The sequence below is a fragment of the Papaver somniferum genome, chromosome 1 (genome assembly GCF_003573695.1).
Source record: "Papaver somniferum cultivar HN1 chromosome 1, ASM357369v1, whole genome shotgun sequence".
Taxonomy (NCBI): Eukaryota; Viridiplantae; Streptophyta; class Magnoliopsida; order Ranunculales; family Papaveraceae; genus Papaver; species Papaver somniferum.
In genome coordinates this window covers 178,124,003-178,196,091 of record NC_039358.1, presented here as the reverse complement: position 1 = coordinate 178,196,091, position 72,089 = coordinate 178,124,003, and the positions used below count along the sequence as shown (strand labels likewise).

Genomic DNA, 72,089 nt, shown 5'->3' with positions numbered 1-72,089 from the left:
TCTCAGTTTTAGAATCTATTGTACCTGTCGAAAATTGAGCGAGTAGACATTCAGAAACACAAATCCAACCCTTTAAATCCATACAAATAACACAAATAAAGACATTGAAAAATATGAGACTACATAAACATTGTTATAACTTATAAGTAACACACGCTTATAGGAGTGAGGGTTAATGACCAACTACAACATTATAAAAGATGATTTTTTTAGGTCTATTCCCTAACATTTTTATTTGATGTATGAATAAGCATCCATTACTCATACAGATGTAAAACATTTTTGTATAAATAAACATCTGTATGTGATCTTCATGCCTCCACAAATACAAATTCCTCATTTTTAACGATGAGTTTGGATGTTTAAAATTGAATCAATTTTAGTAGAAAAGATGATAACATTCTCATTGTTTTAGTTACCAAATTAAAACATTCTCTATCATCTTTATCATTATGAAAATGTGTCCTCTTGTAAACAACAATACTTGAAAAATCGGGGGTCTAACAACCAGACCCAATATTTTGTTTACGCAATATGTATGCGCAAACTCCAACATATTTCCAAGAGAATCAACTAGACAGTCAGACTCAATCAAGGAAAATACATCCAAGAGTTATATCTCAATTTCTCAAATCAATTTGCAGTCGAACAGATAAAAATTTGTGAGCTGGATTAATATGAGAAACAACTTGGATGGTACCAAAGACCAATATCCAAGTGTCAATCAATTTATATCAACAACCAAAGGTTGGATTATCTAATTCATTGAACTACGCACAACCTATGATATTTCAATTATATAAAAATATAATGTGGAAAATAAATAAAACAGACACCAGAAATTTTTCCGAGGAAACCGCAAATGCAGGAAAACCCCGGAACCTAGTCCGGATTTGAACACCACATTGTATTAAGCCGCTACAGACTCTAGCCTACTACAAGTTAACTTCGGACTGGAATGTAGTTTAGCCCTAACCAATCTCACACTGATTAAGGTACAGTCGCGTTCCTTATTCCTCTTGAACCGCGCTAGATTCTGCGCACTTGATTCCCTTAGCCGATCTCACTTATAACTAAGAGTTGCTACGACCCAAAGTCGAAGACTTGATAAACAAATCTGTCTCACACAGAAAAGTTTATTGTATACATAAATCTGTCTCCCATAGAAATACCTACGAGTTTTGTTCCGTATTTTGATAAATCAAGGTGAACGGGAACCAATTGATACACCAGACTTATATTCCCAAAGAACAACCTAGTAATATCAATCACCTCACAATAATCTTAATCGTATGGAAGCGAGACAAGATATTGTGTAATCACAAACGATGAGACGATGATGTTTGTGACTACTTTTTATCTTACCTATCTGATATTAAATCTCGAGCAAATCTTAGAGAAGATAATACTCAACACGATAGAACAAAGTAAGATCAGAACACACAACTACAGAGAAAATAGTTGGGTCTGGCTTCATAATCCCTAATGAAGTCTTTAAGTCGTTAACCTATAATGGTTTTAGGAAAAACCTAGGTTAAAGGAGAATCGACTCTAGTTGCAACTAGTATCACATATGAGATGTGGGGATTAGGTTTCCCAGTTGCTAGAGTTCTCCCTTATATAGTCTTCAAATCAGGGTTTGCAATCAATGTTACCTAGTAACAAAGCATTTAATATTCACCGTTAGATGAAAATCTGATTAGAGACAAGCTAATATCTTTCAACTGTTAGATCGAACTTATCTTGTTATACACAAGTGAAATGTGACTTCATTTAGGTATGATTAACCGTACCCAAACATGTGCACATAGTTGGCTCAACAATAGTTAACCGAAGTTATCCATATAACACTTTCATATCAACCTTGTTCATCTTACACAAAACTAGTACAAATGAATCAAATGAAACTACTTATGGAGTTGTTCAATTGTTTATATTCTCATAGAAGTATACAAGACACAATTGAAGAAAAATCGATTTTGATTCACTTGAATCAATTTATGAACATTATAGCCACGGTTTGCAAAATATTGCATTCCTTAATATATAAATGTATTTGTTCATGAACAAACCGATTTTATAACTTAACTCACTCAAGTATGCAAACGGGTACGTATACTGTCGTACGTGACCAAACTCAGTTGAATTCCCGGACTTGAACTTTTCAGCCGGTATGTATACTAAGTTCCCGGACTTCAACTTGCAAACCAGTACGCATACGGGTATGCATATTATGGTTCACGGACTTTGAATAACTTGCAATAGTTAGCATACAAGTACGCATATTGTGCTACATTCAATCAATGGTTAATCATTTTAAACTCCATCTTAATCATTGAAACATTCTTGGAAGACGAGAATAGCTGTCTCACACAAACTATTAGTTTCAAAGCAATTTCAAGTGATCAATAGATCAATACGAAACATTCTGAGTCTACATCAAATGACTGTCTCACACAAATCATGTAAGATGTTACCAGACGATTTTCACATGATCATCTTTTGACTTTCATCAAGAATAAAGATGAAATTGGTTAAAATGAAAGCTTACCAACACATATTTCGAGAAATATGTAAGTGAGTTAAACTCAGCTCGAAATATCGAATGTGTATAAATTAAAGTCTATATAGCTATACGACTTTTGTCTCAATAAGAGATAGAATAAAAATAAACTTATGAGTGATAGATGAGTTCAAGTCTCCACATACCTTTTGTTGATGAAGTTCTAAAAGCTACCCTTAGTAGTCCTTCGTCTTCAATCGATAAACGCCGTGAAGTCTAAGGCTCAACTACACATTTTATCCTAATCCTATACATAGCTATAAGTAGACTAGAAATCAAGACTTATCGTTTTGGCAACTAAACTTGACAACAAGCTTGAGATATCAACGCTTGCGAGTTCGACAGAGCAGTGCTCTAATAGTACTTGCGAATGAGAAGAAGAACATACCACTAAATCTGAATATCATCTAGAAAAAAATGTACAAATAGTCTCGGTAGTTGTTTCTTTCTCGTTCCCTCATTATCTTCTTTAGCCTGATCAAAAGAAAACAACATAAGACACTCTAAACAATGATAGAAATATAATCTATCCCTTACAAAATTGAACGGATGAAGTTTACCATCTGATTTAATTGTTAAAATTCTTAAAAAAAAAATGCCTATTTCTACAACTGTAATGACTTGTCCCTCCACCAATACTGTCCCCACTTATCCACTGCGGTCATCCGACACCATCTGATTTAATTATTAAAATTCTTTAAAACAAATATGCCTAGTTCTACAACTTTAATGACCCGTCCCTCCACCGATATTGTCCTCACTTAACCACTACGGTCATCCGACAGGGTGGGGTTTTCAACGGGCATCGCTCCGTCATCCGACAACAACTTTCCGGGTGGTCACCCATCCCTGGATTGCTCTCACCCGAGCACGCTTAACTGCATAGTTTTCTGCCAACTCTGGAACCAATTGTGTTGAAAAGGCCTCGATGTTAGGAAAGGACAAATCATTACTTATATTCCATTCGGCCAACCATTTCCGAATATTGGGGTATTACAATACCACCACCTTAAATTGGAGCCGTCCTCGGCTCAAGAATATATTCGCAAGCCCAGATCTTCGACGTTCGACGTTCCCTACCCCTCATGAGAAGCACCTGGATCAACCACGTCCAGCGTACCTTCCCACCCTCGGCAGGTGAACCGTCGTCGGCTCTGATACCATTTGTGATGAACCGTCCCTCCACCGATAATGTCCCCACTTAGCCACTGCGGTCATCCGGCAGTGTGGGATTTTCAACGGGCATCACTGCGGTCATCTGGAAGCAACTTCCCGGGAGGTCACCCATCCCTGGATTGCTCCCGCCCGAGCACGCTTAACTGCAGAGTTTTCTGCCAACTTTGGAGCCAATTGTGCTGATAAGGCCTCGGTGTTAGGAAAGGACAAATCATTACTTATATTCCATTCAGCCAACCACTGCCGAATATCGGGTATTACAATACCACCACCTTAAATTGGAGTCGTCCTAGGCTCAATAATATATTCGCAAGCCCAGATCTTCGACGTTCCCTGCCCCTCATGAGAAGCACCTGGATCAACCACGTCCAGCGTACCTTCCCACCCTCGGAAAGTAAACCGTCGTCGGCTATGATACCATTTGTAATGACCCGTCCCTCCACCGATACTGTCTCCACTTAGCCAATGCGACCATCCGGCAGTGTGGGGTTTTCAACGGGCATCGCTGAGGTCATCCGACAGCAACTTCCCGGGAGGTCACCCATCCCTGGATTGCTCCCGCCCGAGCACGCTTAACTGCAGAGTTTTCCGCCAACTCTGGAGCCAATTGTGCTGAAAAGGCCTCGGTGTTAGGAAAGGACAAATCATTACTTATATTCCATTCGACCAACCACTGCCGAATATCAGGGTATTATAACAACAGTGATATCCCGTGCGACACGCTGGTGTTGATATAGTAGTTGTTGATGTTGTTAGTAATCTATAGAGCCCACTTGGTTGTATGTGGTTGTAATCATGATGCGGAAGCTTTTATGTCTTACTCTATTTCGTATTAGATAATATCCAACCCCACAAAAGATAGTAGGACAAGATAGAATCAAGACAAAATATTTACCTCTCTTTGAATAAACTAATTGAGTTTCTGATTATCCGCATATGTTTATACATAAGTATTGATTGTGACGTGCTTGATCTCTTAATATAGATGGCGTAGGATTGACATTTGCACCACGTTTCGTACCACCGTTGCGGTAAACCACTGGTGATTAAGGTTTAGTTTGCAATAGAAGAGATTGGTGATTAGTGCTTGTGTGTAGTAGTGAAGGGAAAATAAGCTCGGATGATTGCGACGCAAGTCTCGTTTTTTTTAAGGTTTGATATTCGGTGGATACCAAATATCCTAAATACTAAAATAGACTCAGTGGTGTTTTTGGATGAAATATTGTCGTGTGAAAAAACAAAAAATTCTTATTGGTTTAAATATTTTCCGGTGGGACCAAAAACTCTGGAAACAAAGCTTTATTCAGCTTTTAACCACAACAGAGAATTTTTTCCTCAAACCATATTATACATTTAATTTAAAAAGCTTTGACCCCAGTTTTTCTTATAAAAAAGAGAAGTTAAAAATAGAGCAGTTTGCTTAGGTGTACCCCCAACAAAAAAAATGATGAAATAAATAAATAGGACTGGATCATCCATGAGTTCAGCCTAGACCAATGTAGTCAATTTTGGTCGAGATGGCGGAGATTCCATCAGAAATTCCGGTTTCGCCGAGATGAAATTTGACCGAAATTAGCCGGAATTCTTGGTTGAGTTTCGATTGACTCGGTTGGAATTGATCGAAATCTCCATTGAAGTTTTTGAAATTTGTATGGATCTTGCGTTTTCTACTATTTTGAACGAAAACTTGTTTTTTTTCTCCTTAAAAATTGGTGGTATTTCATTATATCAATACACAACTATGTGTGAAAAATGTTTGATATACATATTATAGGCATAAAATTCAAAAACGAAATTTCGATAGTTACTCCGAAATTTCGCCAGAAAATCTTCCCGAAATACAGTTGTCCCACTGTTTTGTCGCACTGTTTCGATCCTGGCCGAGATGGACCGAAATCCGGAATTGACTACATTGGCCTGGACCGATCGGTCCGCTACTTCTGTTGCATTTGATGGGATCATCTCATACCGATTAGGGGTCAACACAATCCGGCGAACCGTTGCATCTAAAAGCAAGGTTTGAAAAACGAGTCACACCTCAGGTCACGACGACTGGGTGTGACTGTTATATCACGCTTTGTCGGGTGTGAACACGTTTCGGGCAAAAAACATGTTATTTAGGAAAAAAACACGTTTTTTATATGTTATTTTAAAATAACGGGCGTTATAACAGTTAAATAGAAAATAAAAAAGAATTATGGTTTGAAATTCCTATCTAACGGTTATAACGTGCGTGAAAACAGTTACAACGGGTTTAATAACGTTGTTACGACATTTTTTATATATTGTTATTTTATTCTTTTATTTTCAAAAAATTTATTGTAATTTTTTATTTTTTAATTTAAAAAACAAAAAATTGTAAAGAAATATTTTTAAATTCTTTTTTCTATAAAAAAAGGTTATAACTGACGTGAAAACGGAAAAAATGGTCTAAAAATTTGCTTTAAAATGTTATTTACAAGCAAAAAACGTAAAATTCAATTTTAGAAAAACAGTTATAACTTGTGTGAAAACGGAAAAACAGTCCTAAAAAACTACCGTTATTTCCTACTAGCTTGAAACCCGTGCTACGTACCGGGAATGCTAAAATTTCTTACTTCGTCAGTTCATGTTCACTGAGGCGGGGTTCGCCCCGCACCCGTCCTAATAAGAGTTCTAATAAGCTTACATAATTATTATCCAATAGATTAACAATTAATAGTTAAAACTTTATAATAATCAAATATATAATATTATTATGATTTGAGGATCGAACATGGTTTTGAAAACTAATTTCATGCAATATAATAAAATAATAATCAATTTTATAAATAAACTAAAATATTTTAAGCTATAATTACATAATTAATTATTTTTTTTAGTATTTAAACCGTGCTTCGAACCGGATACGACAGAATCGATCCTCAGTTGGGCGAAGCCCCTCACCCGTAACAACTGCAGTGTACCATGAAAACACCAATTATCATATTTTTTTTGAAGCAATCATTTAGTAGATTAACAATCGGAACCAAATTATTCACCAATTACATATTGTTTAAAGGGTATTAAGAAATCCTCTTAAATAAAATACTTTTGAAAAATTATACCGACCTTTGAAATCAATCAGTAGTTCATTACATTACATGTATCAGTACTATTGGTAGTTAAATGAAACATCATATTTTCTATACAGTTATATCAATATCTGATATTGGAAACACTTAAAAAAAACACTATACTAATATAAAATAGATTGAAAACTCTAAATGGTGCACAACATATGAATTGCTTCCCGTCAAAGAAAATGTTATTAAGGAAATGCATTGATATATCTTTCTTCAAAAATTATATATTGTGTTAAGAACTAAGGGACCAACTCAACTGCTCTTCTAGGCTCCAACTTCTTATAGTTAAATGAAAAATCACACTCATTAACCATTATATAGGCATCGATATCTGAAGCTAGAGATACTAAAAATCGTGATATTAATATAAAATAGATTGTCAACTCTAAATAGGGCAAAGCATATGAAGTGCTTCTCGTCAAAGAAAATGTAATTAAGGAAACATACATATATATTTTTCTTCAAAAATCATATACTTGGGTTAAAAATAAAGCGGCTAACTCAACTATTTTTTTAGGCTCCAACTTCTTGTAGTTCTTGTAGTTGAATGAAAAATCACACATATTATTATGTAGTTGTGTCGATATCTGAAATTAAAAACACTAAAAATAACACGATATTAATATAAAACTGATTGTCAACCCTAAATAGTCCAAAGCATACAAAGTGCTTCCCGTCAAATAAGTAATCAAAGAAATGTCATTAGTCATTATATAGGCATCGATATGTGATATTAGAGATATTAAAAAAAATCATGATATTAATATAAAATAGATTGCCAGCTCTAAATAATGCAAAGCATATGAAGTGCTTCCCGTCAAATAAAATGTAATTAAGGAAACACACATATATATTTTTCTTCAGAAACCGTATACTTGCGTAAAAAATCAAGCGGGTAACTCAATTATTTTTCCCGCTCCAACTTCTTGTAGTTAAATGAAAAATCACACATATTATATAGTTCTGCTGATATCTGATATTAAAGACACTAAAAGTAACACGATCTTAATATAAAATAAATTGCTAACCCTAAATATCACAAAGCATGTAGAGTGCTTCCCGTCAAAGAAGTAATCAAGAAAATGCAATGATATATCTTTCTTAAGAATCATAAGCTTGCATTAGGAGTCAAGCGGCCAACTCAAGTTCTCTTCCAGGCTCCAAGTTCGTATAGCTAAATGAAAAATCACACTCATTATATGGTTGTATGAATACCTGATTGTAGATACCATCGAAATCCGTTAAGATCTCTAAATATCCAAAATGGGAATCACGTGGAAAATTATTAATAGGAAGTCGCCATCTAACTTAGGGAGTTGGGACCCAATAAAACACTGGTCCAAAAAACAGAGAAAGAGTCCGGAAATCAAAATACGAGCTAGGAAGGTGTGAGGCACTTAGCCCGTCCAAGCCGACACTTGGCCTCTACTTTATTATCGGGATTTTAGGATTTTGACCGTAAAAATATATAGTAAAACCATTATCATAAAAATATAACACAAAACACTATTAGATGCTCAAATCTGCTCTTTGTCCAACGAAGTAAAATCTGCTCTCAAAACAAAATCAAATTATTATTATTGTTAGGAAAAATAATCACCAATTATTATTATGAAGAAAAAATCGGGATAATTCAAATATCACAAACCTATTATTGTTCAAATCACACGAACCATGGACCAAGACGTCAATATGCTGGGTGTATTACAAAAGAGACTCTCAAGCCGCACTACCGATACCTCCACACACATTACTTAATCGTCAAACAGATCAAATATATAAGCCAATCAAGACAAACAATTATGATGAAAATTAATTAAAGTCGATCCACTAGATATCATGTTACTGACTCCGTTCAATACTAACTCAGGTTACCACTATTACTAACTACTTGCATCATGCATGTGATTTTCATATGCTAATATGTGCTATGGATAAATAAAAGATGGAAACCAGACGTGGACTTAAAGGAACGAAGCACACAGTACCTGTATGTACACATTTCATCATACACCGCGTGTACAGGAAGAGACATGTGGAAAGCATGTAAAGCGAGACATCAAAACATGATAACAAGCAGTCATAACCTAGGGGAGCATCTCATCAGAAAATATCACCGGTCAGCAGATCTGACGGTCAGGGACTGAGGATCACAGAGGCATGATGGCAAAGAGGAGCACCAGATAATACCCCTTGGGTGTTAGTACATCCTATCCCGAGGAAGATCCAAGATCAACGGCTGAGAGAGATTTTGACTGACGCGGATGTGACCAGACTAAGAGACACTTGTCTGACACAAGCGGACGTCCAACTACCCGCATTAAATACCAAGAGATATACACGCGTCAACCAGCTCGTGGAATAAGCGAGGATAGCTCTTCGTATTCAAGATTAGACCGCAACATATGCCGAAAACCTCTGCGTAATGGGCACAAAGCACAAGAAGATAAGGTTGCAACGGCATCTCAGAAGTAGGACCCACGTTTTAACCCTATAAATACCCCTCTCCACTAAGAGAGAAGGGGTCGACCAATCCAGAGCAATTAGAGGAGAACATAAGAGAGAGAAATAGGAAGAGTAAGTAATCCCCCTACTTCCGCAGACCTATGTATACTCTAAAGTCATTCGACTATCTTTGTAACCATTCAATACAATGTGAAACACCAGCCCCGTGGATGTAGGCCTTAGTGCCGAACCACGTAAATCTTTGTCTTATTTACATGTCAGCACTTTACATTTAGCGTTGTACTTCCTGTGCTTTACATTTATACTTGATTCTCTGTTTATTCCTTTATACGAACATTACTTATGATAATATTCGACTAGACAATGACAAGCTCGAAAGCTTTGAGTCGATGAATCGATATAATCATCCCCTTTACACATACAACGTACAATTTTAGAATTAGAGTGTATGCGAATATTGTTTGTGAACACGTGGATGACTTCGTGATTTATGTGTTCACAATCTGGCGCTAGAAACAGGGAATACACCAACAGATGGCATAAGATCTGCCAAGTTATAGGGAGTGTGGATCCCGTAGTAAGCATCAACTGCTACAAATGGGGATTAGACAGAATGAGTCCACTGTTTGTTGAGATCCACGGAAGCGTACCTAAGACAGAAGGATATCTTCGAATAATTATTGAGAAGTATGCTCGTCTTGAAGAAATCCAGCGTGAGAACCCGAGGGCAGAAACACAAAGGTCTCACCGTACCAATTCCGCAGAACAAACCAGCGGGGCCAAAAGGAATAGCTCAGTGGAACGACCGCACGAAGATAGTAAGGAACAAAGAGATGATCGACAAAAAGACGATCGAAAATTCGAAGATCAGGTTTATACGAAGCTCAATGCTACATACGCTCGGATATTGCGAGAGATCAAAGGAAGGGAAAATTTGGAGTGCCCATGGTCTAAGGGAAAACAGCCCCCAAGGACCGAGAAGTCAAAAGATTACTGTGAGTATCATTACTTCAATGGTCACTAGACCGAGAAATGCAAAAACCTCAAAATAATGATCCAAAAGTTGATTGATGCCGGCGAACTCAAGCAATACATACGAAAGGAAATCACCGAGGATAGATCCAAACAAACCAAGCAAGTCCAACTTCCAGAGGGAAACCGCACAATCAACACCATTTCGTGTTCCGAAGCCGTAGGACCCTCACTTACAGCGCAGATAGGAAAGAGTCTAAGAAAGCAATTCGAAGATCACTGCGAGTTATATAATATTGATGGAGTGGAGGTGGACGATCACGAAGAGTGGATGGACGCACCTATCATCTTTGATACTGAAGATATCGAAGAAGATATGGAAGACCATAACGATCCCTTGGTCCTCACACTACCAGTGGCCGAATGTAACCTCAAAAAGATCCTCATCGACGGGGGAAGCTCAGTTAACGTTCTATTCTAAGACACCTTCAAACGGATGAAGCTCAATGATGAGCAGCTGATGTCCTCTTATTACACCATCTACGGGTTCAACGGAGCACCCACAAAGCCATTGAGACATCGTGTTGCAGGTGAACGCCGGTCCCATGAAAGTAGAAATACGGTTCAGCGTGGTAGACGCCCCATCCCCCTATAACGCCATTATTGGCCGAAAATGGGTACACAAACTCAAGGGAGTGGCAGCAACTTACTACCAATATCTCAGATTCCCTACACCCGAGGGAGTAATGGAAATCAAGGGAGATTGAGTCTCTGCAAAGGAGTGCCAGGCCACTCAGGATCGTATCAACAACGAAGAGGAAGAGCAGCAAAAAACCCGAAGGACCAAAAATAAAGAAGCTGCGAAAGAAAAGTCCATAGACCTGTTCCTCAAGGAAACCGCGGGGAAGGGCTTGACAAAAAATGATAATGTTCTTAACACAGAGGCAAGTACTTCAACAGCCAGCGAAGGACAGAAACATACCAAATAGCAATTAAAGAACGTCCCTGTCCTTGGGGACCCGAAACCGATGTTCACACCAGTGGAGCCCGTAAAAGAAATCAACATAGGAACGGAAGAAAATCCGAAGATGATCAAAATAGGGACCATAATGGACGAAGAAAGAGAAGCTGCCTTAACCAAACTACTTAAAGAATACGCGGATGTATTTGCCTGGAAGTTAGGAGACATGCCGGGGATTGATCCAAAAATAATCCAACACGAGCTACGCAAGAAAAGTTGCACCGGAGTATCATAAGGCAGTAGAAAAAGAGCTCCGGAAATTACTAGAAGCAGGCTTCATCAAGGAAGTCAAGTGCCCAACATGGATCTCGAACATGGTCATCGTTCCTAAGAAAAACGGAGGGGTTAGAATATGCATCGACTTTACTAACCTCAACAAGGCATGTCCAAAAGACAGCTATCCACTACCGAGCATAGATCAACTGGTTGAAGCAGTGGAAGGGTACGAAGAGCTATCATTAATGGATGGATATTCTGGTTACAACCACGTAGCCCTGGCAGAAGAAGATCAACAACACACAACATTCTACACCCCGCACGGCCTTTATTGCTACACTAGAATGCCCTTCGGACTTCGAAATGCAGGGGCAACTTACCACAGAATGGTCGATGCTATCTTCAAGCCATGGATTGGTAGTACCCTAGAAGTCTACGTTGACGACATGCTCGTCAAAAGTAGGATGCGCAAAGATCACCACCAAGACCTGAGAGATATTTTTGAAGCAATGAGGAAACATCACATGAAAGTAAATCCAGAAAAATGCACCTTCGGTGTCACCTCAGGGAAATTTCTCGGATATCTGGTAACAAAAAGGGGCATTGAGGTAGACCCCGCAAAGATTCAGGCCATAGTGGAAATGCCATCTCCGAAGAATTTGAAAGAAGTGCAAAATCTCAATGGATCCTTAGCATCCTTGGGCAGATTTATTTCCCGATCCTCGGACAAATGCAAACATTTTTTCAATATTCTCAAAAAAGGGAGTAAGTTTGAATGGACCGCAGAATGTGAAGAAGCCTTCCAAAAAATCAAGGAATACCTGGCTTCAATTCCGATCCTATAGAAACCTGATCCCGATGAGGTTTTGGCACTGTACATAGCAGCGACAGAAGACGCAGTTAGCGCAGTGCTAGTCAAAACCAATACGAAGATAGAACAGCCTATCTATTATGTCAGCAAGACCCTCAATTTTGCGGAAAGGAATTACACGAAGATCGAACAACTCATCCTGGGATTAGTATGGGCTACTCAAAAGCTGAAAACCTATTTACTAACTCACTTCATCTGCGTCCCATGCAAAGCACCATTGGAAGCAGTCCTCAAAAGCGCGGGGAAAGTAGGGAGAATAGCCAAGTGGAACACCCACCTGGACCAATTCAACATCATCCATGAAATTCAACACTCCCAAAAATCCCAAGTATTGGCGGATTTCTTAGCAGACCTCCCCCTGGACAACGAAGAAGATATTAAGGGCATACCAGAAGCTGACGAGGAAAACAAGGATCCAGTTGACGTCCTCAAATCCATGAGCCAAAGACGATGGGAAGTTTTCGTCGATGGTTCCAAAAATAAGGAAGGGGCGGGAATAGGCATTGTCATCACCACCCCGACCGGATAAAGGATCGTACATGCACTCAGGTTGGAATTCAAAGAGCATACTAACAACATTGTCGAATACGAGGCAGTCGTACATGCCCTCCGCTTGATAATAAAGATGGGAGTAACTGATGTAAGACTGACAAGTGACTCGCAGCTTGTCATACGTCAAATAGGGTTCGAATACAATGTATACGACGACACCCTATCAGCTTACATGGCCTTGGTCCAAACATTGGCATCACAAATTCCGAACATCAAGTTCAGGCACTTATGCAGAAGATCTCAGGCACGCGGATGCCCTAGCATATATATCATCCATGCTGAAGGACAAGAATATCGAAGCTATCAAAATAACAAGGGTATACGAGCCTTCAATTGCATCACAATTTCCTTTGCTACCAATCAAGATACAGTGAAGAAAATATCGAAGATCAGGTGGGAGAAGACATCCATAACGATTTTGACGAAGAAGATATCCTGTCAAGAGCAAATCAAGACGAAGATTTCAGCAAAGATGATTGGAGAATGGTGATTCATGCGTTTCTCAAGGATGGAACTTACCCGCGGATCATAAACAAGCCAGGAAAATACTCTCCAAAGTAGGAAGATATGATCTTCGGGATGGGTCCTGTACAAGAAATCTTTCCTCGGACCGTTACTACGTTGCTTATCCAGGAAAGAGGGGCATCGAATTCTAAACGACATCCATTATGGTGACGCAGGGAATCATAGCGGCATGAGATCACTAGCCGACAAAGCAAAAATGCAAGGATATTACTGGCCCACAATGATACAAGATGCCGCAAGAATGTCCCGACGATGTGAAGAATGTCAGCGTTTCGCCAAAAAGATACACGCACCAGCAACAACGTAATTCTGTGGATAGTCCGTGGCCATTTGCAAAATGGGGCATAGATATCGTTGGGCCTTTCATCGAAGGATCAGGGAAAAGACGATTTTTGATAGTAGCCACGGACTACTTCAGTAAATGGGTGGAAGCTAAAGCCTTAGCCAGGATCAGAGACGTGGATGTGTTTACTTTCATATTCCAAAACATCATTTGCAGGTTCGGCATACCAGCGGAAATCGTGTCCGATAATGGTAAAAATTACAGGGGAAAAATATAGACATGCTCTTCGACACTTTCAAAATAAGGAAGAACAAGTCCACCCCCATATACCCTCAAGCAACGGACAAGCGGAAGCTACTAACAAGACCCTCGCCCTTATCCTCAAAAAGCAATTAGACGAACATAAGGGGCGATGGTGTGAACAGCTACACAATGTATTATGGGCATACATAACAACACGAAGATCTGCCATCGGAGAATCCCCATTTCTCCTCACTTATGGAGCTGAAGCAGTCATCCCAACAGAGATCCTCATGCCAACCACAAAGACCGAAGCATGGGAGAAAAATCTCACCACAGACATGATGTTAGAGAGACTGGACGACCTGGAAGAAAGGAGGGAAGCAGCATTGCAAAAGATGGAAAATTATCAACGGAGATTAGCGAGAGAATACAACAAAAAGGTTAAGCTTCGAAATTTTGTAGAAGGGCAGTATGTGCTAAGAACAATCCCGCAGTATCAACGAGAGAAGAAATGGGGCAAGTTATCACCTACATGGGGAGGACCTTTTATAATACACGACATTGCGGGAAACGGTTCCTACTATCTTCGCAATCTGAAAGGCGAGGTCCTCCGACACCCTTGGAATGCTAAATGGCTCAAACCGTACTACCCATAGGAGCAGCACAACTTTGCATCTGCGTGAAGAATACCAGAAGAAGAAGGCAGCGTAACCGCTCTACATGTTTCTATCTCTGGACGAGGAGTAGCAGGCCTCAACCTATCAATCAAACAAACTTTTTGCAAAATCTTCAAGCAAACGAAATGGTCAAAAGGCCCGTTGGGTGAAGGCATGTACATTAATAATAAATTAACAATATTGTGGAAAGTAGTTAATCTACAATCTCTCAGGGATCCCCTATCAGTGTCTATGAGTGTAAGACCAGGGGGAAGGGACCCAGCAAAAAGAGATACCCAACCAATTTGAAGGCAGTGGGTCGACGGAATGGGTGCATGTAAATATTTCAAATAAGCATCCCATACCCTAGAACGCTGCCTCGGCCCCCACCGTTTGGGAATCCTCTGGCCCAGGATTCGTCAGCTGGGTGACAGGTTTCAAGACAATCACGAAGGTATTTACCTTCGATGTCGCACCCAAACACTCTTAACTTTTTACAAAGCAAGTTATTTCTAATTTAACGCTTCACAATACTTAAAATAAAAATGAATTGATAACGCAGGTATGCCAAAAGGATGATCCATTTCATAAAGAGTTGATTACAAGTTCGGCAAATAAGATAGAGCAAGAAACACATCAAAAAATGATCCGAAATTAGATAATCAACAAGGATCAACTTTCTATGACTAATAAAAGAAATCTACTTGGACGATACAGCTCCATCAACAGGGTTGTCTTTGCGAGATGAAGGTACGCTACCACCTGAAGAAGGCCCAGAAGAACCAGGTAAGGGCGCGGGTTGGGGACGACGCGGATAATTCTTGACAAGACCATGTTCGGCTTTAAGATCAAGTTCAATCTTGTCTAGGACTTTGTTGGTCTCCTCAGCCAACTGACATCGAGCTTTATACGTGATAACAGCGGTCCGCTGGTGGGCCTGGGACAAAAATGCAGATGGGCGTTCCGCCTCTTTGGAGGAAATCTCTGTTGCTTCCTCACGAGACGCGGCCAACCCTTTGAAATAGTTGGCTTGTCCCTCCTGCTGCACTAAGGAAGATTGAGCTTTTTTAAGCTCATCATTTTATGCGTGAAGTTGTCCCTCGAGCGCTGAAAACAAGAAATACCAAGAGGTTAAAACAAAGAAATAACAGAATCACACTCGATAAAACGAGGTTATACCTTCGAAATTAGCCTAAGCCTCTTCATACTCATTAACAACAGCGTCCCATGCCTCATCAAGAAAGTTATACTCGTCGGATAATTTCTTATAATCCATTTGAAGGTTCGTAAGAGCAAATTGACTCGCATCTAAGTCTACCTGCTTCATTGAATCCAAGTGACGAAGATGGTTGACTTCATCATTCATCTCCCACATCCTTTTATGGAGTCGATACACATTTACTTCAAGATCTCTCTCAGACTCCACTTGGCGGGCAACATCAGCTCGAGACGCTTCTAGGGATTTACTAAGAGCGCCGACCTCAGCCCTAGCATTATCTCTTTCTTCGGTAAGATGCATCATACTATCCCTAACCCTGGGGCCTAAGAAAGAACGAGCATGTCGTAACTCTCCTTCCAAAAGGCGCACTCTAGCCTCTAAGTCTGAAGCATGTCCTCGAGCTTCCCGCAGGTTATCACGTGTCCATGGCAGCATACGATTAAACAGACGACGGTCATGGTTGTACTTATTCTGCATATCAACCATTAGTATTCGCTTTTCACGTCACTCAGCTGCTAAGGCTTTGTGATCATCAGCACGAGCGTTCCACTTTACGGCTTCGCTTTTCAACTTACCCACCAACTCTGCAATGCGGGATTTCTGTCGTTCCCTTTCTTTCCGAAGCCATATCAGCTCGGGGACTCCACCCATTGAAGATAGGGTGGGGAGACTCAGACAGAACACCAAAGTACAAATAGGGAATCACGAGGAGTGAAAGATCGGTAAAATACGAATCTGTGAGGGACGAGAAATTTCTACGAGTCTGCTCCAATTCGTTGCGGACTATAGCAAGTTCCGAACGAAGACTCTCCTCAGCGCTCCTCAGCTGTTCTTTTTCCTTCAGACGGCCCCTCAGTTCATTTATTTCCACTTCAGCCGCAGATAATTCCTCTTCTCTATGACGAAGCTTAGCCTCCAACTTTAAAGACTTTGCTTTGAAGAATTGGTATAGAACATGGTTACAATGTTCGCTCCTCATCATCTATGTCACAAATAACAAACATTATTATACCAAAGGGATCGGATATCACGAAGAATAAAATGTTCGGATATCATGAAGAAAAAAGTACAAGGATTTACCTCTAAGACACGTTGCTGGGGAGAACCGTATTGGTACACATCATCTATGGACATCATATCAGCAACAGAGGAGGGAGGGTCAACCACTAGGTTAGCTTCCGAAGCTCTCAGATTCTTCTCCCACATCTCAGCAACGCGGGCTTCAGAAGACAATTGCATCATCTGACGAGTATAAGCGTCGGAATTCTTCTCACCAGTGACCACTGGGGCAGGGTTAGAGACGAACATCAGGTTCTTCTTCTGAAGCCAAGCCAAAATGGCATCTTCACCTTCGGGCATTAGCGAGTAAGGGAAATCCTCTGAAGGAGACTCAACCGCAGATTTCCCCTTGGTTGTTATCTCCTCACCCGCGCAAGTCTCGACATCACCACCCTCAGTATGACCACCTGCGTTTTCAGCCTGCTGACCAGTGGCACTTTCTTTACCAAGATTCCCAAGCACATCCCAATCATCATTTGGGGAAAGCAATGAGAAGTCTTCGGCAAGACCCATGGCAGCGTTTACATCAAAGGATTCCCCCGCGGAATATATCCTACTAAAAGAAAATTCATGGGAAATAACGGGAAGAGTACCCACACCACCAATATTATCGCCAACAGGGGCATATCCCCCCTTGCCAGTACCACCTGCGGTAATATTACCCTCAGACTCACCATCACCACCCGTGGCAACTTCTTCTTCACCATTGCCACCCTCGTCATCAGGAGGAGAAGTATCAGTACGTTCTTCTCCATCGGACATTTCTTCATCCTCAGCATACCCTTCGTTCACAGGACTAGTAACCTCCTCATAAACCTCAGCCTTACCGGTCACAACAGTAGAAGATTGTTTGGGTCCAATTTTCTTCTTCTTCGACACCGACAAACCAGTACACGTCCCAACAAAGGCTCATTTTCTCCCTCACTTAAAAAATGTTTTTTCAACCAAGGAAAAAGGGGCAAATAGAATAGAGAATATAGGAAGAAACTGTACCTTGGCAGTAGCAGCACTCTTCGGTGGAAGGGTAGCACCAGAACCCTCCTCCTCATCTCCATCAACGACATCAAGAGCGTAAGGAAAATTCATGCCCGCGAAATTCAGACGCCAAGGACATAAATCTCCATAACGAGCAGGAGGAGTTTCACGAGGCTTGCTGTTTTCAGAAAGACGCCAACCGCTCGGACCAGGAATCCAACCATAAGCCCAAGGACCATCTATTTCAATGACAGTAGCATGCCACTCATAATCATGATCACGCTTAATACTTTCACGAGCAGGAAAGAGTTTCCGTTTAGCAGATCCCTCAGTACCAGGAACATACTTCAGCTTGGCATCGCTCACCTCACTCAAAAGACGAATTTCACCCTGAGGAGCAGCAATGTCACGAAGACTAACACTCCACAGCTTCCGATTCCTACTGTTGACATAATCCCCAAAGGAACTGTTAAAATTTTGAGGAGTTTACCACTCTCTCTCAGCAGGATTTGGAACGTAGCAGGTCATCATAGTCTCCCCCTTGCTCCGCAGGTAACATTCCTTCAGTGCACGAAGATAATTCCCAGACAGTTGTGACACGGAACGATTATGAGTGTTTGTGGAAGAACCTTCGCGACTAGCCAGCACATCATAATAAAAGGAGTCATCCGACTCATACAGGGGCAACATGAGACTCGCCTCGAAGGCTCCAACCGTATTCAACAGATGGAACTCATCAAACTGATACTTAGAGAGGAGTTTGTAAGTCATATCATCGTCAGGGGCATAGAAGCGAACCTCAAAAGCTTGAAGCTCATGTTTTTCCTTGAACATCTCAAGATCAATATGCTTGAAAGTGACCTTATTCTTACCAACTGAAACGCTGCGTATCACGGGGGCAGCTTCTTCCTCGTCTGCGGAATCTGACAGATGAATCAATTCTGAAGCTTTCCTTTTGGAAGGAAGATTTTTAGATGGATCAACTTTCGACATAGTACCCTTGGAGTACTTCCCTTTGAAAGAAACCATTGGAGGAGGCAGCAAAGAACTCTACAGGGGCACTGAAGGAGGAGCCATTGAACGAAGGGGCGGAACATCCAATGTTTCATTACGAGGAGGAGGAGCCCGCGTACTCCTAGAATCATCACGAGGAGGAGCCTGCGTACTCCTAGAATCTTCACGAGGACGAGAAGAAGCGCGGTTAACAGCATACCTAGACCCAGAAGGACCCTTCGGCAGATCCCATTTCTTAGTAGGCAAAGCCTTCGCACCAGAGGAAGATGAAACCCTATGACCACGAGGATCCGATTGCGAAGATTTATAAGAACCTTCCCCAAGTGGAGATCTTTCAGAATCTCTATGCGGAGGGGATCTTAGCGGACTAGACGGCGGGGTATGGTAAGGAGCCCGCGAACGATCAGACATAGCTACAAGGAAACACAAAAACAGTTTAGAGGAGAATACGAGGGAATCACTAAAGGTCAAAAAACCCATAAACTGATGGTTCATCCGGATTAACATCAAAAACCCTAAAATATGAAAATAACCAGAAATACCCCATCAGACTCCAGAGATGATACTTAGATATGGACTTATAGACTTTGTATTAAAGAACAGGGGCAAGCATATATGCTTCTACATATGTGTTCTTCATCACAAATCCAAAAGTACAGCAGCAGAAGACAAACGGGTAGATACAACAACAGAAAATAGATGAATCAATGATGGAAATAATGAAAAACCCCATACCTATATAAAAGAGGACGACAAGCACCAACCACAGTCGAAGATAGAAAGATCAGAGATATCAAAAGCAAGTTATCTTTGATACAGGGGCAGCAGCAGTCGAGAGCGAAAGAGTCAGAAAATTGAATGATGTTATCTTCCTCACAAGGACGACGATAATAAATGACTAAAGAACAAGAATAGAAAACAAAAAACACATGAAGAGGATGAACACTGACAAGAAGAGGATGAACACTGACAAGAAGAGGATGAAAGTTATTTTCACATTCTCTTTCCTATTTATAAAGCTAGAGAAGACAATAAATGTCCCTCGTACCAAGGAGCAGTTAATACAAAAGTGGGAAACGTGCCTGTATTTACAGGGGAAGTTATTTCAGGAGAGATAAAACGTGTATGACGATTTTTCTTCTTCTAAACTGCAAAATACGCCCAGGTCAGAAGAAAAGGGGAAAATTGTATGTACACATTTCATCATCCACCACGTGTACAGGAAGAGACACGTGGAAAGCATGCAAAACGAGAAATCAAAACATGATAACAAGCAGTCATAACCTAGGGGAGCATCTCATCAGAAAATATCACCTGTCAGCAGATCTGACGGTCAGGGACTGAGGATCACAGAGATATGATGGCAAAAAGGAGCACCAGATAATACCCCTTGGGAGTTAGTACATCCTATCCCGAGGAAGATCCAAGATCAACGGCTGAGAGAGATTTTGACTGACGCGGATGTGACCAGACTAAGAGACACTTGTCTGACACAAGCGGACGTCCAACTACCCGCATTAAATACCAAGAGATATACACGCGTCAACCAGCTCGTGGAATAAGCGAGGATAGCTCTTCGTATTCAAGATTAGACCGCAACATATGCCGAAAACCTCTGCGTAATGGGCACAAAGCACAAGAAGATAAGGTTGCAACGGCATCTCAGAAGTAGGACCCACGTTTTAACCCTATAAATACCCCTCTCCACTAAGAGAGAAGGGGTCGACCAATCCAGAGCAATTAGAGGAGAACATAGGAGAGAGAAATAGGAAGAGTAAGTAATCCCCCTACTTCCGCAGACCTATGTATACTCTAAAGTCATTCGACTATCTTTGTAACCATTCAATACAATGTGAAACACCAGCCCCGTGGATGTAGGCCTTAGTGCCGAACCACGTAAATCTTTGTCTTATTTACATGTCAGCACTTTACATTTAGCGTTGTACTTCCTGTGCTTTACATTTATACTTGATTCTCTGTTTATTCCTTTATACGAACATTACTTATGATAATATTCGACTAGACAATGACAAGCTCGAAATCTTTGAGTTGATGAATCGATATAATTATCCCCTTTACACATACAACGTACAATTTTAGAATTAGAGTGTATGCGAATATTGTTTGTGAACACGTGGATGACTTCGTGATTTATGTGTTCACAGTACCAAAACAAGATATGTGGACAATTTTTATACAAACTGTTACAAGAGTTTCATATCCAAATATATTAACGTGGAAATAAAGAAAAGTGTGATTATATCGACCTGTTTTCGTTGCAAGTTTTCTTTAAAAAAAATGTTTACTTAGCTCAATGAGGAAAACCAACAATGTCACAGTCGCCGGCTGCCGCAAGATCGTCTCCTGAACATTACACTTTTAGTTCTCCAAATTATTTCTCCAACCCTTACTGGTTTCTCCTCTACAATTTTTCTCTCTTACTGATTTCTATCCCGCTTTTTCTCTTCCCTAAAACTCCAAAACTAGCTCTCTATTTATATTCTTTCTCCATTAATCATAATCATAGGATTAAATGATATCGGTCTTACGGTTCACATTAAAACCCTAAATATCATTACCAAATTAATTAATATCATTTCCATTAAGTAAAATATTCTAGTATTATTTGATATCATTTCCATGTATATGAATTATATCATTTAATTTCTAAGATTTTGGTCAAAGGGAAATACTTGGGAACAAAGCTAAAAATGTGTCGACATATTACTTAGGTGGACGACCGACTTAATTTTGGTGCACATGAAATGGACGGGACTTGGCATACTAGTGGGCTAGGACACTTTTTGGTCACTGGCTGGAGGGAAACTAATTAAGCTCAAGTCGGATCTTATGCTCGGTTTCTAGTGGACTAAGCATAGCTAACATTTTTTGGGACCTGATGGACGCTAAAAATTATTAGGTGATCATGAATAGCCTAGCATAGGTATAACAGACCTAATTAGGATTGAGCTCGACACCTAAATTATTTCGAATACGATATCGCGGCATATTTTCGTGACCGTGCTTAGATTGGGGTGTTTACACTGATATTAGAGACATTAAAAGAACACACGATATATAACATAAAAATAGCTTGCAAATTCTAAATAGTGCAAAACGTATGAAGTGCTTCCATTCAAAGAAGTTGTAATCAAAGAAATGCACTAATAACCCACTATGACCCCGTTTGAATATCCGTGATTGTTGCTTTAACTTTAAGGATCACCTATTAATAATTGGAGTTTTTTTATTGGCAAATGGAATCTGAATTATATTGGCTATGAATTCTCATCATTTTTTTCTTTTCCTATTTATGACTCTTACTGGGCAGAATTGTATTTATTGTTAATATAAAATAAATTTTCGACTCTAAATATTGCAAAGCATATATATGAATTGCTTCCCGTCGATGATGATGTAATCAAGAAAATTCACCGATCGATATTAATATAAAATAGATTTTCAATCCGTGAAAAGAATATAAAATGTTTCCCGTCGAAGATGATGTAATCAAGAAAATGCATTGATAAATCTTTCTTCGGAAATCATATACTTGTGTTAAGAATCAAGCGGTCAACCCAACCCAGGCACCAACTCCTTATAGTTAAATGAAAAATCACACTCAAATACTAATATATGATATTAGAGATATTAAAAGAACACACGATATAACATAAAATAATTTTCCAATTCTAGATAGCACAAAACAGATGAAATGCATCCCGTCAAAAAAGTTGTAATCAAGCAATGAACTAACATCCCACTAAGACTCTGTTTGAATATTAAAGATGGTTACTTTAACCGCAAGGATTGTCCACTAATTAATGACTGGAGTACCTTTATTGGCAAAGAGAATCTACATTGTATTGGTTAATTAAATAATTTGGTTGTTGTAATTTTAGTGATGCATATAACTAATTTCGCCCTGGCTACGATGTGGTCGGACCGCATACTCAAAGGATGCGGTCCCTTTCTTTTTCTAACACGTATATAAACTTAAACCCTGCCCCCTCCAAATCCCGGCAAAACATTCATTTTTTGAAAAAAAATAGGAAATTAACTAAAAAAAGTTAGTTAAATACTTTTGTAATAAAACTGTTTTTCACTTTATTTTTTACTTTATATACGTGTCAAAAAAAGAAAAGGGGCCACATACTTTGAGTGTGCGGTCCGACCACGTCGTAGCCGCACCGAACTAATTTTATTATGTATGTGGCTTGAAACAAAACATAAAACTCTCTTGGAATTGAATAATTAAAGGGACCTTTTTTTAACATCAACCGTAGGTCAAGTTAACGAAGTGTCGTTACAGCATGGTCTATTAAACAAAGCAATTTCATGCGTATATCCTGTTCGAGAAAGAAAAAGAATAATAAGAATAGGTTTCACAAAAAAACATAATTCAATAATCTGGTAGAACCCCATCAAAGTAGAACCCCATCAAAAATATCAGAAAATTTTATAAAGGAAAGCCAAAAGAGAGTAGAATGCTTTTAGGACAATAACTTAACAATGTTGTTTGGGATTTACATCCATCCTTATTCCTATTTCCCTATTTCATATTAACATTTATTCTTTTGGCCCTACATAGAATTGAAAATGATGGACGGGGCCAGTATCATCCTGGTTTATAATTATATTAAGGCCCCGGCTCAACCTCTGATAAGTGTCAAGCGTCATGTAATCTTCGGTAATGGGCTTATGATTTTTAGCTTGCTAAGTCCTGTAAAAATATTTCAAAATATCAATAATATGATTGCTATCCAGATGTTTCCATTGACATTGTCTGGTTTATTTCATATAGGTATCACCGTTGATGATTCCTAAATTTTTTTCCTTCGTATTTTTGGTTCATTGATTCCAGGATAACTAAATGGTGGCCATTGATTAAATGTTAAATCACCTGTCAAAGATGGAATTCAAAGTATCATGTGACTTTAAGTGGATAATGTTAAGCGTTTTTAAGTCAAAATTAAGTTGAACCGTGGTTTGAACAAAAATTTAATGGTTTGAAAAAAAATTTGAATTATTTACTTGAAACGAACAAATGAACAATTTTAGTATTTGCTTTAATAAAAATAATTTTTTTTTTTTTTAAGAATTTCAAAGCAAAAAGTATAAATTTTAATATAGCATTCTAGGAGATCTATCCCGAAGAGAAAACAGTCTGATATGGATAAGAATTTAAATTATCACAACAATAATAAGGTAAATAATTAGATGAATAATGCAAAATCTATTAAAGTTGTTCAAGCAGTTGCTAAGGTCTTTGACACGGCCAAAAATCTGGTGCACCATGAATATGATACAATGAAGAATATAAACTTAAGTTATTACACATCTAGTCAAGAATGTAAATTGGATATAAAATAGTAAATGAATTTAGATCCATTAAAAACTACTCCAAAAAGTGAATAAATATGTTTTTGACTCATTTCATGAACTCCGAGCTTCTGTCATTGGGCATTTCATTATTCTAGTACAATTGTATTCTTTTTCGAGTCCAAAATTTTCCACACTGGATCATGTATTTGTAAACTTTTGTTCAAACCCACCTTATAGAAAAAGACTGATGCATGCTCATTGTTTAAACACCAATGTTATGACCCGACCTCCTAAAAATGTAATCATGTTCTCGTTAAATTTCTTTGATTGTTAAATCGCAGTTATCTACCCCATATTCAATGTGATCTTCATTCTTCAAATAAGCTGTATCTTGCTGTCATGTTATAATAAGATTCAATGTTGTGATGATACTTCTCGTTGCTCTTAACCTGATCAAAATCATGCAATATCAAAAACTTAAAAAATCTAATACCATTCTAAACTTTTTTCATTTTCGTTTAATTAATTATTGTATATCATACTCTTGTGTTTTTTTTGCATAATCTTCCATTCACTTTTTCGTTTCAAATTCATGTTTGGACATTTCTTTTTTAGATTCCAGTGACTCAAATTGATAACGTTTTGTTGATGTTGATACTCCAAGAAGTTCTCCAGTTTTTCTTCACTATCAGAATATTTTGGCTCTTGATTAAGGACCCATAAGAATCCCTCAAGAATCGATTTCCCTTTAATTATTGTCTAATAATGCGTTCTTGTTCCTTTTCAGTACCACTATCATAGCTCTGATCCTTTACAGAATTTATTTTCGAGCAATGATTGCCTTTTCTTATGTCTCCAGGCATTATCCTGTCTATATCCTTGGCTCAATCTTTCATCATTGTATATTTTATTTTATCCATGGTTATTCAATATAAGTTTTATTAATTAAATTATGAATAATGCTAAGTTCACATTTATATTTTGAACATTAGTTTAGTCCACAATAAGCCTATTTAATTTGGAAGAAAAGATTCCACATGTTATTACTTGTTACATTCTCAACCTATGGTTTTGGTATCCGATTACATGTTCATGGTTATCCAATATTAGGGTTCTTAATTTAACATATTTTAGATGTTTACTTGATTTTAAAGTCTAGTTTCTTCACTTCTAGGTAAATACTCGGTACATAGGGCTAAGTAAAAATCTTGACTACAGTCAAGTAAACTGGCAATCAAGATGTTCAACAACAATCAATTTGCAATATGTTTTTGGTTGTCAATGGAATCGTTTTCCATGCCTTGACCGGTGCTTAGCCAAGTTAGTTTGACTTGATTGGACAAACATGGTAATGCGAAAATGAGAGTTTTCAATATCTATGAAATAAAATTGTAAAATTTGAAGACATGATTTTCCAAAATTTGAAGCTGCAGTTCACGGTGCCTTATATAGTCAACCACTACCCATAATTTGATGTTTAGATTGCAAAGAACGCCATATTGAAAAACTCACAAATGCATGATTTTAAAGTTTCCTTGATTGTCTGATGCTCTTGCAGCTGTTTATTCGGCTGCAAATCTAGGATTGGACACCAATTTAGGAAGAATGACCGCAATGTTGGACTGTTAAATGATGGAAACCAAAAATCTCAAACATCTACAACGGATTAATTTTTTGAAGTAAAACAAAAATGTCTTCTCAGAAAATTTTTACAACTTTCTAAATCCTTTTGATATCTTAGATTATGGTAGAAACAGAATATTAAGAATAAATCTAGTCTTAGACATGCTATTATGAAGATAACCTTGCAAGGATTTTCATGACATTTCTTGGTTGCTGGTAATAATAAACAAAGCCAATAATAAGAGAACTCCGAGGGTAAACTTCCAGAAGTACAACACTGAAATGTCTGGTGAGCTTGATCAAGGTGGAAATATCGTCGTTGTAAAAATCCCTTAGAGAATATTTTTGTTTTTGAGAAATCACAGTAAAAACTTGTGCAGTTAACAGCCTTAATAGCTTGCTACGATCCACACAAAAATCCAAATTAGATCAAATCAATACTCTAGATAACATTCAACCATATCAAGTTTCTAATCGATGCTCAAAAATTGTTTGAGGGAAGTATATTAACACAGAAACGATCACAACATCTACCTACAATGAGCATCAATTACAATCTCATCAATTTTCTATGTGACAACACGTGCTTCTGGTCTTTGTACATTCCTTATTAAGCATATGAAGAATATCATTCACATGAGAAAATGATTGATCTCGATCTATCAGCTATGAATGATTGATGATAATAAGATAGTCAATTTCAGACCGAGAATGATTGTTGATATTTCCAAATTGATTGGATATTAAACAAAATGAAACAAACAGTGGAGGAAGACAATTCATATAGTAGATATAATATGAAACCACAATCGGCGCATTCGTTGTAGCCAAAATTTGTTGAAGCGGTTTATGTGATGAATTATATACTTCTGTAGGGTGGATGCAAATTTTCACAATTTTTTGTCTCAACAGTGGGACCATGAGTCCTAAGTGGCAAGAACACAATATTTACATCAATTACCAGAAAACCCTAAAATGTATATTGGGAGTAGGTTGTTATTATTTTACAGACCAGTTGATTAATCTATTATCATAAATTTATTAAGATCTACAAAATAATAACATATGACGCTGCATTTTCAGTTTCCTAGTAAGGTCTTATTTGCTTCTTCTCAAATGGTGATTTATTAAATTGATATATTTATTAAATTAATTATTTAAATGGCTATTTATAAGTAGGGGATATATTTATAGAAGTGTCTGATAACTTTTCCAGATTTTAGCCGCATATAATCAAAGGTATCATCCCTTATTTGGTCTATCTTATTTTAATTTTCTCCCTGTATATTATACTCACACTATGTGTAATTTTACTTGATCAAACACAAACACAGTTTATATGACTTCAATAATCTTGTAGTTGTTGCATTTCCCGCTCTCAATTAAACGCAATCAGTAAAACAATGCAACAAAGATTGTCACTCAAATGAAAAATATTTTTAAAAGCTACATTTCTTTATCTTTCATTTGAAATTTTTCATTCTCACAAAATATAAATGAGACATCGTATAACGGTACACATCCAAAAATTTGATACGATATTCCATTAGTAAATTTAAATAAATATTGTATAGCGTCGATAAATCATGCAACACCATAATCCATTTTTCAACATTCATACGACATATCTAACTTGAGGTTTCATGTGAGGCAGAGTATAAAAAGAAAACTAAAAATTTAAAATTTAAAATTCGTGTATATGTTATTATGAATGTCTAGGCGATTTCACAGTTACCTCAATTCTATATCTATGTAGTACGTCTAATGCCTACATCTATGTAGTATCTCTGATGCATATCGCGTGAGAACATTACTTTATGCAATGTTAACCTCATTTTTTCTTATCATATCACACAAACGCATACGTGCGTAGGTCTTGGGCCTTAATAGCCTCTTTAGGTAGCAGAAGCAGTAGTCAGAAGCAAAATGTTTTTGCTTCATAAAAAGTTGAATGTTTTGCTTTTAAAAGTCATTCTGAAATTCTGCACCCAAACTAATTTCTAACTTTTTTGCTTTTCGAAGTCAAAAAACAACTTCTGTAGTAGTAACTAAACAACTATAAGTTACGAGAATAAAAAGCGAAGATTCGTAATCTCAAGGCTCGCTCATATACCAAAATCCATTTTTCATTCTTATGAAAGGAAATTCTTTTTGAATTCTCGGTACGATTTGGAATTGCATCCCATATCTAACAGACTGATTTGAGAAAACTTATGAGCACAAATATATTTATTTTCATCTATAATTTAAAAGAGCTCAAATAGATTTAAAAGTACCTTCAAACTAATAATAACTAATTTACTTGCAGGTTCCACTATAATTTATTTTCATCACAATTATTGTTCCAGCTAATTGATCTTATTTACAGACGAACTCAGAGGTCCTATGAAAATGCAATCATCTTCTCGCAAAAATCTTCAAATAACTTAAGTGTAATGCGCAATCAACTTCCAACATATTCTCTTTTGAACGAAGTGCTGAGAAAACAATATTGGTTTTTGTTTGATAGAGAAAATACAGAAATGAAAAGTTTTCTACAGGTATGCCTATGTCGCGCCATATCTATAATATAGAGATGAAAAGTTTTTTATATGTATGCCTATGTCGCGTTATATCTCTGTACGGGTATCAGAATGCATGTACCGTTTTGTCTTAGTCATACAGCTATGCTATCTGTGGGAGTCGAACCCACAACTACATGGTAAACACCATATGTTCTGCCATTTGAGCTAAGACAACAAAAACAATTCCAATTGTTTGCTCATGAAGGGATAGCCAGAAGAGAGTGTACCTGACACCCTGCTTCGTATGCACATATAACCCTAACATCATGCATGTTCTTAAAGTCTATATCGTTTGTCTCTATATCATGATCTTAAGTCTATAACCCTGCTTCATATGCATTCTCGGCCTCTTCAAGTATTTCCCTTGGGTTCTTCAGATGATTTATGTAGTCAAACAGGAGATGCGGGGCATTATAGCTATATCAAGCTGACATACCAAAAGGGAAGAAAATTAGGACCCAAAAAACTTCTCAAACATCCATTCAATAAATCAAAAAAGAACAAATCAGACCCAAAAATGTTAGTAACCAACTGTGAAAAGAGTCAAAACCAAACTAAGCTGAGAAATGCAGCATCCACTTTTTTACACAACTTTTAGAGTTTGTAAGGAACTCTTCAGACTGGACAACAGACTTCAACATGCTAACGCAACACCCGTTTCTCATCCTTAGAATGCACCTATGATAGATCCTACAAAGATGGATAAAATTTTAAAATCCAAAAATAAGCTTTTATAATAATTTATAATTTCAAATAAAATTATAGATTCTATAAAGTGAGTATTATTCCAATCCACTAAATGATTTTTCAGAAGCATCAAGATTGTTTAACTCCTCTAAATAGTGCAACCTATAGTAAGGGGTATGAACATCATGATGAACTCACGAAATTGCGGATCATTATGCCAAATTAAGACCTTACAAAAGGGAATACATTCTAAAGAAGTCCTTCGTTAACCCCAACTATTTAGTACTCAACTGATTAAGATACATGCCTAGAACGTTGGAAATTTATTTAAGAAACATAAGAAGCAAATCCTAAATACCAATAGAAAATCCCAAACTGAGCATTACTATCTATTGAGTAGGGAATACATACAAAAAATCTCCACGGATACTGTAATATATTAACATGCTTTCCTATAAATTACGTAAACACTATGTGCATTTATTATGTGCATTTGAAATGCAAAAGAGGAGCAACAGGGACAAATACTTCTTGACTGTGGAGGGGAGAATAATATACAGTCATTAAGGTGATGTGCTAGTCGTGGCAAGAATGCAAGGTATTAAAAGGCTCATGGCTGTGGAGCGGAGAATAATATACAATCATTAAGGTGATGTGCTAATCGTGGCAAGACAACAAGGTATTAAAGACCCGATTTGAAGTGCCAAGATATTATAAAAACTTCACTATTTTTGGTACCCAAAGATAGATTTTAAAGAAGCAAAGCCAACTGAAAGATGTGTGAATAGCTCTCGTTTTTAAGTAAATGAAATTTGATGCTATACCAGGAAAGCTTCAAGATTTGTGTAATAAAACAATATTAATTCTCATTGACATATCAAGTTGATGTGGAAGTTATGTGATACTTTCAGACACACCATGTAAGCTATACATGGATTAATAGTAATACATTGAAAGTTTTGAAATTCCAGTGGTTTCTTGCATATAAGAAAGTAATATTAGCTGGAAATAGATGGTTAGAAACTTCTCAGAACAAAAGCGATGACAAATACTCACAGTTCGCACCTCCCGCCTAAATAATCACACATTCCTAAATTTTGTGCATTAACAAAACAAAATATAAGAAAGTGAAGCACCTGATAGATATTAGTCAAAGTCATAGAATCCCCAATATCACGCTTCCTCGGCATCCACGGTCCCATTACCTCCTTGTCACGAAACATTTCCCATTTTAAGCTTTCTTATCTAGAAAAATCAATAGATTTTGATTATAATCCCAAAAATAAGTCTCCCACTGCATCATACTGTTGCACAACATGGAAAATGGGTAAAAAAAACGTTAACTCATTATATTGTAGCAATTAATGTTGTCTGAATGTGTAATCCAACAAAAGTATATTTTTCCTCGTCTGCCAGAGTTTTATTATTCCTACCATGTGAGAAAGAACCATCAAATATGTACATATTCTATCAAGAAGAGATAGAGGTATCAAGAAGCATACTGCAACACCAAAATTATAGTCAGAGAAGAGATAGATGTATCAAGAAGCATACAGCAACACCACATGCGTACCATCTCATGAGTGACTGTCGGACAGCGAAATAATTGTAGATACAGAGGGAGCGAAGTAGGACCTTAATGAAGGAGACTATTGACTGCATGTTCTGCTTGTATTCATTAAAGGGAACATGTTGGAAATCAACCCCATCAATTATCTTTCTTCTCTCTTTCTGGCATTTATCACTGGCCCCTACATATTCATTACATTAGGGCAAAAATAAAAACCCTTGGTTATTGAAAAAAACCAAAAACAATTTTTTTTTTAAAGAGATTGATTTCTGACATACTCGTTGCGCTTGTACTACATAGGATTTAAAAAATCTAGGTCTAGAAATCACGACTAAGATGTTACCTAACACTACGCAAACGATAAGAACTCTGAATATTAAAACAGTTGTGTTCTAAGAAACTATCCATAAAATATTTAAACAGGATTTGAAAGAAATAATTGAGTTTTATTTCCCAACTGATGAACATGAAACAATGAGCTTAAAAACATTATGTTTCCTTTTTTTTAGGATAATGGAGCTTTGTTAATGGCAGAAAATGAATCCATATTTATGTTACATGTTGTTACCTGGATATATTGAGATGCAAAGACCAACAAACCAATAAATCTGTTCGCGCTCACAGCTATTGTAGGTAGCTGCTTCCTACAACTCCTACATAAAGAAAAGTGATGTAGATCAATTCAACTAATACCGAAGTATTTACCATGAACGTGAATTAGTTTAAGGATAAACCTCCCAGTATTTTGCACCCGTTTACGGTTTATTGTACCTCATCGACCGTGAAAAATCACTTTATCTTGATGTGATGGGAGGAAAGTTGTTCGCCTTAGGTCTTACAGATCAGTTTGTGATTTTGCGGGGGGTCTTCATTACCATTTTTTTTGCAGGGGTAGCACTTGAATGACTATCTCAGTGATATTATGAAGCGGAAGCCTGAGCATATATATCTGCGAATCAGGCCTGTGAAGCCTGAGCCGTTCATCTGAAAAAGGAAATTTTACATCAGACTGCTAGCAATAGCAGTTTTAAGAATAAAGTGGACAAAATACACCCAGTATTAACAATGGAGTGTGGCAAACATGCACTTACCTTCTGATGAGTGCCAAATATTGTATAATTTTATCCCTTTTTGTTGGCATTTAACTCATCTTTTGTGCAGTAATTCTACATTTTATCCCATATTCTGTATTTTCATTGTTTTCAAGAATAAATATTTTTCTTACTTAATTTTGCATTTTTAGGTAATAAATAAAGTCTGGATGACTTGCGGAGCGGAAAAGAGCTGAAGAGTGGTGAAAAGCCGGAAGAAATTACGCAAGGAAGCCGCAAAGAATGGAGCGCACGTCCAAAAAGCTAGGAATGGGCTCAAGAAGGAAGAATTGTTCTTAAAGAAGATATGGGCTTGGCATACCCAAGGCCCAAAACCCTACCCAAACCCATTTTCTATATCCATACCCGCCTCCATTCTCAGCCGTTAGATCGATCCATCTCATCATCCAATGGTCGCTTCTTCATCGTTCATCAAAATCTGAAGTCCCTGCAAAACACCATAGTACCTAAATTCCAAGCCTTCAGATTAGATCACATTTAGATCCTACGGTCGCTTCTTTGCCTGCGCATCAAATCTCGATACTTCCGCTTAACACTACAACACACCTAACCTCGATCTTCGCCGTCAGTTTTGATGTATCTCGTCATCCTACGGTCTCCCCTCATCCATTTCCATCGCGCTGTTGGATCATTCCATCATCCTATAATCCTACGGTCCAGCTTCGCGAAACATCAAAATCCTCTACACCTGCTCAACACACTAGTATCCTATACCTATACCCTAACCAAACGCCCCCTCCTTCCTCCATCGACTTCTTCTCTTCCCCCCCCCCCTCTCTGCAGCAGAACCCGTACCACCACCTTCTCCATCATCACCACTACCCACTCCACTGCCACCGCCACCAACTCCTCTACCACCACCACACCTCCACCATCATCACCCCTACCTTCGTACAGCTATTACCCATCTTTATAGCCCCCTAATTCGTCAATTTCTCCCCTGCCGAAACCCTAGGTGAATGGTTGACGAATTAGTGAAGCTAGAAAAGCAATTGAAGGCATGGGAATGGAGCTGGTGAACGAGGAGAGGAATGGGTTGAAGAGGGAAGCGTCAAATCGCAGGTTTGGTAAGAAAAATCCCTAACCCTAATTTTTCTGTCCATTTAGGGTTTGTTTGATAAAACCCTAATTACTGCTAGGGAGAGCATGAGGAAGAACAGTGGAAACATGGGTATGATTAAATTAGTCGAATTAGGTGAGAAACCCTAATTTTGTCACTGTTCAATTTGGGGATTTGGGGGAATTTTTCTGTAAACCCTAATTTGGGTGTCTGGGTATAAAAAGGGGACTGTGGGTGTGATGTGAAGGTATGCTGGACTAGCCAGTGTCCAGAACTTTGCTGTTCTGTATATGTTCTATTCTTGGTATTCACTGTGTAATGTTCATGTTCTGTTTATGTTTAATTTCTGAATTCATGTTTCAATTATCTTGTATGATGTATGTTAGTGTTAGCATGTTAGTCATGAGCTAAGTCTCACTAGCTGAGGCTCAGATGAAGCTTTAGTGGACTGTTAGGTAGTTGAATGTTAGGTTAGAAGCCTTAGTGCATGTTTTGCTTGTGCAATGGGAAGAAATTAGTGCTCTGGTATGCCTGTGATTGACTGTGCTGTCAAAAGACAGTCAATACTAGGGGCATATCAATGAGCAAGCTGATTTTCCTCCCATTCTAGATGTATGCATAGGATGTTCAATTCAACCTAGAACTACATTATCTGGCTAGGTCACAAGGGTGGATTCAAAGCCTTAGCTTTTACCTCCACTGTTACCATTTGTTTCATTGCTGCTCCCTTGCCTTAGGCTAACTGCCTTTGTGCCTCATTGCCACTGATTTTTGCTTCTTTCCCATGATCATTGTTAGTTTGTTTCACTGCCATTGTTAATCCTTTAGTTATTGTTCCCTATTCTTCCCTGTTCCTCATCTCTGTCTGTGTTCTCTTTTATTCTCTTTCTTTTGCTATCTTTTGATCTTCTAGTTTCTCTGTTTTGCTCCCCATTAGTCCATTGAAGCTCACTGTGGCCTAAGTGCATTGATCATTAAGAGCCCAGTCCAGTTCACTGTGGACTCATTCAAAAACCAAACTGATAGCTCTATCAAGCCCAGCTCACAGTTCACTTTCCAAGCTAAGGCCTGTCACTGTCAAGCCCAGATCCTCATACAAGCCAACTGAGCCCAAAGCTCACTTCAACACTGAGCCCAAGTTCAGTTCATTGAAACCAAAGGCTAAAAGCCCAGGTTCATAGCTAAAAATCCTAGCTCCAGCTAAGGCCCAAATCATACCAAAAGCCCAGGTTTAATCCCAAGCTCAGTTCACTACACTGAGCCCAAGCCTAAGTTTAAGGCCAAAGCCTAGTTCACAGTTCATTCCAAAATCATTCAAAGGCCCAAGGCCTAAAGCACTTCATCATTACAACAAACCCATAAAGCCCAACAGTTCCAAAGGGTATTCATAACCCATTGGTACCACAACCCTTTGATACCTAAAGCCCAATAGCCAACTAGAACCCAAAATAGCTAAACACTACAAAACACCCCCAGTCTCTGTGGATCGACCCGTACTTGCACGAGCTACATCTGACGACCGTGCACTTGCGGTATTACTGTAGGCCCGTTTCATTTCGCTTCAATTTTATACGCTTTCCCGGGCCCACCAAGTTTTTGGCGCCGTTGCCGGGGACTGGTGCTGTGTTTTTCTTGTAGTTTTATTAGCTATTTTTTCATTTCACTGCATAGCATTTGCATCTACATCTGCTTCACTTCATTTGCTGTTGGACCTGCTGTTCTGAACCAGTTTTTCCTCTGCTGGGACGCCACCAAGGAAAAGAACCAAATCCCAACTGGGTTTTTGCAACAATATCAGAGCAGATGGGCTGTGCTTAAAAGGTAACCCATTTAAGAGAACCCGAATTGTGGGCTTCCAATTTTTAATTGTGGGCTTGTAATATTAAAGCCAATTTTTGGGCTTTTTATTTTCTGTTGGGTTTGTAATTAATTTTTGTGGGCTTGTTTGTTTAATTTGTGGGCTTGTATTTAATTTTTGTGAGCTTGTTTAATTTGGACTGGTATTTTGTAGTCTGGGTTTTTAAACCCAGCTGAGCTTGTAACCGATCACGCTAGGTTAACTCGTTAGTGGGCCGAGTACCCAAATTCTAGGCCGAGATTTTGGACTCAGTTTCACCAAACGTTTTCAAACCAGCTGAGCCAAAGCAAACACAAAACCAACAGTGGGCTTGCTCCCATTCAAAAACCAAATTTTATTTTCTTTAAAAAAAAAAAATAATAATAATAAAAAAAAAAAAAAAAATTTTGCTCCCAAATTTTAAAACCAAATTTTATTTTGCTCCCACATTAACAACCAAATTTTTTCTTTTATCCCACCAAATTTTTTGCTCCCATTTAAACCAAATTCCCAAATAGGCTTTATCCTTAAAGTCTAAAACCAAAATTTTGAAACCCATAACTGAAAATTGTGGGCCTTATTCTCTTTTTAATTGTGTAATTGCTTGATAAACATAACATGTCTGGATTTTGGTCTGCTCCTGGGGATGGAAATAAAACTCTTAGAGAACTTGCTTATGGGCATGTGCCACATTATGAGCCCTTCATAGACCATGATGTCAATAGTTATAGGGATTGTTATGGACATTTTCATAGTCATGAGCCCCAATACATATACCCTGATAACTATTCACACATGTATCAACCAACACAACCTGAAATCTATGCATGTACCTTATGTGGTGGTTTAGACCATCCTGTTGAGAACTGTTATATGTTGCATGATTCTAGACAATTTAGAGAGTCCCATGAAAATCCAAATTATGAAATGCCCACAAATTGTGAGTCTGGTAGTCATTGGGACCATAATCAATCCTTTGAAGGTTGCGATCAATCTTTTATAAACCCAAATGACCATGCACACATGCACCCATCACCACAATTCGAACATGAAGAATTTTGTTCCCCTATGAAGTACGAATCTATCATGGAAAATCTCAGACTCATTGATCAAAATAATGCTAGATTGGAATTACGAATGCAGGCATGTTTAGATCGGATGTTGCTTATTAAACAAAATGAAAAAATTCATGATGAAATGTGTGTTGTTCCTAATGAAGTGTCTAGTCCCATTCATGTAAATGATGTTGAATATGATCCTAACCTAGAGGAACATGAGTCGACTAAGGATACCACAATTGCTAATAGGGACCAATATGCATGTTACCATGATGATGATTATGATGATGATGTTATGTTAGAATAACATGAAAACATTATGGAACCTTTTGGTTCAATAACATATGGCTTCTCGCCCTCGACCTTCATGAATGTTGTTTCTTCTAATTCTAATAATCATTGCAACTCATATGATTTTGAGATTGATTTGGGGCTTGTACAATTGTTCATTGAAGATGAGCATGATATAAGAAAAATTGAATCTTCTGTAGACACTAATGTTCCTATAATTGAAAATGAATTAGTTGTTTCTGATTCCTTGCCTAAATCACAAGATGCTGTCCCTTCTGATGTTGATGTGAGTACTTTGGACAATCATGATCCCGATTTAGGTCTTGATGTTTTGTTCCATGAATGTGTGAATGATTTACCTGTTTCTGATTTAGGGAAAGTATGTGCTAGTACTATTGATCGTACAAATGAAAATAACTTAGATGCACCTACTTTCTCGCCTAAATCACAGATTGAGATTTTTCCACCCAAGCTAGATTTGGTTTGTCACAAAATTTTTAAACCAACTATTCTGAGAGTCCCTAATCTAGGATTGGAACTGTGTGCCTCCCAAGTCCTTTTGGACCATTTTGCATCTAAATATAACATCTTTAAAGAAACACAGTTGGAATTAATTTCTCTGACCATCCCAAACACAGTCCATTTTGAGTTAGACCTTATGAATCCTGCACCCCTAAAATTGAAAGATTTTGTGCTTAAAAGTAAACCTGTTGAAAAATATAGGTTTGGGGGTGATCCATCCGGTTTTTCACTCTCTTTTCAGTCCAATTTTAGTTGTTTGAAACTATCGACGTTTCAACACTTCGTCTTTTGGGTTGATCCTCAACTCTTTAGATTGTTAGTGTATGGTGAATTTTTTGTATATAATCCAGTAGATAAAATTTCTTAAAAACCTTTTTGTTCCTTTTGTTTATATTTTGCTAATCCAATATGATCTCGGCTGACATATGTTGGATTCTTGCCTTGAATAACGGAGTTCTAATATTGCTTTCGCCGAAATCGGGTATTCTCTTTCCTTTTTCTCTACTCAACATGATCCTCTTCATATGTTGTATTATAATTTTGTTCATATTTTGAAACATTGAGGACAATGTTTAGTTTAGGTTTGGGGGTGAAAAGTAGATACTTTGATAATATGCCATAATTGAAAACAAGAACTCCTTCTTTTTGAAAAAATTAAAAATTCCAAAAAAAAAAAAATTAATCACAAAAATGGAGCTCATTTACCTTGAAATGTTGACTCTTGTGCAAATATGTAATTTTTAGGAGTCTTAGTCTAGATATTTAGGCACCCTGATTCTAGCACAATTCACATAGTGATAAGAAATTTGCACGCGCACGATCTACCAATACATGTATGGCCTCGATCTTCAAGGTGTTTGATAGGAAGTCACGATTGCCAATCACTTTAGAATACTGAACGAAACTTGACTAGCTTGTTCTTTGGTTGGTTGGGATAGAAGGTGGAGGTTACATTAAGAAAGACAACCATCGAATTTAACTGGGTGCATCAAAAAGGGCTACCTCTTGCAAAGTGTCATGTAATTTTTTGTTTCTTTTTGTTATGTATCAAAAGAGCTACCATATGTAAAAATCAATTTCAAGTTCTTGTGAAAAAAAAAAAAATCAGAAAAATACAAAAAAATCAAGTATTTATCAATTCCATCCTCTCTTGTTCCAAAAATAAAAGAGAGTAGTCAATGTAAATAAGAGTCATGTAAAGAGTCATTTTGTTGTTTCATTGTAATAAGCAAGGAGGGTGTATGCCATTGATGTACAACGCGAGTAATTGTGAAATACCTCCAACTCATTCACAATTCTCGTAAAGTCCGGACAGCTAGCTAGATTTCGACCTTGGTTCTTAGCCTGAGAAACTATCTCTTGGTGATTAGTAGTCATAACTTCAGATATTTCTTTACACATGTGTAGATACACTTTACACTCTTATCACATGTCTTTATTTGTTATCAGTGCTAGGATTGTGCCTTTGATAGCTAGATTGACATCTCCATTTTGCTGTGAGCTTAAACTGTCTTGCACATGTCACATTTGATGGAATCTGAGCTTATATTTTGACCTAGAACTTTGTAGGTACGTTCTAAGCAAACCTTCACGAGACTTCACTCGTCCACTAGGGACACTTAGTGGTTTAAAAGGCTTAGTGCATACGCTAAATGCATTCGAGATACCAGCGACAGTGGTATAGGTAGGATTTCCTTAGTTTTGTTTTACTTGAGGACAAGTAAAATTCAGGTTTGGGGGTATTTGATGAGTGCCAAATATTGTATAATTTTATCCCTTTTTTGGCATTTAACTCATCTTTTGTGCATAATTCTACATTTTATCCCATATTCTGTATTTTCATTGTTTTCAAGAATAAATATTTTTCTTACTTAATTTTGCATTTTTAGGTAATAAATAAAGTCTGGATGACTTGCGGAGCGGAAAAGAGCTGAAGAGTGGTGAAAAGCCGGAAGAAATTACGCAAGGAAGCCGCAAAGAATGGAGCGCACGTCCAAAAGCTAGGAATGGGCTCAAGAAGGAAGAATTGTTCTTAAAGAAGATATGGGCTTGGCATACCCAAGGCCCAAAACCCTTACCCAAACCCATTTTCTATATCCATACCCGCCTCCATTCTCAGCCGTTAGATCGGATCCATCTCATCATCCAATGGTCGCTTCTTCATCGTTCATCAAAATCTGAAGTCCCTGCAAAACACCATAGTACCTAAATTCCAAGCCTTCAGATTAGATCACATTTAGATCCTACGGTCGCTTCTTTGCCTGCGCATCAAATCTCGATACTTCCGCTTAACACTACAACACCTAACCTCGATCTTCGCCGTCAGTTTTGATGTATCTCGTCATCCTACGGTCTCCCCTCATCCATTTCCATCGCGCTGTTGGATCATTCCATCATCCTATAATCCTACGGTCCAGCTTCGCGAAACATCAAAATCCTCTACACCTGCTCAACACACTAGTATCCTATACCTATACCCTAACCAAACACCCCCTCCTTCCTCCATCGACTTCTTCTCTTCCCCCCCCTCTCTGCAGCAGAACCCGTACCACCACCTTCTCCATCATCACCACTACCCACTCCACTGCCACCGCCACCAACTCCTCTACCACCACCACACCTCCACCATCATCACCCCTACCTTCGTACAGCTATTACCCATCTTTATAGCCCCCTAATTCGTCAATTTCTCCCCTGCCGAAACCCTAGGTGAATGGTTGACGAATTAGTGAAGCTAGAAAAGCAATTGAAGGCATGGGAATGGAGCTGGTGAACGAGGAGAGGAATGGGTTGAAGAGGGAAGCGTCAAATCGCAGGTTTGGTAAGAAAAATCCCTAACCCTAATTTTTCTGTCCATTTAGGGTTTGTTTGATAAAACCCTAATTACTGCTAGGGAGAGCATGAGGAAGAACAGTGGAAACATGGGTATGATTAAATTAGTCGAATTAGGTGAGAAACCCTAATTTTGTCACTGTTCAATTTGGGGATTTGGGGGAATTTTTCTGTAAACCCTAATTTGGGTGTCTGGGTATAAAAAGGGGACTGTGGGTGTGATGTGAAGGTATGCTGGACTAGCCAGTGTCCAGAACTTTGCTGTTCTGTATATGTTCTATTCTTGGTATTCACTGTGTAATGTTCATGTTCTGTTTATGTTTAATTTCTGAATTCATGTTTCAATTATCTTGTATGATGTATGTTAGTGTTAGCATGTTAGTCATGAGCTAAGTCTCACTAGCTGAGGCTCAGATGAAGCTTTAGTGGACTGTTAGGTAGTTGAATGTTAGGTTAGAAGCCTTAGTGCATGTTTTGCTTGTGCAATGGGAAGAAATTAGTGCTCTGGTATGCCTGTGATTGACTGTGCTGTCAAAAGACAGTCAATACTAGGGGCATATCAATGAGCAAGCTGATTTTCCTCCCATTCTAGATGTATGCATAGGATGTTCAATTCAACCTAGAACTACATTATCTGGCTAGGTCACAAGGGTGGATTCAAAGCCTTAGCTTTTACCTCCACTGTTACCATTTGTTTCATTGCTGCTCCCTTGCCTTAGGCTAACTGCCTTTGTGCCTCATTGCCACTGATTTTTGCTTCTTTCCCATGATCATTGTTAGTTTGTTTCACTGCCATTGTTAATCCTTTAGTTATTGTTCCCTATTCTTCCCTGTTCCTCATCTCTGTCTGTGTTCTCTTTTATTCTCTTTCTTTTGCTATCTTTTGATCTTCTAGTTTCTCTGTTTTGCTCCCCATTAGTCCATTGAAGCTCACTGTGGCCTAAGTGCATTGATCATTAAGAGCCCAGTCCAGTTCACTGTGGACTCATTCAAAAACCAAACTGATAGCTCTATCAAGCCCAGCTCACAGTTCACTTTCCAAGCTAAGGCCTGTCACTGTCAAGCCCAGATCCTCATACAAGCCAACTGAGCCCAAAGCTCACTTCAACACTGAGCCCAAGTTCAGTTCATTGAAACCAAAGGCTAAAAGCCCATGTTCATAACTAAAAAGCCTAGCTCCAGCTAAGGCCCAAATCATACCAAAAGCCCAGGTTTAATCCCAAGCTCAGTTCACTACACTGAGCCCAAGCCTAAGTTTAAGGCCAAAGCCTAGTTCACAGTTCATTCCAAAATCATTCAAAGGCCCAAGGCCTAAAGCACTTCATCATTACAACAAACCCATAAAGCCCAACAGTTCCAAAGGGTATTCATAACCCATTGGTACCACAACCCTTTGATACCTAAAGCCCAATAGCCAACTAGAACCCAAAATAGCTAAACACTACAAAACACCCCCAGTCTCTGTGGATCTACCCGTACTTGCACGAGCTACATCTGACGACCGTGCACTTGCGGTATTACTGTAGGCCCGTTTCATTTCGCTTCAATTTTATACGCTTTCCCGGGCCCACCACCTTCTGATTCTCTCTAACTTGCTTTTGAGGGTTCTTGTCTGAATTTCTCTCTAACGTGCTTGGAGTGTAGCTGCATTTGTAACATGGCATCAGAAAGAAAAGTCAGAAGAGTAAACAATTTATATTGATTACACAAATAAAACTGAAATGGTATCAACATCAACTCATTTAGGTTTAAGAATTCTAGATGGAGCACTTGCTGGTGTTAGTTGAAGCTGTGAACGTTGCTATATCCAGGGGTAACAAACTTCGGATAGATCTTTCTAAGTGTTGGATGTGGAATAAAGAGACTTCTACATTAGAGCTCTTCAACGTAGCATAAACTGCAATGAAAGCCGGAGACCCTTCCTCTAACACGAACTCAATATGGACTAAAATACATGCTTGTGCATCACTGCGACTTTTCAGCAACACTTGATTTTCCACCATATGATCCTGGAGGTCTACTGTTGGGCCTCTCAGATGAGAGTCATATAGTTTCTTACGTATTCTAATTAAGGGGAACCAAATCAATAATGCAAAACGTGCAAGGATATGAGCTGCAATTATCAGCTACTCGAGGTCATAAAAGGTAAAGCTCTTCTTACATAAGAATAACTACGACCACAATGTTTCAAGATTGCATTATTATTAATAATAAATTTAAGAAAATCACGAATCTTCATGCTAAGTACTCAGTATTCCACAGCTATATTGGGTTCTGCCTGAAAAATAATGAGATGTAAGGGTATATAACACAAAAATGTAAGAGAGGGAGGTTAGATGTATGATCCCTGTATATAACTAAGAAACAATCAGAGTAAAGGCTGAAACTGAGTTAAGAGCGACTCGCTAATAAACCTCTTTCCCAAGATGTTCATAGTTAAGTAGAATCATAGTTAAGTAGAGAAGCCACCAAAACCTAAGGTTCATGACTCCCTCCACTAATGTATCTTTAGTACCGAAAATCTTATCACATAGTGATAAAACTGTGATATGCTAGACTGCATATGATATCAACAACAATCACATTATTCAAAGGAATATAGCAGCAGGCATACTATCCATTTCAGCACATTTATACCCCGAAAAAATAAATTTACCCATCAATTCAATTGAACTAAAACTACTAAAGCATTTAACATTCACATCTTTAGTTTCAGAAAAACCAATGAAGAAGTAAAATTGAATTGGTAAATCTATTTTTTCACACTCATGTGAAGAGATCTACTTACATGGGTGGCAAGAGAGCAAATAAGAAAAAATCATATGTTACCCAAGTGATTTGAACCTCCAGTTTGAATGAATGTTCAACTTAGATTGTAATTTCTGCCTCAAAGGTGTAAAATTTCAGATTGTACCAATGAAAGCCATGTAAAAAAGATGCCAAATTAGGTGCACAACAGAATATCTCAAATGAAGGCCATTACTTTGTAGAACTGCAGTTTTCTGCTTTTACAAACAAAAAATAGTTGGGCAAGTAAAGTATAATAGCTAGAGACTAAATGCAACCAAACAACATCTGTCTGTGGATTTTAAAATCAATTAAAAATTGTTATTAACCAAAACAGAAATTCCAATAGTAAATACTTCAATTGTGTTACCCATTATACTATAACAATTATAGATCTTTATTGGAGTTGGTAGATTCAAATATCTCATGTTAGTGTCGCACTGAGCTCTGCCACCTGAGTCGTTCACTCGAATAAGGTATCCAAGTCACACACAATACTCTGACATAATATTACATAAAAATAAAAGATGGAATAATCTAAATTGCAAGTCAACTGAACTGTATGCAGCAAATAAGAGATATACATCTACAACGTACCATGAAATTTGGCCAAAAGATATATTTCAAATGCTTCTTACGACCTCAGCTCCAATTCAACCTCTGATTGTCCCTAAAATAAAACAACAATGAGCGAAATATTTTTAGATAAGCTGGTGCAGGTGTTAGATGGGAAATTCCGTATCTTCGGTATTCATGTAATATATGGTAAGTACATAGTCGCTATTAGGGACCTATTGATACTGTATTACGGGGGGGAAACAGAACACCGAGAGCAAAGAGTACATAACAGTGAGTCAAATTCTCACCTGGTTGAGAATTCTCGTTTATGTACCTGTTAACAAATCAACATAACACTGAGTCAAGATGACAAAATATGATGAGAAAGAAAGAGACCAAAAGAGATCATGGAAAAGGAAAGCTGTAAGATAAAAAGAATACGTAAGAGGGAAAGCCGTAAGTGAAGATTAAGGCAGTAAAGATTAGAATAGTATATTAATCGATTCCGATTTACATAATTCAAAAATCTAAGATGATTGAATGTTAATCTCATATTGAAATTGAATGGTTAAATCATGTAGTACTCAGATTTCATCAGTATTAAATACATCTTCTTCTCTACCAACAAACAAAATTCAGGTCCCATTTAAGAATTCCTAAACTTATATCACCAAAAAATAATAATCAGGGTTTAAAAGTTCTACAAAATAAATTAGTTTTTTTTAAAAAAAAAAAAACTTACCACAAAAAGAAAACCCGTGAAATCACCAAGGATTATTCATATTTCGCTTCAATAGCCTGATGCTGATAGTTTGATGATGGTGAAAAAAAAAATTAGGGTTTCCACCCAATTATATATAATTAAACTGCTAGAACATATCAAGAAATTAAAAACGTAAAATAGCGTTATTTAGTGAGGAAATTAAGCAATTAAGAGATGGAACCAAGGTTAACACCTGACTATGTTTGTGAGAATACACCATATCTGTCTTACTATTGCATCGAAAGCCCCAACAACAACAATTATCAAGTTTCCACTGGTTCAAATAGATTTGGATTGCCTCTAGATATAACTTCTTAAAAGTAGCTCTATCCACTGCCATAAAGTCCAACACTATGGCTTTGTGGCAGTCGTGCTGTTACAACAGGATATCATCATATGCAACCTTATACAGTGGTAGTAAGTACCCACTTTTTCAAGAAGTAACATATCTCTGTCGCACACATGATCCTGCTACTTATTCTCTCGTTTGTTATTGTGAAGACTTAGAGAGCATTCACCATTTACCACCATATCAAACCTACCCATGAAAACCACATCCAGTAATATAGTTACGAACATTGTTTGTCTGCTTAAAAGACGGCGAAGATGCACAATCTTCTCTTTGTTACCCAGACTTCAGAAGAATGAGCATTTCCACGAAGTTATTTTGTTCATCTGTAAAATAATTGCAGATACAACATTAGTGACAACAATACCACCTAGAAAAAATTTAAATTATAATAAGTCACACTGTCAATTCTTCCAAGTTATCTGATGATATTTCAAACCTGATAAGATTTTTTTGCAAGTAATATATGACGAATACACTATTCTCATTCTCCAACTGAGGTCACATTTAGAATATACTGTCTACTCACTGTAGTAGCGAGTCACTGCCACGATAGATATAAATTAAAATTAAAATAAATGTGAGAACGTATTTCATATCCAGTAGACAAAATCTAGGAAGTAAATGGATTGTTAAATCAGTGATGATTACCTTTTGTTTTATTATACTAATAATCCATATCATCCAGTTAAAATATTGTAGGTCACCATACGTACATATCCTGTTGGGAAAATATTCTCTTAAACAACTCCTACAGGTAGCCAATTGGACAATACTATCCAGTTTCATGTAGTGACATCCAAGTTGAAAACGCTTTTTCCCTGGGTATCATAGTAGATGGGTAGGGAAAAAGGTGCTTATGTTGAAGTTAAAAAAGCTCATATCCAGACAAAATCTAGGAAGTAAATGTACAGTCAAATCAGTGATGATTATCTTTTGTTTTATTATATTAATAATCCAGATTATCCAGTCAAACTATGTAAACTGCACTCAAATGCAATTTTGGGAATCTTCCGCACTATGCTGATGTGTCTTTCTCCATGTGTAAACTATCCTTTCGGTGATAAATTATCATCTCTAATGATCAGTACTATATTTTCAGTGTCATCCATGTCCTCTCTTACTTGCCGTCTTGCACCGCTATATCGGTCAGGCCGAATTTGTCTACGAATACCTAAATCGGCGACATAGTCCCATAATAACCCTTTATGTATTGTTTAAAGAGACCAAAAAAGCTACTAACCGGAAACATATACAAATGGCTATCACATTTCCTGAGATGCCTTCTAAATGACTTCTCAACATCTTTATTGAGAAGCTTCCTTTGGAGCCTGATTTGCCTCGAAAAACCAAGCTGCTGAGACATCTAGCTCGAAATGTTTTCCTCCCCTAATTTTTACCTGCATATAGTTGTATAAAATTAGACTAGGGATTTTTGTTTCTCTAATCAAATAGACATATAGACAGAAATGCTAATCTTTTCATTTTATGCTTGAATCTGAACCAACCATCATCGTTGCTCACCGATAAGATAATGCCATCAATACAATCTAATATTTAACTTGTATGAAGGATGACAATCGCAATAACATATTGTGAAAATCAAGAACAAAAATAGGAACTAACTAATCAGAAAACAACGTAACGCAACTGAATGAAACTCAATTTATTTATCTGACTTTATTCAAGCAACCTGCACGAAGTGAACATCTCATAAGCCCTAAGAAATTCAGTCCGCAAGTCAGAGAAAACGCTGATACCAAAAATCAAAACTCTTACATTGTTTTGACATAATTTTCAAACACAAACTCAATTGTATGCAAACAATAGGCCTCAATTAGGAGATTCATATCTGGAATCAATCTGTAAGGAGCTAATGAAGGCACCTAAACCCCAACAAGTTGACTTTTTATCTATATATTGAATGCCATTGTCCACAGGTTGTTAACCAATCTACAAAAACGGAATGGAATTACCCAAGAATTTGCAAAAACTCATCAATAAAATTGCAGAAACAAAAAAATCAAAAGCATATAACAGAGAAACTCAATAAATCGAAACAAAAACGAATAGAAAACCTAAAATCATATAAGAAATTGATAAATTGGTATTTCTTAGCAAGTTAACACAACAACCATTAGACTTATAACAATATATTTAAAACCCTCATTTACCACCAGATATATGAAACCCTAGGTTTTAATTTCTAAAATATTAACAAAATTCAATTACTATTACAAAATCTCTTCTTACCTAGCAAATCCCTTCATGACCAACTGAAATCAACTAAAAGATGAGAAGATGTGTGGTTAACTTCGAATCATTGTTGCTCCTCGAGAAGGAGAAATAGATGAAGGTATAACTTCTGGTGGTAATTGTGGTGGTGGCAGTGCCGGAGAAACCAAAGAAAAACTCGGTAAGTAGAAGAAGAAACCTCACAACTCTACGTGGAAAACAGAGAGAGAAGGCCAAGAGCTTAAACCCGCCCAATATTTGGTTCACCCACATGACCAACTTAACATTAACAGAACTTTCCTATCCTTCCATTGAAAAACTCCAGCCGCAGCTTCCCAACCGCCGGATCGGGGTCCTCGTTAAATAACGTCCGTCTGATAGCCTAGGCTATCATGGAGACAAAGCTCGTACCTTTTTATAACTATGATATTCACTACGACATCATCGAAAAGACTTGTACATGTTTAGAGAATATATATAAGATGACAAAGAGAATTATTCATTTTACAAATGTCCATGCCAGTGTCCTTAATATAGATCTTTGAGACTTGGCTGCAAAAAAAACAATGAGAATTGAGAAATGAAATGAAATTAAATTGCTTTGCGTGGCAACAAAATATAACACAGTAATGGAAAGATTTTTCTTCCCTAAATTAATTCGAAAATACATGGTAAGAAAAAGATTGTTTTTTAACATACTAAATATTTAAGCTAGCCGTTTGTGATTCTTTTACCATAAGTAAACCTCTAAAGATTTTTTGCGCTAAGTTTTTTTTAGATATTTTGAGTTTTATAAACACTTATTTAAAATTTTCTCTCCATATATAATTACAACTGTTGAAAAAGATTACATCATTAATATGTATGCATCGTTCCATAAATGCTTCAAAAATAAATTTTTCCATAAATATAATAGGTGTAGATTACTAATTTTAAAAAAATTAAGCTAACAGTTACATAAAGTCTAAAGTCGCAAACATATTGGTCAACTATGTTGATTCTAACACAGAGTTACCTAATTTAAACCTACTCACATTTCCATCCTCCCTCCTCTAACATGAGATTTTTTTTTATACCTAATGGAGAAAATTTAAGCAAATTTAAGCCCGAAAGTATCAAATTATTAGAAATCCATTTTGCAGCGTGCATATAAAACTTAGGTAATGTCAATTCACAAAAAAATTCCAGATGAAAAATTAGTAATAGGGTGTTTTTAATAAAAATAAAAATATTTCCGAACCTAAGTAGGGAAGTGATGGATTGAGGGATTGCCCCTGCATCAGTAAGTGATGGATGAAATTGGTTGTTTTTCTTCTCCACCAAGATCCAAACCATTATTCCTTGATTGCTCATCCAGGACACTCCTGAATTCCCTTGTAGGATCCAAAGAGCCTGCCATACTTCTGGATGAATATCTATACACTAAAATGGAACAACACCAGTATATGAGACGGTAGCTGAGACACCTCCATAAGAAAATCGACATCAAAGTATCCTTTCCCAATAGGTGCTTGCACAAAGACATGTGAATCACAGGGATATACCAAACATAGAAGTAAATTGATTTACCAAATTGAGATTTTGAATAACACCACATGTTTGGAATGTCCTGTCGGTGTCTTCATCGGCATAACACATCTGATTCACGGAATACAAATTATAAGCACCATTTAGTTAACCCGCACAACACCCTGCGATAGGCCAAAACCTGGAATTTTTGTTAAGAAAATGATACCAACAACACAAAAATACAACTACCATTATAATGAATAAGTATGTCCCTCCTTCCCAAAATTTATCATTTTTAAATCATGAACACGTGAACTGCAGTAACCATTATGAACAAATAATATCAATGAAATAAACATTTGTGTAACTCAAAATATCATACCGTGAACAACATTACAAACAAAATAATAACAAAACGATTAACCACCTAGTTTTGCTATACATATTTCATTTTGAGAAAATCATCATAATAAAACAGAAAATGAAGAAAACAAAATAAACAACCTTACATCGCATCTTCATAAGCTAAACCCCACTACTGCACACCACCATTTTCCTCCACAAATTTTAATAAAAATTACTCCACCATATCAGTTACCTGCTCTCAGCATAATTGTTAGTAGGCATCTCCTCAACCCCGCAGAAAATAGCTAATAATTACTTTTATGTGTAAAATGCACCCAAAAATAATCATACTTACCACATTCTAATGAAATTATTCTGGTTATTCTGGAATTGCTCTCGCACCTGAAACATAGAGATAGTCAACAAACAAACCATAACCTTATCAGAAACCTAATTGAGACCTAAATAGAAATTGGTACTTAAATTTCACATTTTCAAACAGACACTTCCTAAACCACCTTTCCAAACTAAATATTTTGATTTTTCTGAAAAGATCGAACCCATAAACATCATGGACTATATTGAAAATGGGTAAGAAACATAACACCAGTAAAAGCTTAATATTGACCTCCCATCACCGCAACCTATTGATTACATGAAAATCAAACAATAAAAATAGATTAGACAACAAAATCCTAGATTGTAAGAAACCGAAAAAAAGGAAGAAAAAAACCCGAAAAGAAAACAACATGCAAACAATGAGGTTTGACTTTCGCTTGAATTATTTATATTCAGTCACCAAAACCAAATTTCGATAAGAAATTACTTTTATTAAGAAACAATATCAATCAATATCTTAAAAAAAGAAAATGAGGCAAATTATTTCATTATTTATTAACAACATATTAGTATTAATTAAAAGATTTTTAATAATAATAGTAGCGACAACTTGATAGTAGTATTATTAAAGAAATTATCCACGTAGTAATATTTTTTCCCCAAATAACCGTGTGTATTTCAAAGGCATACCATTTTTAAGACCATATTAATATTAATTAAAATATTTTTTTACCCTATCAAAATGACTTTAAAATTATATTTTGTATCAGATTTATGAATATGCTTGGATTTTTGTCAGTTTTTAACGCATAAACATGTCTGGATTTTCTAGATATTTATTATTAATACTAAAAATTAATATAGACATTTCTAGATTTTTTTTTTCCTTATAAAATATTCAAAAACATAAATCTTATTATTTTATTCCATAAATACGTTGAATTGATTTTTTTTTTATTTCGGTCATAAATGAACGAAATTAATATAATGTTTTTTTCTTTATTTTTTGGATTTTTTATGATAAATAATTGAATTTATTTTTAATTTATTTTAATCATAAATTTCCGAAATTAATATAGTAGTTTTCTTTGTCATTTTTATATTTTTTCCGTATAAAAATCAAAAAATACAAATTTTATTATTTTATTCTATAAATATGTTGAATTGATTTTATTTTATTTTAATCATGAATGTCCAAAACTAATATAGTAGTTTTCTTTGTCATTTCTAGATTTTTTTCCATACAAAAGATTCAAAAAATATAAATTTTATTATTTTATTCCATAAATATGTTGAATTGATTTTTTTTATTTAAGTCATAAATGTAAGAATTAATATAGTATTTTATTTTATTTTATGGATCTTCTATAATAAATACATGAAATTATAAAAGATTTGAAAAATATAAATTATATTATTTTATTCCATAAATATGTTAAGTTGATTTTTTTTATTTTAATCATAAATGTCCGAAATTAATATAGTAGTTTTATTTATTTTCTGGATTTTCACAATAAATGCACAAAACTAATTTAACAATTTTTCTAAATAATGAGGGTCGTCCGTCGCGTGTGTCCCAACAATCCACCCGATCTACACCGCACATTGTCAGATCAACGCACCATATCTAACGAAATTTCATCCAACGAATCGAATGGTTTCTCAATTAGCGAATGAGAGCGCGAGGTTACATTCACCAACCAATAGGAGAGAGGGTAAGCTCCACCAGTGCTACTTTTATTCTGGAGTGAGGGATGATATTGAGTTTTTAGGTTATTGATTTATCGGCTTTATACAGGCACGGGATTCGGGGACCCTCACGGCCATGGTATGGGTGCGACCGTTATAACGGCCGTTTTTTCAGAAAAAACGGGTGATTTTCAAACCTTGTCTAAAAGTGACTAGTCCGATGGTCCTACCGTAGCACCGGTCGTGCTACTAGGAAACTGAGTCAAATGAGTCGGATTCAAATTGAGTCAGTTGAATGAGGCGCTTGTGCTCTTTCCTGGTTACTTTTTTTTTTTCTTTTTTTACGGAATGGATCTGCATTCATTTAGTACTCCATTATTCTTCTAGTCTTACCTCTCTTTGATCTTCTTCAGAGGAGTTGTAAAAAGAGTGAAGGGTTTTCGATTTCTTCCTTGAATTTCGTCTTCCTCCTCATTCAATCAGGAAATGCGAACAAACCTAGACACAGAGAAAGAGGAGATCCAACAAAATTCTTTACATTCTTTTTAGGTTTTCAATTTTTCTGATGATTTATGTCTCTCTCTCTACTTGAAATCTGAAATCAAATTGAGAGAAGAGAAAAGAGAATGTTGAAGTTGAGAGCATTTAGACCAGCAAATGATAAGATCGTTAAAATTCAGCTTCATCCTACCCATCCATGGCTTGTTACTGCTGATGCTTCTGATCACGTTGCTGTCTGGAATTGGGAGCATCGACAGGTACTTATCTCTCAAGAATCTCTTTCTCCGTCTAAATAGAAAGGCTGGTAAGATCTGATCTGAGTTATTTTGTAAAATGTGCAGGTAATTTATGAGTTAAAAGCAGGTGGAGTTGATGAAAGGCGTTTGGTTGGAGCCAAATTGGAGAAGCTGGCTGAGGGCGAATCCGCAGGTACACTTATATCTTCATATGAAATCTTTCAATCCCGTTTCACATTTCCGCAATAGATACTTAGCAAATATATCATACGGAAGAATAAATATGTTCCCATTCGTTTCAAGCTGTTACTTTACAGCATAAGATATACATCAAACATAAGTCGTGTGTTTTGAAACTTAGGTTATGTATCCTCTTTCTGTCAGAATTACTATACCCGAGGAATATTCTTATATTTTCAGGGAAATGATATAAGTACTGTAGTGATATATTATTGTCTACTTAGCAAAAACATTGTTTCATTTGGGTCTATCTCAAGGAATATTCTTATATTTTCAGGGAAATGATATAAGTACTGTAGTGATATATTATTGTCTACTTAGCAAAAACATTGTTTCATTTGGGTCTATCTCAACTCGCACCTTGTCTTACCTGGGTCTCTCAATACAAGAGTACTGAACTTGGTGGCTTGACTGGAACCTCAGGAGCTCTGAGTAATTTGTACTTCTGCTACTGGGTTCCATTCAGCGAATTCAATCTTTAAGGCATTAATTCTTTAATCCAGTATTCTGCCTTTGTAGAAATTTCTTGAAGACTTTACTCTTTAGTTAGGACAAAGGCTTTAATGGCAGAACAGTGAACATGTCAGAAAGTCTTGCATTTAACTTGACTTAATTTTCTTGTTCACAATAGTTGGTTGCATCTTACAATCGTGAGGATTCCTAGCTCAGTCCGCACCTGAGTAGCTCATCTGTCTGCAAGTCACCTCGCAGGCTCTTACCAAACAGAATCCTGTCACCTGTAGGTACTCAGTAGGATTAGAAAGAGGTTCATCATCAGCAGCGCAGCAGCTCTGTGTTTGAACTCGGTAATTAGCGGCCGGGGAAAGTATGCGGGCGAGTTTTAGCCCAACCATTTTGGTATAACAAAATGATCAAAGGCATATTTAGTATGAAAAAGAATGGTGCCAAAGTTGTTTCTTCTTCTAAACTCAAGGAAGAAGTGAAAGAACTTAAATGTTGATAGGAAGGTAGGCGCTCTAAAGAGAATAACTGAGTTATATTGAATCATCTACGTAGGTGAAAATAATAATTAGCCAAGTGCTGCCTTTTTGAACAAATAAAGAGGCGTGAGCTTGAGAAAGAAAGAAGACTAGGGAATGATCAAATGAGCACTTGCATAAGCTTATAATGCCAGCCAAGGGGTTTCTTAAGGTAAGAAAGTTGTGGGCAGAACTGGAGCTCACTGTACCTGATCTATCAGATGTTCTCATCGCATTTTTATGCCAATAATTAAGCTTGGGTGAATTTTGAATTAGTCCTAATCAAGCTAACTAGAGAGAAAAAGCCTGGTAGCTATAGGCTTAGCAACAAAGGTGACTAATTCTTCCTCATAAGAGAAATTAAAGAAATATGTATTAAATAGAAAAGCATATCCACATAAGGAATGCATAGATGCATACCACCGGAACGCTAAATCGATGTGTGGATAGAGTTAAGCAGTGAAAGGTTTTTTTCATAACAAACTTTACACTCTTCACCCTTGGAATGATCAGCTTGCTTGATAACCTTTTTCCTGAAATTGTAGCACGAATGACTCTTTCAGAGTAATCGAGAGCTGCTTGTTGTTGAAATCCCTTGTCAACAAGGCTAGCTTTGTTCCTTTTAATGCTGCCATTAGCACCATACTTGAGTCCTTAAAGGCTTCAAACTCAAGTTTTGACTAAGGCAAGAAGGGACATGACACGGTACCAGCTTTGACAAGAGCAGCAAACTCTTCATTCACGGAAGACTTTTATGAGTCTGGCTAGTTAGTTTGGAGTTGTGTCATAGAAATGTGCATCTGTCTGATTGATGAAGATTTTATAGTCACCAAATCAAATATTCTGTCCGAGGCTAAAATATGCTGCAGTTGCTGGTACATGTCACGAAGTCAGTTACAATGTTTTTGAACACCTTTATTATGCATTTTAACCTTCTGTATAAGGTTCTCCATATTCCGTCAGCATTCGGCTCTAGTTTCTGTTTCCTTCTCCCTTTAGTTTTCATCGCATAGGAGTAACATACTGGGTGTACCTGGGTAAATGGCGCCCACACACCATATAAGCCTCATCTGTTGAATGGTTTGTTACAGGAAATCAGTAAGTTATTATGCATTCTAACCTTCTGTATTAGGTTCTGTACATTCCGTCAGCATTCAGCTCTAGTTTCTGTTTCCTCTCCCTTTAGTTTTCATTGCGTAAGAGTAACATACTGGGTGTACCTGCGTAAATGGCGCACACGCATTGTATAAGCCTTATCTGCTGAATGATTTGTTACAGGAAATCAGTAAGTTATTATGCATTCTAACCATCTGTATAAGGTTTTCTATATTCTGTCAGCATTAGGCTCTAGTTTCTGTTTCCTTCTCCCTTTAGTTTTCGTCGCATAAGATTAACATACTAGGTGTACCTGTGTAAAAGCAAGCACACACCACTAAGCCTTATCTGCTGAATGGTTTGTTACAGGAAATCAGTAGAGTTAACACTTGAAGCCGGTCATACTTACATTATATGGCTGTGTGTCATAATGTTTGTGTAATACTAGAAGAGTCTGATGTCTCAATTTGCTAATTTTTGTCTCTCTTCTTTGTATTTGGATGGTTGATAGAGTCTAAAGGAAAACCCACTGAGGCCATTCGTGGAGGAAGGTAATTCGTCTAATAAGATCATTGCCACTGTCTTGTTTCTTTTGGCAATTTAAGTACCATTAATGACATCTCATTCTAACGCCCAAACCTACAATTTCCCCCTTCAAGTGTAAAGCAGGTAACCTTTTATGATGACGATGTCCGATTTTGGCAACTTTGGCGGAATCGCTCTGCAGCTGCTGAGGCTCCATCTTCTGTTAACCAACACTCCTCGTCTTTTAGTTCTCCTGCATCGTCCACCAGAGGAAGGCATTTTCTTGTCATTTGCTGTGAGAATAAAGCCATATTTTTGGATTTGGTGACCATGCGCGGCCGTGATGTGCCAAAGCAGGATCTTGATAACAAGTCTCTTCTGTGGTAAGTCTAAGCAGTCCTGTGTTCGAAATACTCATTTTAAATTGTCGGAGTTATGCAAACAAAGTCCAAAATACTCGCTGCAGGTGAAGGTTTTTTTCTTTCAGTGTTTTAATTTAAACCGCTCTTATGTATTGGAGTCGGAAACTGAGAAACTTACTTCTTATGTTCCTTCACTGGTGCTCTATTCCTGCCCTAAATAAGCTTTTGAAATATAGGTCCAATATCTCGTTCTTATCTACCAATAGTAAAATTAATAACGCATCAAATACAGGGTCCGATTTGTTGGAACTATATTGTCGACTATGGTGTATTATATTGCACAGTAGGTCACTTTTAGTGCTTAGCGTACAATTTTGTAAAACGAACAGAGAGAATAAAGAAATTGATTCTCTTGGTCATTTGCTGTTCTAGCCTCACTTGAAACAGAAGTGATTATTACTATTCTTGATTTAAAAACTTTTCTACATATTTCATTACCATGATGCTGTTTCCACAGTATGGAGTTTCTGTCAAGATCTGGTGCTGGTGATGGACCTCTTGTTGCTTTTGGTGGATCCGACGGTGTTATTCGAGTTCTTTCAATGATAACATGGAAGGTACATGAGAGTTCATGTGGAAATCTTAACTGCTATTCTACTATTGCTATTCTTGTAAAGGCGCTTCGTGACAAAATTTGCTTTGTCACAGCTAGTCCGAAGGTACACTGGTGGTCATAAAGGTTCCATATCTTGCTTGATGACATTCATGACTCCTTCTGGTGAGGTAAGTCGTCAAACTTTTTTATATGGTTTGGAAAGTAAGTGATAAAACTTTTCCAGTCAGCTTATGTGATGAACTTTCAACTTTCCCTGCATCATTATGTGTTGATTTAGAAATCAGAACCTTCAAATATCATCATTCTCAGTTTTAGTTTATTGAATTGTTGTGTATAAAGTGTGTTGTGATCTCTAATAGTTAATTTTAGTTCAATAACTTGGTCTGGGACTGGCAGTTGCTAAGACATTTGTCGAAAACTTGTAAATATTCCACACCAAAATAATTGTAAAAGTTAAAACGAAGTTCGAAATTTGTGGTAGTCTTGAATCAGATTGCTGTGACTAAATGTTTGTAGCATGTAACATGCTGAACGTTGTTGTTTTGTCTCTATTATTGACGGTAATGAGCAAAAGTTTCCTATATTTTAGGTTGATATAATCGAAACCAATGAACGATTCAAAGTTATACGTGAATTGCTAAATTTCCACCTACATGTATGATTAAATAGTAAAAGTGTTTTTGTCAAATTATCTCTGTTTCAGTTACACCTAATAAGATGTATTTCTAGGACCAAAGTTCGATACTTACTGTTTCAACTGCTTCTATCTAACTATATTAGTGTTGAAGTAATGATGTGTCCTCCCATATTTAGTCAACTGACAGAGATTCAGGGCATCTCAACCCATAGAGAATCATATTCCCTTAAACCTCCTTACTTCCAAAGATCCCACATTGTTCACTCTGACCCTCCTTCCTTATCCTAAGTTCCTAGCAAGAGTGCAAAAAAGGATAGTGTGGCGGAAAGAAGTATCTCCGTACATATGTTGGAATAAATTTTGAGCTTGAGAGCTTCACTCGGAATTTTAACTGGTATAAGCAGTAGAGATGACAAATCTATGGATTTCTCTGGCTGAATTCATTTGTGTCAGTTCTAGATGCAAAAAGCCTAAATAAAATGGGTTGACTGTATTTCATAGTAGAAATGTTCATGGTCTTCTCATAAAAATAAAACTCATAATACTGTGTTTTGGTTTTCTTACCATTATTTCTGCTATTACATTGCGGTGTTTTCAGGCGCTTTTGGTTTCTGGTGCTAGTGATGGTTTACTTGTGCTATGGAGTGCTGACCATGGTCAAGACTCACGCGAACTTGTGCCCAAGCTAAGTTTGAAGGTAGCCATCTCTCATATTTACCTCTTTTCATGCATAGTTGATTATATATTTTATCATGACTGAACGGTTCTGAGTTGTTTGAATGTTTCTCAGTACAAATTTTTACTGGAGTATAACATTCTTGATTGTGTTTTTATTATGCATGTACAAGTTTCAGAAATTTTTCCCCAGAACATTTCAGCTTTATTTACCCAGCCTCAGTTGTGCTTAGAAGTTAATTACATAATTTGCGAAAAAAGCTTCTTTGATTTTAATGAACTCTGAGATATAGAAGTCAAATTTTTGTATTTCACCTTTTTCTTTTTTGAGTGCAATGAATTTGATTTGTCATCTAAATATCTCCAAATTTGGTGATCTATGCTTCTATCCTTTTTGAGGTTTACGTGTTAAAGATATTAGACTTCTGGCAAGTGCCTTTTTATTCTGGAATGGCTATATCTTGGCATATATATCTGGTGGAAGTTTCAGTTTAAATATTTTTCCTGAAAGTTGAAATTCCTTGACATTATAGTTTCAGCGAAATATTGGAAATCTCATACACCTTTTCTGTTTGACACTCTTTAAGGCACATGATGGTGGCGTTGTGTCTGTTGAGCTTTCTAGGGTGATGGGGGGTTCGCCACAGCTGATCACTATTGGTGCAGATAAGACATTAGCAATCTGGGATACCATCTCTTTTAAGGTGTGGTACTAACTCTAGAATTATCTCGAGTATTTTTTTTGTTGAAACAAATCTTTTATTAATAAACAAATGCATACTCATATATGGTGTTGGGTGTATATGCTCTAATTTTTTTATTTAGGAGCTCAGGCGTATTAAACCTGTCCCGAAACTTGCTTGCCATAGTGTGGCATCTTGGTGCCATCCCCGAGCTCCCAACCTTGATATATTGACTTGTGTCAAGGATTCTCATATTTGGTAAGCACATCTTTTCAATGATGACTTAATTCATTTACAAAATTTTGATTGTTTAGAAAGTGTGCTAAATCCTTTCTAAATTATAAGTTCCAACTTGTTCCTAAGGATTTATGTACCTTATGTAGGGCTATTGAGCACCCTACATATTCTGCTTTGACGAGGCCGTTGTGTGAGCTTTCTTCTCTCGTTCCTCCTCAATTGCTCGCATCCACCAAGAAGCTTAGGGTGTGTAGCTGATTCTATTTCGTTTCTATTCGCATATTAAATTTGTTATATTTGGTAAAAAATTTTCTAGACAGTCCCTTTCATTTGATGATCCATATAATGCAGAGGTTTTGACGGTTTTACCTTTTCCCTAGCATGCCACTTGGAAAAGATATACACTTGATAATGCTTTTACAGAAAAATGGAAGCTCAATCCAATAATAAATAGTCTTGCCAAAATTCTTTGTTTTTGAAGATGACTGCTGTTTTTGTTTTGTTTGTGATCAATTCTGCACTCCCTTTGTAGGTTTACTGCATGGTTGCACATCCTTTGCAGCCCCATCTTGTTGCAACTGGCACCAACATTGGTGTTATTCTTAGTGAGTTCGATGCAAGATCTCTTCCAGCTGTGGCTTCTTTACCAACACCATCGGGAAGCAGAGAGCACTCTGCTGTGTACGTAGTTGGAAGGGAACTTAAGTTATTGAACTTCCAGTTATCAAACACAGCAAATCCATCTCCTGGTTCCTTATCTGAAACAGGAAGATCCAGAACTGAGTCATTAGAGCAATTACATGTCAAGCAGTTGAAGAAGCACATTAGTACACCTGTTCCTCATGATTCTTATTCGGTTCTTTCTGTTAGCAGTTCAGGGAAGTAAGTTGATAATTCAGTTTTTTTCTACATCTGTTGGTAGTGATTTGATATAGCCGTCTAATTTTTGTATCCATTGCATTATCTGACATTTTCACCGCCATGGGGAAAAATCTATGTGTATGTGATGCATGTAGATGTTTAGGCCATTGCTCAGTGCGCAAGCACAAAGAGTGCTTGTAGTTCAATATGCCTAGGGAAGTGGTGCTAGAGATATCACATATGAAATAGCAATATGTTGTACATGTACTTTCGTTAGTAGATATTTGTTATGATGTTTGAACATCGTCAACTGCTCTATAGTTTTAAAAATGTTCCCCATGTAGCCTCTTTTCTATGCGGAGTGGAGACCTTCTAGTATCTATTTGTGCTTGGCTGCAGCTGACCATGTAAAATCATTCACTGGATGGTCTCTTTGCACAGTTGTCCATCTATGTTAGCGATTTCTAATTTTTTTTTTGTATCCATATTCTGGTTTTGTTGCAGGTATCTTGCGATTGTGTGGCCTGATATCCCTTATTTTTCGGTTTACAAGGTTAATGATTGGTCAATTGTTGATTCGGGAACGGGAAGGCTTTTTGCATGGGATACTTGTAGTGACAGGTTTGCTTTGCTGGAGTCAGCGTTGCCTTCAAGACTACCAGTAATTCCCAAACCAGGTTCCTCAAGAAAAGCGAAAGAAGCTGCTGCCGCTGCAGCGCAAGCAGCAGCAGCTGCTGCTTCTGCAGCTTCTTCTGCTACTGTCCAAGTGCGTATCGTACTTGATGATGGAACATCAAATATCTTAACAAGGTCTATTGATGGTCGCAGTGAACCGGTATGAAGAGTTACATCCTACTTTATGTTTGCTATTATTTCCTTCACATATACTGTTGCTCCAAGGTGTTTGGGTGGTTGGATATTCTAGAATGACCGCTCTGTTTTTGAAAAATTTAGAGGCCATAGCGTTAACTTAAGTACTAGTTTACATTTGCTTGTCATCAAGTTTATCTGTAACAATGGCTATTGATGGTTGCAACCAGTATGAAGAGTCATATCCTACATTATTAATCTTATTAGTTTAGTCAAGCATCCTGATGTCCAAAGAGTCTGCACGACTGCTCTGCATCTGTAGGATTAGAGCCCATGCTTGAAATAGATGTAGGGTGTTAACCTAATGTTATGTACTAGTCCAGCATCTGCTTGTCTTCAAGTATAGTTCAAGTAATCCTGTCTTGGGGCGTAACCCCTTGAGCCTTGTACTGAAGGGAGGGAATTGTGCCTCGAGGTTTTAAGCACAACAATGTTAGCGGACGGCCGAACCTTCTAGCTACTATAACTTTAATCAAGTAATGGTTACCTGCATTAAACTTTCAACTTAACTGAACTTAAGTGTTACGACTGTTTTATGTCATGGTCTTTGACTTAACCAATTTCTTATTTGTATGTTTTATGATTTATTTATTCCAGGTTATTGGTCTTCATGGAGGTGCATTGCTTGGTGTTGCTTATCGAACATCACGCCGGATTAGTGCTGTTGCTGCCACAGCAATTTCAACACAGTCTATGCCATTGTCAGGCTTTGGTAATAGTGGAATTTCGTCCTTCACTACATCTGATGATCCGTTTTCTTCAAACAAATCAAGTGTTGCTGAAGCTGTCCCACAGAATTTCCAGCTTTACAGGTACTAATGGATTTGTATTCGAGGATTTTTTTACATCAATGCCTTTTTAATATGCTCCTCTTTCTGGTCGTTTGCTGCTTACAAACCGACACATGGATGCTTATGTCTTAACACTTGCCACAACTTCTGCGTTACTCGGTTATAATAATATTGAGTGTAGTTGAATATCTATACAGAATTTTTTTTTCTCTACTTGCACATAATTATGTTTAAATAGTATATGCTGTTCTAGGTTGATGCATCGTTCTAGATCCGGGACTGCAAATTGTAAATAAAGACTTTACTTTAAAGGATGAAAAGCATGCCAAACATTGTATACATAAATGTTACTGCTCGCTTATAGTTCTAACGTTGCATGCTGTGTCCGGTGGACTGGATGTTGTTTTATACAAATTTTTTATGTTGGTTGCATTACGATCCCCTTGGGTGGTAAATTTATATGTTGGTTGCATTACGATCCCCTTGGGTGGTAAATTATAGTTAAAAAGATATATATCTTTCCTTCTTCTGTTTATTTAAAGGGTTGCAATCTTGCAGTTGGGAAACTTTTCAGCCAGTCAGTGGCCTTCTTTCCCAGCCAGAATGGACTGCATGGGACCAAACTGTCGAATATTGTGCTTTTGCTTACCAGCAGTATATTGTGATATCTTCTCTGCGCCCTCAGTATAGATATCTAGGGGACGTGGCAATCCCCGGTGCTACTGGTGCTGTTTGGCATCGGAGACAGCTGTTTGTGGCTACACCAACTACCATTGAGTAAGATATTGTGACCTCTTCTTTTCACCGAAATTCCATTTGAATTTGTGTTTATTAAGTGAATCATTTTTTTATTACTAGGAATACTTCGCGACTTCTGTGCTATTGAAAAATGTCAACATTTTCATAGTTGTATTTGGAAAACAAATTTATTTGTAACTGACATTAAAGTGATATAAGCCCTACGCATTTTGAATATAAATGTAAAGTTCTGTACCTTACCACCTTCTACTTATTTACTTGAAGTGTACACAAAAAAGCTCTTTCTTTAAACTTCTCTTTACATGGAACTGTATTGATGCTTTCCCTGGAATGATGTAACTCAACACATGTCACTGAAGTGAAAAGGAAAGTTCAGAATAAGCAGTGAAACCTTTTTAGCCGAACACTGGATCTCTTACTGGGTTGTCATCTTCTACTTTGATGGTAGCGTAATTCTCGTACGGACTGTTTTGCTTGTCTTATATACTGAAGGCTTTTACTAGTCCTACATAGCCGGCTTTTAGAACCTCGGACAAAATAGTTTTTAAGAATATATACCTTGTGCTTTGATATTTACGTTTTGTTTCATGATTCTAACTCTAAATGGGGCCGTTGTCTTCAGGTGCGTTTTTGTGGATGCTGGAGTTGCACCTATTGATATAGAAACAAAAAGGAGAAAAGAAGAGATGAGAATGAAAGAAGCACAGGCCAGAGCTGTTTCTGAGCATGGAGAGTTAGCACTAATCACTGTTGATGGCCCACAAGCTGCTACAAATGAAAGAATCTCATTGAGGCCCCCAATGCTGCAGGTAATGATGTATTTAAAATTTGCATTTTGGGAAGAAAAGAAGTAGAGAAAGAGGACTGTTGTTCTTATCACGTGAACATGTTTTTTTTTTTTTTTTTGACCGGCAAAAAAAAAGAATATATTGATAAAAAACGAGAGATTACAGAAGACTTACACCACCCTTACGAAAGAAAAGTAGAAACCGGAGACATATGATGACAGACCATCACAATGTCTCATGAGGATTCAAATATGCAGCAGACATATTGGCCCTAACATCAGTAAAAGAGATGTTTTCAAAGTTCTTAAAATCGTGTGAACATGTTTTAAAAAGTTGAACTTGGAGCATGTATTGTTTTGGAGGGGGTATTACTATGATGCAGGAAAGGTATAAGGAGAAGTTAAGTTAAAGACTTATCTGAATGTCTTGGAGAAATAATGAACACAAGAAAAGAGTGGATACAAAAACTGCTGTATGGATACGATGCATATAATGTCAAAACTTAAATTTAGGACGTACGGCATATGTCATGTAAGGAAAATTTGTTTACACACAAGAAGGGAGCAGAGGATACAAGACTACTGTATGATACAAATGCATATAATTCAATCAGCCTATAGGGCATTTACTAGGTGTCAACTATTAAATTAAATGACTTATTTAAATATGTCTAGGATAAATCAAGGGAACACAAGAATAAAGTAAGGGAAATGACTGTTATTTAGATACAGCCACATATGACTTAACATGCCTGGTTTTCTTAATTAGCTAATGAAGTATCATTTAGAATTATACTTCAAGGTAGAAAGCTTATTCTTTACAATCGTAGATGTATAGGTTACACTTATACGTATTCCTGCAGTACTTTGGGTCCATTTGTCATTGCACTTTGGAACCTGCAGCATTGTGTGTCACCGAGTTCAAAGCCCTCATGAATAGTATTGACTGTATTACTAACATTTTGTTTTGTTTAACTCCATGCTCGGGGTTTTGCCTTAAATCTGATTACCAAAATATTTTAAAATGAATAAAAAAAGAAAAAGAAAAACACCATTGTCTACACCGATAAATATATTGATGAAACACTTCAATTTTTAGGTAGTGAGGTTAGCGTCGTTTCAGCATGCGCCTTCTGTGCCACCGTTTTTATCTTTGCCAAAGCAATCTAAAGTAGATGGAGAGGATTCAGGTGTCCCAAAAGATATGGAAGACAGAAAGGTCAATGAGATTGCAGTCGGTGGTGGAGGGGTCTCTGTGGCTGTGACTCGTTTTCCTGCAGAACAGAAACGCCCAGTAGGACCACTTGTTGTTGTAGGTGTCAGGGATGGAGTGCTTTGGCTCATTGACAGGTAAATAGTTAGTCGCGTTTAATTACCTCTTACGTTATAAGTACTATAATCTTCCTAGGTTCCTTCATTTATGGAGCCCTTTTAACTTGTGCTGCATCAAGCAACTTACGAAACAGTTTGGATCATGTGGTAACAGAGAATAATATCTCAAGCATGAAAATTTGCTCATCTCAAATTTATAAACTCCAAAAAGCGGCTATGTGAAGCGGCAAATGTACTAGGATAAGATGGACTAAGACAGCATATTACTTTTCGAGTAAATGGACACTTCTAGCCTCCCCAGCATACTTAATGATTTAGTTTAGGAAGGTCTTAAGTTGTAAAAGGTGAGACTATCTTAGGTGTGATGACGGCAAACGAAACATGTCTTTATTCTTTATTATGAAGTATATTTTAATTTTTAACGTGTAACCAAAGAGACCACCAGATTTACATCATTGCAGTTATCTTCTATAGATGCATGCTCATGCGGCTTGACCACTTATATATATTATGAAAAGGAGTTTCATGTTGCTGCTTTCACCCATTTGAACAAGTATATGATGCTCGACTTTGCTGCCACAGGTACATGCGTGCCCATGCCTTGGCCCTAAGCCATCCCGGTATTCGTTGCCGATGTCTTGCTGCCTACGGAGACGCTGTTAGTGCTGTGAAATGGTATACCACCTAATGTGATTCCATGACGTTAATAACATTAATTTCTTCAGATTATATGTTGTAAACTAAACACTCTATTTGTTATGCAGGGCAAGTAGGCTTGGTAGGGAGCACCATGATGATCTGGCACAATTCATGCTCGGCATGGGTTATGCCACTGAAGCACTTCACTTGCCTGGAATTTCTAAAAGGTAGGAATGAATCTCGATTTTTGAGCAACCAAAGTAGGTTTGGACTCATCGGAGTTTTTTGTGTTGTGAACGCAAGCTGCTCACACTTCAGTGGTGCAAATTGTGTTAGATAGCGTTGCTACTATGTTTAGATTATAGAGCTACTTAGTCTGGATCTGCTTACATTGCTTCGCACAATGATCGTGCGCAATGTCGTGTAGGCTGGAGCTGAACCATGGGATGGTATTTGGTGAAGGTTTTCTTCCCACCATGCAGATAATTCCCGCAAAAGTCGTCCCATTTCTAGAACTTGTAACCACATCATTGAGTAATTAGAAATGAACTTTGATTAATTTAATAATTTACAGTTTGCCACAGTATGTGGATGATGATGTTACAAGCTTTAGAATAGCTGGAATTTCTTTTGGGGATGATCTAGGTGAGAAACCACCAGAAAACTGCCTTTGAGTCATCTCCGGCTGATCCCTACATACCCCATAAGTAGTAATTTATGTGGATGGTTCCTCATTAGTTCATTATAATTGGTATCAACATTCTACCATCTAATTTTTTATAGTTGTTTACCCAACATGACCTTTTTGGTTTTATAAATTTCTCTCAGATTGGAGTTTCATCTCGCAATGCAGAGCAATGATTTGAGAAGAGCTCTTCAATGTCTTATAACAATGAGCAACAGCCGAGAAATCGGACAAGAAAATATTGGCCTGAATGTATCTGAAATTCTTAGTTTAACAGTTAAAAATGAAAATCTTGTGGAAGCAGTGCAAGGAATAGTGAAATTCGCAAAGGAGTTCTTGGATTTGATTGATGCAGCAGATGCTACTGCACAATCTGATATTGCTCGTGAGGCTCTGAAGAGGTTAGCTGCTGCATGTTCTGTGAAAGGTGCTGTACATGGTCCTGAATTGAGAGGCCTAGCCCTGCGTCTTGCAAATCATGGAGAGTTGACCAGGCTAAGTGTACGCTCCCTTATTTATTGTGGATTGACGAAATTTAAAATTTATTTCTTACCTCTATTGCTTCTGAATCTAAAATCTTTTTCTCAAGTTCTACCTGCCATAATCGTTTTATTTATTTATTTGTGATATGAAATACACAGGAATATGTTACAAACTTACAATATGTTCATCTTACATAGTAGTACGATGTCCGTAAAATGCATCAACAGTTGTCATGAAAGTGATCCTTTTAAGAATTCTGTGCTGATTTTCTTGGTGGTATTTGCATTTCCACTGCAAACTGTTCTATCTTTTTTAGGTGTATTTAAAATCATAATGTTGTTTTCTTTCTTTCTGTTACGCAGGGTTTGGTGAATAATCTGATCACATCAGGTCAAGGCCGCGAGGCGGCATTTTCAGCTGCAGTCTTGGGTGACAATGCACTCATGGAAAAGGCATGGCAGGACACAGGAATGTTGGCAGAGGCTGTTCTCCATGCCCATGTATGTAACAATAGAGGAGTTTAAAGTTAAACCCATTTCTTTCCTTTCAAATACTGATGAAACCCCGAACTTCTGTATTCCGTTTTTAATTTCAGCTGATACCTAACAATTCCCACCCCCATATATGTGTTGTCTCCTCTGCAGGCACATGGAAGACCGTCATTAAGGAACTTAGCTCAGGAATGGAACAAGATGCTGCAGAAAGAACTCGAACATATCCCAACCACAAAAACGGATGCTGCAGCTGCGTTTCTGTCTTCTCTCGAGGAACCCAAGCTTACAAGCTTGGCTGAAGCAGGGAAGAAACCACCAATTGAAATTCTTCCTCCGGGAATGGCATCTCTATCTGCTGCACCAATTACTATTCAGAAGAAACCCACTGCTGCCGCTCTTGCTGCCACTGCTGCAGCTGCCTCTCAGGCAGCTTCCTTACAGCAGCCAAGCAAGCCACTGCTATTAGAAGGTGGTGCTCCAGATGCTGCCGTTCCACAAGAGGGTTATCCTTCACCAGTTCAGCCATCAGCCGAGCTTCCTGTAAGTGATTCTTCAGTTGCCTCAGCACCTGCAGGTTCTGCCGTGGCTCCAGGAGTAGTTTCTTCTGGAGAGAGTGATCAGAATCCCGATCCTGTTCCCGTTCCAGAAAATACTAATACTGGTAGTCCTAGTACTGCACCACCACCACCCGAAGCAATTAGCACAAATACAGATGTGGAGCAACCTATGACGGCCACTGCTGCTACCGCTTCCCAATATATGGTAGAGGAGGACTTTATGTGGGTTGTTCATCCTACTACACCATCGCCAGGACCTCATGAACCTCCTCTTTCTTGAATAGTGAGTTATAAACAGCTAATTAGCTGGGAAGATTGGGTGGGCAGTTAATTCTTTTAAATTCAGAATTTCAATGCATGTCGCCTTCTTCCCATGACAGATATCATTAGTAGATCAGTATTACTATGGCTGGCGTTTATTCCTTTTAGAGTGCTCTTCGATCAAATTATACCATGTTGTGTCTGTAAATTTCTATTCATTGTATTTGTTATTATTTGCAATACAATTTCCTGCTGTCTTAGTATAGCAGATATGTAGTCTGCTGGTTGTATTTTCTCTGTTTTGAGTAGAGTATTGAGTCTGTTTTTGTTTTTCACTGTTGTTGTATATTTCAGACTCAGTGACAGTTGTAGAACTTATTTTGGGCTCAAGTTTGTTGTAACCGTGTTCCTTTTCTTGTTTGCTTTTCACGAACGCCTGCAGTTTGAATCTCAGAAACTTGTGTATTTTTTTTATTGGTTGCACAAAAGAATATATTTGACTGCTTTTCCTTCTCTAATTTGTATACCTCTAGCCTAACCTGAAACAGTTTTAATGTTGTCATTTTACTGGCCAATGTTTCTCTGTAACAAGTCGCACGCTACACTATTTTTTCTGCGTCTCACCTCGTAACTATTTACACCCTAACTCGAAGATTGTGGAGCAAGTTGGGTACGACATAACCTGGTCGGGTATTACAATAGCATTTACAACTGAGGGTGCAAGTCTTGCCATATAAGTTTTGATGCTGTGCAGCCTTGTGTCTGAGGTAGGTTTGCTCTGCGGATGGCCGAAGCATCTTGGTTTGGCTTCCTCTAGAAATGATGTATGATCCAGCGGTGTGTCCTTTTGAGAAGTTGCTTTGCTGAAGTTGGATGTGCCATGGTGTAGCATTGGCGTGTGGATAAGCACCAGTTCAAGGAGTCCGATTTGCTTCTGCCATTAATGTGGCACATCTTATTTTTTGGACAAGTCATGGCTCAGCAGTTGCACACATCACGCTTCATTGTTCACGCATAGCCGCGGTTGCATCTTGACGCCCCACTACAGTTCAAGTTGATGGTTTGGCGTGATATTGGTGCCTGTCCAACTGATACCAAATAGTGGTGTGTGGTGCGCGTGGAGGGTTGAAGAATGGTGCGATTGGTGGATTGAATGTAACTATGAACCCAGTTGTGCGTGATAAATAAGAAGGCGATGGAAAATAGAGAGGAGGAAGAAGAAGAGAATTATTATTGTGTGGGCGAATATAAAGCCTTCGTTTATTATACAAGGTTGGACATGAGAACATCTTACTAAATAATCGTTTAATCCTAGATTTATATTATGTATTTCCCGCACAATGTACATTTATAACATTACTCCTGATAAGCAAATGTGTTTATAACACTCCTCCTGATAAGCTGATGTGTCACTACAGTAAAAACTTGAATTAACTAAAATTCATAATAGGGTTGGATTTGTCTCTAGCCAGTAAAATCCAATGGGACAAAACCTTTAATCCAGTGGAACAAAAATTTTCCGAAAGAAAAAGAATACAACATAAAAAATCCAGTAGAATGCACCTTGTATGCGGAGCAGCTACGATGTGGTTGGGCCACATCATGGAGTATGTGGCCCATCTTATTTTTTGGACAAGTCATGGAAGTTGTCAGTTTTTTTCTTTTTTCAGGAGATTTAGAGAGGCCTATTTTTTAGGTAACTAATTTTTCATATCTTTTGTGAGAGGAAATATATAACTTTTTTTTGTTTAAAACTAACTTTACCATACGTGTAGAAAGACGAAGAGGGGCCACATACTTAAAGTATGTGGCCCGACCACATCATAGCCCTGACCCCAACCTCGTGTATCACGAACATTTCTACTTTCTTCTAACATCGGGGTTAAATTGTTTGAGCTATTATTGAACTTTTTCAAATCCAAATTTTCTTCACTAACCTTTTGACATTTCCAAGTGCAGCATATCAAGATCTTTCTCTAACTATTTAGCTTGAGAAAGCCTAGAACTTTTTTTGTCTTTAAGACTTTGTATTTTTTGAGAATCATGTTGTCTCAATTTTTCGAGATCTTGACGAAGCATTTCACATTCAAAAGTATTTGATTGTAAATCACCCTGAAGTTTCTTTTCCCTATCAAGAGACGTACTTAGGTGATTATTGCAAGTAAGCAATTGCTCGCAGACCTGTTTCAGCTTGGAGGTTACCATATCCACAAGACTAATTCAGTCATCGGACATACCTACAAGACTTAGTTTTAACTCATCATGAGATCCTTTCGACTCATTCAAGAAAATATCAGAATAACATTCTGAACTTGAATCGGATGAGGAAGAACCATTATCACTGTTTGTAACCTCGGATTCAGATAATGGCTTAACAACTCCTGTGGTACGTTAATTATGTTTTTTCTTTGCTTTCATTTAATCTTACTTTGACTCATGCCTTATAGGCACCAAAAACACATTGTGAGATATATTCGTTTTTGCCCCTCTGAAACCAATTGAAATGACGAGGGTACCAAGTACACCACAATATTTTCGATATCAACCTATATGACAGATACCTTCTATGATCTAATATAGACATAAACTGTCAAGAAGGTAGCAACCTATTATAGCATTGCTCGGTTGAACCCCCCAAGCGTTGGTATGTCAAGGTTGGTTGTCATATTTTAGTATCAAAACACAAAAATCGCTTGATTAGTTCACTAGAGTCAACTTTGTTGGGTTAGACTAGGAAGTCTAGAAATGTTGAGTCATACAAGTATTACTCTGAAGACCTGAAGATTCTGAAGACGTATCGACATCAGCAAAGACGACATCCTTCTACTTCAGGTTACTAATACAAGACTTGACTTGTTTCTATTTCTATGTCGTTGTTTTCTTGTCATTTAGATTGAAAACATAACATGCGAAGTTATATACATGAAACTCTAGTATTAGATACTTGATCATATTATTATGATCAAAGTATCAAGGAACAATATACAAGTTGTTTACAACTTAGGTATATTGAATTACGAAGTATAACACTTATCTTTTGAACTTCGTAGTTGTGATATAAACATAATCTTTGTTACTTGTGTACTACATTGTGTAATAAACTTATGATTGATTCCATGCTTAGAAAACTATGTTTGACTACTGATGGGGATTCGGGAAAACCATATATATAATAACCGTAATCGCATGGTGTCTGACTAGTAGACAGAGGCAAGTACGGGTTGAACCCACATGGAGCGGTGGAAAGTACCGTAATCAATATGAACTAACCAGAAATGATGTTTTTGAGATTTTTAGTTATCAAATACGAAAGAATAAAAATAAATATTGCTAACAAACTTGATAAACCAGTAATATGGCCGATAAGTAGGGTCTACGGATTCCACCATTATATCTATTAAAGAACATAAATGAAGTCATAAATCTTAAATATATCTATTACATGCTTTATATCACAACACCTACAAAAATGTAAATCTCCTCAAATATTACTTGTACCCATAAGCATAACTCATCAAAGAATACTATCCCAAGCATGAATTATCAAATAAGAAACAAATAATTAAGTGAAACTAATCAAACAATTTAAAATTGGGTTTTTGTTATACACAAAACCGGTGAAGCGATATTGCATATTCAACACAAAATCGATAGCAATAATTTAAAGAATAGATATCAATTCATTAAAGCCTCTTGCTAAATGTTCATTTTATTATAGCCTATTGCAAAATCATGGTATGCTTCATAGAACCCTAAATACAAGATCTAGCTAGACATGGATTTCTCAAAATCCATAAATCAATATGAATGTAGATGGAACGATTTGCTGGTTTTTAAGGAATTGAGGAGACGACCGTACGGAGGAGACTCCTCGAACCGAGCGAAATGTTAAACCTCACACAGATGCACCGCTGCAAAGGAGGTGCTTTAGATTCGAGAGAACAATCTGTAGTACTCCCGCCTAAATCAAGACAATGACCGTTCCAGAGTAAATTCGGTCACAAGAGAGGATGGGTTGATTTGTAGAAGGGAAGCTGAGAAATGTGTGGAATCAATGGTAATCAAAGATTGTGGGCGTGTGAATTCTGAATACGACAAGCTCTGAGTGATTGAAATTGCTCAATTGAGAGTAGTTGCTCAATTGATGAGTTGATGATCTCGTGTTGTCAGTTTGACGTGAGATTGATGATACTGATGATGTCGATCATTCAATCATGATTCAGAGACTTATTTATATTGCTGGAATTGTAGACACCATGATTCCATGAAGTGTGACAATTGATGGAATCAAGGAGTGGGGAAGTGGAGATCGTGTTTGAAACCAGTTGCTCAACGTGTGGAGACTTGGTCGATTTTCCACCCACTACCTCGTGAATTCCTTCAACTGATTGCACGACTTTCTCACATTCCATCGTGTGTTTGAACACACATGCCATAGACCGCCAGACCAAAACCCTAAGTGATATCCCCCCAAGTGACACGATTGACGTCTCGTGGTTTGTTAGTCAATTGATGACTTCGTGGTTTGATGGGACGATGAGTCCATGTAGTTGCTGAATTGAACATGATGTTCTGAAACTCATGAGTTGAACATGTCATGAGACATAGGTATAGTTCTTACGATGAAGTGAGCAAGTATTGCTCATTCGATGGATCGTTGAATATTGATTGTTGAACTAATATCCCTTGGTTTGAGCAAATATTTATCATCTGAGCAAGTGTTGCTCATGTGATGAATTGTTGAATATTTGATCGTCTGAGCATGTGTTGCTCATCTGATGGATTATTGGCAGCGTACCAAAATATTAATTAGAATACTGGTCGTTGAACCTAGCATAATTAATAAAATTAATGCCATGAGGTCGTCATAAAATTATTAAGGTTGGAATCTGGAATGATGATCCTTGGATTCAGAAACCCTAATTTGATCAATTGATGATCAATTCATGGTTCGTCAGAATTTCAACCATGGGACGAAGGAGGGAGCGACTACATGGGACCGTGGATCAACCGTGTAGTGTCCATATGCTCACGTGAGCAAATACGAAGAACTCCTGAAGAGTTGACGATTTTTTTGTGGAAGAATGATTAAATGCTGGCTTAATCATTTATTCAAAGTGTTCGTCTGAGCCTTAGGCGAGAAAACCTAATTAATTATGACGAGGCGAGGGACCGACCATGGAGTCATGAAACAAGCCCTAGGTTGTCACGTGACCGCCTGACGACCACTTCATGAAAATCCAAAGTGTTTGGAAGAGTTTTGGACCTAATACGAGCAATTGTGCAAATTAGGTCAAAACTGTGAAAATTGATGGGACCAGCTTCCGTGAGCCAAAGAGCCAATCTTGATCGGTCAAGATAGTGTGTTCGTGCCCCCAAGGCGTCCACGTCTCAGTCCTGAGAATTTTGATATTTTCTGGCGTGCAATTGAGCATCCATTCGAGAAAATATGCCAAAATTAGGGTTTCGACGAAACTGAGGAAAACACCATGAGATGATGAAAATAATTATAAAATAAGGAATGAGGAGGCATGGGACCTCCGTGGTCAAGGCATGGTCATCCGGTCGTGACCACGGTCCCGTGGTGTCTTTTTCTTAATTTTATAATATTTTGATGATTTTATGAAAAATTCATGAATTTTGAGAAATTTGATGAATTTAGGGAGTTTCCATGAATTGAAGGAGTTTTCATGAGTTCAGGGAAGCAAAAATTATTAAAATAATAAAAAAAAGGGCGTGTGGGACCGTGGAGGCGCGGCCGGCCGGCTAGGGCCCGGTCCCACGAGTTTCCCTATTTTTTTTTTAATATTTTTAGGTATTTTTGATGATTTGAGGGATTTTTTCCTAATTTGAGAGAAATACCATAAAATCAAGGAATTTGATGAATTCAAGGAAAAATATGATAAATAATAATAAAATAATAAAGCAAAGGGCGTGTGGGACCGACTAGGGCATGGCCGGCCGGCTAGTGGCCCGGTCCCACAAGTTTTTCATAATTTTATTTTATTTATTATTATATGATGATTTGTGCAAAATACCATGAAATCAAGGAGTTTTTTCATGAAATTATAGAAATAATAATAATAATAATGAAATAATAAGGAATCGTGGGGTGTGGGGCCGGTTGGGACCAAGGCATGGCCGGTTGGCCAATGGTCACGCCCCACACTCTTTTCCTTAATTTTATATTATTTTTATGGATTTATGGAAGTACCATGAAACCGAGGAGTTTCCTCGAGACGAAGGAGATTTGATAAAATGAGAGAATTTTCATCAAATCATGGAAAATAATAAAAATGCAGTAAAAATATAAAACTGGCGTGGGATTGACCACGACACGGTCGGTCGGTCGTGTGCCCGTGTTCCCAGCACCCTGGTCAATATTTTTAATTATTTATTATTTTCTTCTCTATTTTGCATAGGTTCATCGTTTCGTTGTATTTTTGAAATACTCGTTCGTGCGGTGACTGTTAGTGTATCGTCGTTGAATACACCTTCACCATTTGAATCGGGGCTTACTTAGAGGTATCTTAGACGCCCGGTTGTTGATTATTTATTACTAATTGTGGAATTCAGTGGAGAATAATTCACAAAACTGAGCAATAAGATGTTTATTATTAATTCATAAGATCAGCTGAGGATTCGACTACGAATTCAGAATAATAAAGCGAGCATTACCATTCCATGGGATCGTAGATTCGACCATAGAATCGGAGTAATTAAGATTTATCTATTACCATTTATGAGACCAGTTGCGGATTCAATCATGAAATCGGAGTAATGAGATAATATAGTTATTGCTATTCTATGAGA

General features: G+C 37.4%; 1 protein-coding gene and 1 long non-coding RNA gene across 2 annotated transcripts; one reads left to right on the top strand and one right to left on the bottom strand.

Moving 5' to 3' along the window:
• Positions 1-30,291: 30,291 nt before the first annotated feature.
• On the bottom strand, positions 30,292-31,455 carry LOC113334325. The gene is made up of 4 exons (XR_003352709.1): positions 31,419-31,455; positions 31,253-31,337; positions 30,750-30,865; positions 30,292-30,359 (listed from the first exon to the last, which is right to left on the bottom strand). It is a non-coding gene; the product is annotated as an uncharacterized LOC113334325 (long non-coding RNA).
• Positions 31,456-50,312: 18,857 nt separating this feature from the next.
• LOC113308938 lies at positions 50,313-65,748 on the top strand. Its single transcript, XM_026557385.1, has 21 exons — positions 50,313-50,728; positions 50,813-50,900; positions 53,534-53,573; positions 53,682-53,930; positions 54,427-54,526; positions 54,618-54,692; positions 55,761-55,859; positions 56,425-56,541; positions 56,663-56,778; positions 56,904-57,003; positions 57,290-57,639; positions 58,123-58,453; positions 59,086-59,300; positions 59,838-60,056; positions 60,661-60,847; positions 61,925-62,175; positions 62,740-62,832; positions 62,922-63,023; positions 63,625-63,982; positions 64,327-64,464; positions 64,609-65,748. The coding sequence occupies exons 1-21, from the start codon at positions 50,597-50,599 to the stop codon at positions 65,293-65,295; spliced, it is 4,047 nt and encodes a 1,348-aa protein (XP_026413170.1). The 5' UTR covers positions 50,313-50,596; the 3' UTR covers positions 65,296-65,748.
• Positions 65,749-72,089: the final 6,341 nt, after the last annotated feature.

Excerpts from the sequence above, each read along its gene's own strand:
- LOC113308938 (XM_026557385.1), top strand. The coding sequence starts at position 50,597 with ATGTTGAAGTTGAGAGCATTTAGACCAGCAAATGATAAGATCGTTAAA. Across the intron at positions 53,931-54,426 it reads GATAACAAGTCTCTTCTGTG|TATGGAGTTTCTGTCAAGAT; the intron begins GTAAGTCTAAGC and ends CTGTTTCCACAG. Across the intron at positions 54,693-55,760 it reads TCATGACTCCTTCTGGTGAG|GCGCTTTTGGTTTCTGGTGC; the intron begins GTAAGTCGTCAA and ends CGGTGTTTTCAG.